General features: G+C 44.1%; 1 protein-coding gene across 1 annotated transcript; it reads right to left on the bottom strand.

The window, feature by feature from the left end:
• Positions 1-42,655: 42,655 nt before the first annotated feature.
• XPNPEP1 (X-prolyl aminopeptidase 1) lies at positions 42,656-71,870 on the bottom strand. Its single transcript, XM_017839372.1, has 19 exons — positions 71,804-71,870; positions 70,149-70,244; positions 67,334-67,464; positions 61,794-61,857; positions 59,981-60,085; positions 59,586-59,678; positions 58,559-58,702; positions 58,073-58,168; positions 55,798-55,879; positions 54,629-54,839; positions 51,232-51,290; positions 50,469-50,546; positions 49,890-49,961; positions 48,217-48,277; positions 47,340-47,409; positions 45,983-46,156; positions 45,056-45,132; positions 44,246-44,344; positions 42,656-43,222 (listed from the first exon to the last, which is right to left on the bottom strand). The coding sequence occupies exons 3-19, from the start codon at positions 67,448-67,450 to the stop codon at positions 43,094-43,096; spliced, it is 1,731 nt and encodes a 576-aa protein (XP_017694861.1). The 5' UTR covers positions 67,451-67,464; positions 70,149-70,244; positions 71,804-71,870; the 3' UTR covers positions 42,656-43,093.
• Positions 71,871-72,089: the final 219 nt, after the last annotated feature.

The raw sequence follows: 72,089 nt of genomic DNA, 5'->3' as shown, positions 1-72,089 counted from the left end.
CCTGTTCTCACAGAGCTCTAAAATTAAACATGTATTTAGAGCTTTTCTATATGAATGGCTGGACTCCAGCACTCCTTTGGTCTTTTCACCAGCTGCAGAAGAATTATACTGATGTGAGTCTGACCTGATGTTTTACGGAGTTTTAATTTTTTTACTATACCCTTTGTGAAAGCAGTGAACATACACATACTTCCAAACAGTTCTGGCCCTTGCAGGATTGATGGAAAGAAGGTTAATAACATATCTGAGAAAAACAAATAGTTGGATGGATAGCACACCTTGATTAATATCTGCTGCAGTGCCAGCAGTGCTGGGGGAACTACACGTCGTAATTCTGTTATAACTGGAGATATGTTGCCAATGGAAAGAGAAAGGAGATTATCACACTGCTGTGTCTGGCAGCTCAGTGTAATGCACAGATACAGGTTAATGTCTCCCCTCTGCTCTTGTTTTCAGGGACGGTGAAAGATCTGGACGAGAAAGCTGCAGAGCTCTTGAAGCTCAAGACGTGCGCTACATTTGAATGTGCACTGCCAGAAAATCCCTTCTAGGATGTGTCTGAAGAGGGGATGAGGGCAGATTAAAGGCAGGACAATAAGTTTGAAGAATATGAAGCTGATGTCTTACACACAAGCAGGAGGATCCCAGCACTGCAGGGCACAGACAGGCTGCAGAGAACCCTCCAGAGTGCTCAGCCCAGCACAGACAAGCCCAGCAGGAGGGGGAGAAGATGTACAGGAGAGGCTAAATTTTCTTACTCAAACCATCAGAGTGTCATGGCTAAATGCCCTTACTTTTTGTTTGGCAGTAAATAATTCATGTTCCTGAGCTGTAGGTGGGACACGTTTCAGGCAGAAAGGGAAGACGCCAATAAGCAGCTCTTTAAATATACATTGCCTCCTGTTTGCAGGCACAATGTGTGGGAGCAACTGTAAACTGAAATGGTCTTGTGTTTGCTGGCACCTCTGAATACAAAATTACCACTCTGGCTATTTATGGGGCAGAGGGGGAGGGAGGCTTCAAAAAGAAAAATCAGGCTTTTTAAACCTGATTCTTTTTTTTGAACTGGAACACTTGGCATTTCTGTGGCGGCATTGTATCCCCACTGGGGGAAAGAGTTACAGGTATTTTAATTATATATTAGTACAGCATTAAACTAGTTTTATTTGCTGAACATTCTGTCAATTACTGTTGTTACTTGAGAAGCATGACTGCTCCCAGGTTGATCGTGTATTTAACTAGCCAGTCAATGCTATTAATCACTAAGCATTTTCAGCCAAGGATATTAACATTGAAACCTATCCAGGAGGGCTTATAAATGGATACTGGAGTTCTTTGGAGTGAAACACTGTTTTCCAATGCAAGAGAGGTTTTCTCAAGTCTCCTTTCTTTTTCTTTTTTTTCTTTTTTTTTTTTTATTTTAATTGCAATCTAAATCCAAAAGGGGAATGAATAATTGCCCTTAATGAAATAACTGCCATCCCAAAAAATTAGTAAATATGTGATCACCTCATTACCATATGAACGGAGGGCAGGATGTTTGTTTTTGCGGTGCAGCTGCTGTAAAAAACAGTGAAGTATAAGAAAGCAGACATGAAAACCAAACAGGGACTTTCTCCTTTTTGGGGACTAGAGCAGGGAGAGAAAGGATCCAGATAAGGCTAAAATATGGTTAGCAGCTAGAGATTGGAAATGAGACTCTGCACTCTTGTTGTTGATCACGGTACCCAGGTATTTTGAGCAGAAAAGACATTCCCTGTCTCCTGCCCATAGAAGCAGGGGACAAGAACATGACCTGAAGCCAGAGGCTTTGATACAACACATATCATTTGGTGGAATCAAATGCTCCAGATACATGCTTTGCATTCTGCATTGCACTTATTTGACACACAGAATATATTTATTTCCACATTGTGAATAATCAGCTGAAAACTCACTTTCATTAGCTTCATCTCCCCATTGTTGGCTCACATCCTGAAGTTTTCATACAACATCTGCAAAAGTATTAAACTAATTATAGAAGCCATCTGGAACAAGAACAGAATGGAATAATTATCTTCTTGTGGGTTTTTTATTTTTTTAAAGCCCTCGCTAAATAAATGGCGCCATAATAGATGGGATGTCAGAAGAACAATGATCATAACAAACTCAGTACCATTAAGAAGGGATGCGAGGAGATTTACATCAAGGAACTCGTGATTGCTCATTAGCAGAGACACAGCAGAGAGGCATTGTGATCCATCGATGGCACACTGTGTGTACGGAGAGGGAAGTCCTACCAGGGCATGGGTAGCCCAGTGCCAGTGGAGAGGAATGGCAATTGTTGCTTTGTCCTTGTGTTCTCCGTTCAAGACCAGGGGACAGACCCCTGAGGAAGGAAGGGTGAATCAGTCACGAGCAGTTACTTGTCTGTCACCTTCCACTGGGGCTGCTACTGCTGTTTAATTGCATGACAGTGCTGTGTGGTGCTGACAGGCTACCAGAGTGAGTGAGCAGTGACATTCAGTAGAAAATACATGAAATCTCGACTCCCATACTGCTGGGAGGTAATTCTCTCTTTTTCCAATGCATGTCCCTTGCTCTTAGACCTTTCCAGATGAATTGTGAAGATCTGTCCATGAGGGAAAGACACCTCTTCATTGTTTTGGGGATGTCCTTCGTCCCCTGAAATCCTCCAGGGCGCTCGTGATGACTGCTGAAGCCAATCATTTTAGCAATGACTTCTCTTGAATCATTAACCTCTCTTCATCCATTCCAACACTGCAGATCCCAGCAGGCATTGTTCCCTGTGCAACCCAGATACACTAGCTCCTAGTCTCTGGCACTGGGAGGAGCTTCCAGCGCAGGAGGCAGCAAATCCCTAAGCAGAGGATTGACTGCAGCCACCAGCTCAGTGACCAGACACATGCACCATGAAAGCAGAGAAGAGCATCTCCTAGAGAGAGCCCCGCATGCCCTTAGCGATAGAATTATTAGATCAGCCACAGGTACCAGCCTGTGGGCACCCATGTACAACTGGATATCCAAAGGGAGTGAGAGCCAGGAGTCCTTCTGACTTCACCAATGTACCCAACATTCACCAGCTCTGGGAGGCACCACACAGGAGCAATGTTTCTGGAGCTGCTCTCCCTTGTATATGAAGAGGGAGCAGCTGGTAGGTCGCTCTTCCTACACAGAGCTTGAATATACATTTCCATAGAATACTGGAGATCTCAGAACAAGACTAAACTTCTTTTATCTCCCTAGTTTTGTACTAAGTGATGAGCTGTAGGTCAGCTTGTCATAAAATGGGGCTTTCTATTTAATATGGCAATTTTTTACTGATCAGAGTTGACTACTTTGACATATAAGATCCTGACAGTTATCTGCTTAATATATGGCTTCTGTTAGCACACTGTGTTTCAGTGTTTTAAAAGAATGATAACACCGTGGCAAAATACCTAACATTTTGTGTTTGATATATGTCCATGTAACTGGAAAAGCAACACATTTTCTGATGGTCCCAATGGCAAATAATGCATTCAAGTGTTCACTTTAACACTAAATAATAAATAGATAGATAGATAGATAGATAGATAGATAGATAGATACATACATACATACATACATACATACATACATACATACATACATACATACATACAGAGATACATGGATAAATTTTTCTCCCAAAGGAAAGTATAGCTTTTAATAATTTCCTTAACTATATTCCAAGTAATTACTTTTGGTCTGACTATACTTAGAGAAAGGTCTGAGATTCTGTTTGATACCCAGCTGTTGAATCAATGGCATCCTGCTACAACATATTTTAACACATGTCATTTATTCTGATTAAAAAACATCACCCAGTTGTGATTCTTATTAGAACTCTATTAGTGTCTCTGCTAATAGATGTCATCTCCGTTATTATCATAATTATTGTTATTTACCACTTATGTTACTGCTGCAGTGCAATGAGGGCTCATTCATAAGCCATGCCCTTATTGGATCATTTACAAATGCAGATTCCAAATATGTTCCTTGCCCTCAGCACTTCCCTGGATAAGAAAATAAATAAAAGATGAAGGAATATAAAGAAACAAAGTGACCATCTGGGTCGGCACTGAGACATTGCTTTCAACACATCTGGAGCCTGACTATTGCCATGCTTCCACCAAATGCAGCCGAGAAAGGTACCCAAAATTCAGTACTTGCATCTTGATTTTGACACTGTCTGTGTCTTCAAGTGCTGAGGGTGCCACTGCCAGTGACTCCTTTATAGTAGACACAAGCATGGGAATTTAGAAGACATGGATCATGTAACATTGCTGCCAACCACTAGTCGAGTGTGTGCGTCCAAGTAAACTGTAGCTTCTGCATGTCTGGGGCTCACAGGATACATTCAAGCCATTCCTAAGATGATGAAACTCATTTACAGCAGTGTTAATATAAGCAATGTGTTTCTACTTTTGGTCTTATAAATAAGCAATCTGATTTACAAAGTGCCACATCCTGAAATCCCAACATCCTGAGTACCAAACTTTATATTTGATGTCCCAGCTGTGGGTAGTCACATAGGGGGCCATGTCCCTGCATACCCTCTGGGAAGTCAACTGGAATAGCTGTCCAGAAAGTTCCACAAGTGGAAGGGATGAAGAACAGGTTAGGCTGAATTGAGGGAGCATATTTTCAAATAATAAATAGAGTAGGGAATGCAAGAAAAGTGAGATTGATGAAAAAGGAGAGTAGACTCTACTTTCTCCAGCTCCTCTGATCCTTCCAACAATCTGGAATCGATCATTTGTCTTTATGTGGCCTTGTAACATTAAGAACATGAGCATTGCTTTGAGGCTTGTGAGATGCTTTGTAATCCCAAGACAAAAGGTATGAAATAACTGCAGCATAATTATTGTTAAAAATGTTTTCATTCTGAATTATAGCACCATTGCAAAAAGATCTTACATTCCTCCATCCCTGTAACCCGGGGCTGTCTTCTTTCCACAAATTCTTTTGCAATTTAGCTTGGAAGATTAATATTTTAAGAGCAGCTAATGCTGCTAATTGAACAGGGAAAGAGATATGTCAACCTTTGTTTTCCACAGGACTCACTTCAGAAGCATGAATGATAAATGCACCCCAAGAGACATTATCATAAGCATCACTCCAAATAAATTTTTCAGACAATGGAGTGCATGGCCAATAACTTCCAGTGAGATGCAGAAAACAAACTCAGTGCTAAGCTATTTCCTAAACATATGAATATGTATTTTTATCCTGTTGTAATGAACTGATACTGTCTAGATGAGAAGGACCAAGATCAGATAAAGGCAACATGGAGGAAGCTCAAAACCAGGAGAGAGACTGACTTAACAATCACTAACACAGTTTAGCCTGTGCACTCACTATGGAGATCCACACTTAATATCTTGATAAGACCACACAGTCCATGGTTGCTGCAGCAGTTTTTGGCAGTGAAACAGAAGAGTGACCCCGTTATCAAAGAACAGCAGATATTTTTTGGTGTGAGATGGAGAGTTTTAATTTCCAATAAAAAATGATCCACTGGAGCTGAGAAGTGCTGCAAACCAATAGCTGGATTTTTATTATCACTAGACACCAATGATATAAGGTGACTTCTCAAATATATTCCTCCTCAGTTCCATAATAAACTTAGTATTTTGGGAGGTGTTTCTCTGAGTTGTGTTTTACCAGAGAGAAGCAGTATTCTAAGCCAAATATCACATCCCCATCATACATGTATGAGGATCTTTGATGTGTGGTTGGCAGCTTGTTAACTCTGCAGCAGAGATCCAAATCCTGTCCTGAAACCCCAGAAATTCCAGGCTGTCTGGGGTTTTACTACAGAGTTGGGTCCCCTCTTGGTGCTAGAGCTTCTTGCTCCAGCCTACGATAATGAATTGTTTGGTTTTGCTTCCTCCTCCTCTGTCCTGGATGCTTTTTTCAATAAATAAATGAAATAATAATTTTCAAAGCTGTTTTCTTGAAAGGAAAAAAAAAATAGAAAACATGTTTCTTTTCCCCGATTTTTGATATGGACATTTTCTTCATAAATGACTTGCTGACAACTTTTCCATCAATCCTACTCAAAGGTTCTCTGCATTGGGAGGCACAGAGCTGCTTTCCCAATTATGCTGCATTTCTTTGTAGATTCAGCTGAAGGAAAATATGTTAAATAAATTATTTGTTTCCAATTACTCAGTCATCTCTAAAAACAAATATGCACACATGTCTTTACACAGAGACATAGCAGGCAGATGAAAATATTTACTATTTTATGAGCTCATTGGAAAATAAAAAAGACAAATGTCCCTTCTGATTGTGAACACTCCTCGTGCATAACATAGAGGGCAGAGGGTTTCTTCTGTACCTCAGGTAACTGAAATAAGACAAAATTGCAAGCCTATAAATATTACCCCATACATGTTTTATTTATTTTGAAGATAAAAAGGAAGGCACGCAGCTGTTATAGTATATCTTTTCCTTCAGAACTGTAATCCATTGCAGTGAGGAGATTCTGATGGTGACTACCAACGGCTGTGTGATCCTCCCTCCTGATAAGATTATGTGTCATCATTTAAATAGCAGAGGTGAGGCTATGAGAGAAATGAGCACACAAGAGAACATCCTGGAATACATGCACACACATATTTGGTCTCTCATTTTGTTTTGAAGCTGTTTCACTGTGTTTTGGAAAACTAGTTCTGTTGTCTCCTTTTCTTGCCTTAGGAACTTCTACATACTTTTCATTTGTTGGTTTGGTTTGGGTTGGGTTTGATAGTCCCAGGAGCTAGGTGCAAATAACACTGTCGGGATTCTCATGTTAAGGAGCCAGCTGAACCTGGAGACATTCTCAGTGATCTGTAGTGGTCTTTTCCAGCTTTATCATTAATCCAGTGAATGCCTCATTAGCTGCATCTGCTGGCCTGAAAACAAGTTACTTCTTTTACAGTCCTATCCTGGGACTGGTCCATCCAAGCAAAGCCATGGTGTTTGACTCATCCCTAGGAACAGCAGCAGGCAGAGCATTTCACCTGTGAAGTGTCCTGGACTATGATGCACTGATCCACTCGCTCACAGTCAGATAAGGATACACCTTCTCATGAAAAAGGACAAAGAATGGGCTTATTGCACTGCATACACCCTTATGCTAACAGCTGACAGAGACACTGAATTTCCAGCCCTGCTGCTCTGTATCTGCTCATAACTGCAGATCTCACCCATCCCTGTCTGCTTTTCCTGTTTGTTGAGGAAAGGGATAGAAGAGGATTACAGGGATCTTTGATTTGCATTAGGTGAAATAATAATGCAACAATGAAGAGACTTCAGTCATCTCTGAACTATTCATATTTCCTCAATCTGCAAAATTGTAGTGGAAATTGAAAACCACTGAGCTTGTCATTAGCTCTACAATGTCCTCAAAAGACTTTTTGAATATCCTGACTGTGGATTTTTGTCTCTTTTTGTTCAGATACTTTGCTTCAAAAGGTAAGGTTTTACTTCAATGTTGAGCCTCTGAAGTGTGAGAAATACAAACGAAAAGGTCGTGACATTTCTAGCTCTTTTTCACGAGGAGAAGTAGTCTGATTGATACAACCTAGACTTAGCAACAAATGAACTTTAATAACATTGTTTTCTTGGTATCTTCACAGTCATCTTTGTTCCAGAGAGAGAGAGTGCTTGTGCAACCCTAGAATTCAGGTAATTTAACAAGTCCCTTAAGCTCATCATGCCTAAACTCATGCTTAAGCATTTTTGTTACATGTTAATGAGCACAGATTCAGCATTTTATTGAAGTACTCTCTTAACACTGGTTTTAGCTTTGCAGATTTCCCAGCAGGCTACCAGCCTCCTCCAACTAATTGACCTGGCTTCTGCTTCATAAAAAAGGAAGAGCAATAAACAGGGAAACATTAGTTTCCTATGGCAGAAAAGGCCACTCTCGTCTAGCAATCCTTTCTGACTTGACTGAACAAGAACTGATAACTGCCTTGGCAAGAAAGTCCTTGAAAGTCATCTTTAGAGAGCTCAGCCTTTTCTCTGCTAAGTCCTCTCAGCCTCCCAAACACACCTATGCCTGTTTCTTCCTGGCCTTTCAGCTCAAAGGGAGGAGCCGAAAGCCCTAGACATCACTTTTTATGCACGTGAATTCTTGCACTGCAGATTGTGGAAGTTTATTTCACCAATTGAGATCAAATCCTAAGGCCTTCCTAGAATGACTCTGCACAAGAAGACACAAGGCGTTTTAGTACATATAATATATAAGAAAAGAGAATCATCAAAATAAAGTTAGTGAAATGAGAAATAATTCCTCAATATTAAACATGGAGAAGAGCATTATTCATAACCATTCAGGGATCAAAATGAATTGGAGTAAAGATTTTACTCTGTAAGTGACTGACAATTTCTCTGGACATAGACTTCATGAAACCAGGGATGAAATATTTGACAGCTGGGGGCAAAACCTTATCTGCTAATAAGATATGGCTTGAAAAGCATCTTCCAGGGAAAGTTAACTTAAACAACAGCACTACCACCATTAGGAAATATTGCCAGCTTACAGTTTGAGCTCTGTAACAGAGTTACAGTACAGGTATAGCACAGGCTTGGCAAAAAATTCCAAGCAATTCCAGGAAAATCTCTGGCTTTTCATTCCTGTTTTGAAAGTTCATGCTATAGAAATATATTGTTATGTAAATTCTTGTTAGCCTAGCTGCATGTATATGCTTAGGGCAAGGGACACACAAATAGTTTCCATCTTCCAGCTGATACATGGTAAATTGCTGAAGTGCAATAAATTAATCATATGCATGAACCCTTTTTGACAAATGACCTCTCATAATTATTCCTTTTCCTAAGGAAACTTCAAGACTAGAGATTCAATCATAAGGAAAGAAAGTCCAGCAAACGATTACTTCTAGTCCCAGATGTAAAATTTGTATCTATGGTTATACTGTACATAGAAAATGACATCTTACATTAATTAGTGGAAGCTTTTTGTTTGATTTACTCTCTTGGCAATCCACATGTATGGTGCCACAGGTGTAAGACACGAGGTGTGTATTAAAGCATACTGTGCGAATAACTACTGCTGCCTTTCAGCAGTGCCATTTACCCACACGACGGGAATGTGACTGGATCCGAGCCCCTGCCAGCAGAGGTCAGTCCTTTCAAAGGTAACCTCGGACAGCAAGGCACTCGCTCCTTCCCACGGCAGTAAGGAACTCACTCGCTTTTAAACCCCATCTGGAGCAATTTCCCTGCACCACTAGCAGAGCAATCATTTCAGCAGGAGCAGTGTACAGTTTGACCCCATTTAGCGTCTGCAGACCTAGACCCGTGTGCTGGTGTCCCTGCCGACGCCGGGGCAAGCAGCAGCCAAGAGCACTTCTTGCTGCAGCCGTTCTCGTCCCCCCACACTGTGGGGCTGCCCTAATGCCAGCAGGGAGCTGCCTGCCAAGCCTCCCTGCCAGCGGGAGCTGGGAGCCAGAGATAAAATAGCTCTCCAGCCCAAGCTGAAAGCAAGGGGAAGCTTTTTCTCACCCAAGGCATGAGAAAGCTGTAAAACAGCACGATATGTGTGGGAAGGAAATGGAGCCTGACGGGTTCATATCATGAAAGCACCAAGCGTAATCCATTAAAAGATTTTGCTATTGCTGAGTGCAGTTGCAGTGTGAAGATACTGCAGGGTGGGAATCCTGGGTCTGACCATGGCACTGTAGCACAGGAGAGAGCCAGACCTGCTTCCCTGTGTGCCTGTGTGTCTGTCTGCATGTGACATAGGTCAGGGCTCTGTCAGAATACAAGCACTGTTTGTTCAGCACTCCTCTCCTCCCCTCCTCTCAGAAGGGGGGAAAAAACCGAGAAAGGGAAATTTATTGGTCCGTGAGGCCTTTTTAAACAGACGAGGTAATTACCTGAGTACATCTATTATACGCAGAGCTGCTCCAATCATCACAAAGCACGATTGCCAAACTATAATTAACTGCAAAAAAACCAAACCTCAAACACCCAACCCTGTTTAAGTCACCTTAATGCAGGGACACGGAACAAAAGTTTCTATTGCCAATCCCATTGTGCAATGTCAATGAGAGGGTGAGGCCAAGAGCAGGGCTTCACTCTGAAATACATATCCCTGACTCTTCAGATCACTGTGTCAAAAATTCTTAACGCTATATTTTTTAGAACTAGTCTACTATGGAGAGTTACTAAACATACATCAGCAGCTCAACACAGCACTAACAGGAGTATGCAGCAATCAACTAAATGGACCGAGTGAGAGCCGGGAGGAAGATAGTGTGGGAGAATTTCGAGTGAACTGGTGTGTTCATAAAAAATGACAAATGGCCCAAAAGACTCAAGGTTCCTGTTCATTCAGGAAAGACAGCAAAGCAGTGCAACCTCCAGGAGGGGGGTTGTGTGTTGGGGCTGCAAAGCTTGTGGAGCTACTGGGGCACAAATCCCACTACTACTTCCCACTTCTGTGTAAGTGTTGGGTTAAGCACAAGCATTTCTTGAAACAAAGTGCTGTGGCATGTTCCTCTCCCTTCACATCTGCCTCCAGGAGAAGAAGATCCATTAGTGGGAGCTAGACATTTCCCTCAGATCAGCAATACCAACATCACAGCAGTGGTGCTGCCATGGGAGCCCCAACCCTTTCCCTTCCCTTCATTTTGGAGTCCCTTCTGGTGATGGAAGGAGTTGCTGGAGTGCAGTCCTCTGCCCCCATTTCTTCCCCAAGCCCCAAATACTATAAAGACAAGCCCTGGAAACACAACGCCTGCTGAGAGAACAGTTCAGCCTCAGTAGTCCCTCAGTAGAACACCACAACATACAGGTCCATGTAGATCAGGAAGAGTGCAGCAGGCTTTTGTCTTGGTTTTATTCCCTTTCAGTTATTCCCATTTCATTTTTTACAGCTTCAGATCAGCTTTAGTTTTGTTCCTTGTGCCTCCATTGCCTGTGCCTGGGTAAGGCAGGAATTCAGCAGGCTGCATCCCTACTGCCTATAGAGAGAGGGTTCAGCTGGAGCCCAGTCTGACCCAGTCCTTCCCCACTTCTTCTCCCTTGAGGAACCAGTGCAAAGCCAAAGCCAACACCTAAGTGGGGTGGATAACAGGGGAGTCTGAGTCTCAGTGTACTCAAATTCCAACTTCATGTGACAGTGCAGACACAGTGTCATTCACAAGCCTTGAGCTGAGGACCCCGGAGACTGAAGAGACTGTTTCTGGGGGGAGAGAGGTTGCCTGGAAAGAAAATCTTCCTGCTCAGCCCTGCTCTACCTTTCTCATACGCCATCACAGTTTCCCTGAACAGCACAGGCTGTTCCAGGGCAGAGGCACACCAGAGTAGTGTGCACCACTGCAGACCAGCAACATGAGCAGATGTCTGCAAACATGGTCCCTGCTGCTCCTCATCCAGCACCAGGAACTGCTCCACAGCCATCTCACAGAGAAACCTCTGGGGTTTGTGGAACTGTAGCTGCCTAGAGACAAAAGATGACCATGAAGCATTGAGTGGGGGTACCTAGTTAAATAAGCACTGTGAGAGACATGCTCATACATCCACAGCCTCAGTACTGTCACCATTCAGAGGCATTGAACTGGACAGGTTTTTACTGATGCCATTACTCCAATGTCACTGTGCTTGGCACTTTTCAGACCCTCTGACTGCATTATGACTAGGGCAACCATTTAGTTCTGTTTAGAAATACATGTACCTACAACAGGACAAATCATTTGCTATATGAAGCTCATACTGTACTCACAGAACAGCCATGCTAGTTCTCTTTGCAGACAAGAGAGCAGTAGCAGCAAAGCCACGACACTATAGCTGGTTCTCTAACCCACATCCAAGAATCCAGCAACTGGGAAGAATTACAGAAGACCACAGTAGAGAGAAAAACCCTCCACGCCCATGTAATTCCACAGAGCTCAAAATTGATTTGTCCTGACTGCCCCAAGCATGGAAGGAGAATCAGGAGTCACATATTTATTTGTTATAGCTCTAGAAGGGAAGAAATCATGCAAAGGGTAAAGCAATAGGTTTTGGGTTTTTTTTTCCAGCCTTAAGCTTATTGAGACATGCATTAAGGAAGCCTCTAGAGACATCCCAGTCCTGCAGTTGACTTCACCCACTGAGCAGATTGCTCGGTTGCATTTACCCTACCTGACCCACTTTTCATCTCCCTGTTTGAAGAAACAGTAAAATCATATAGAAAATCAAGCACAGCCCAGATGCACTTAGAGTGGCTTTGAACAGTGAATCATATTGAAAGGAAACTTGAGGAAAAGAGAGATCTCATTTTACCTAGGGTGCAAAAGGGACCGGTATCACATTTACCTTCACAGTGACTTAACCTCCCCCCTGCCTTGCTCCTCATATCAGATTTCACTTTCACTCACTTGGATTAACCATATATGCCTGCTCTAAAGCTACTGTAACATCATGCTTGTTGTAGGCCAAGGCAAGCTCTGTGTGAGCAAATTATCATATAGACTATACTCTTACCTAGTAGGGATGGATGCTTAACCTCAAGATGTTTATCTGCAAGAACACCCAAGTCATCTGCCAAAATGAGGAACTCCTCAAAAGTTAAGGTCACTGCCTTCAGTATTGGAAACCTGGATATTCCACCACTTCACACATTTAACAACCTTTCCTGTGGCTTAAGATCCCATCTGCAGGCCTTCAGCTCACAGCTAGGTGCCCACAGAGGGTCACTGGCAGAGAGAACAACATTCCCATTGATTGGTGCAAGCCCTACCAACCTTCATTAACCTAAACTAAATTTATTCTCCAGTCCTGCCCCACATCTTGCTTCATGACTGGTCTGACAGCAGCCTGAGGGACTGTTTTCAAAGTTCTGCCTAATGAATGTCATAATATGGCTTCGCAATTATTTTTCATCCAAATGAGAATGATTGGACTCGGGCTTCAAAGGAGGGATAACTTACAGCTCTCTCAGCAGGAAAAACTTCCCATATGTGGCACATGTACTTGCACGTGCAACAGACCAAATTTTGTCTATTTGCAATGAAACCAGACAAATATCAGGCAGTCCACCACAGCAAAGGTTATCTCTCTACCTTGCATGTGTTAACATAACACACCATAGTGACCTATTTTCTCTTGCATTTTTAAAAGTGAGAGCTCTAAAGTAATTTAATGTCCCCATTTACCACACTTTTTATTGAATACAGAAATCAATAACAAACTGCTGGTCAATAAAGAGCTGCTTATAAAAGGGAAAATCTTCTTGCAGGTGCTAAAAAGGAAAAAAAATAGAGAAATAATTAATATGTGTTTGACAGTGGCTACCAGGCTGTAACTAATAAGAGGAATGTATCATCTGTTGGGAGAAAGTTTTCATTTCACAGCTGTCTTGAAGACCTGGGGACATTTCTCTGGCTATCTGTAAGAGCCAGGATTAGGTAGTTATTGTCTCAGATGGATGTTTAAACCAAACAAGGAAAACTTTTTTTCATCTCTTTCAAAGTAGTTATTGCTTGCACAGAATAATTTCCTCCGGTTCCCAGCAAGCCAAAAACCACTTTTACATTCCTGTAAAAAAGGCAGAGATCTTAATACCCTCATCATCATCATCATCATCTGGCTTTACCTGTTGTCTCATCAGGGTTTAGATCCTGCTCCCTGACTGACACAGATCTTCTAATTTTTACTGCATGACTTAAAAGAAGATGCTAACTGCAGCCTACCATACCACCTTATCAGCCTATCATGGTTCAGTGATCTTGGTATCGTCCAGCAGAAAGGCTGACATAAGCTCAGCCCAATTCATTACAGAAATTATTATATTATGACCCCGTTGAACTGGAGACGACTCTGGTCACCACCAACAGTTCATGGGAATAAAGCAACATGGACAGGAAGAAAAATGTTGTGGTAGGTACTCTGTAAAATAATAAATAATAAAAGTGCCCGTAAAAACCAAGCCCTCAAACTGATGGGGGACTAAGCATATCAACTGAAATTCTCAGATGAGCTATTAAATTTTTAGGAACTTCCCCTATTCTCTCTGGTCTACAAATCCTGCAGTGGAGTGCTCTGAGTAGTCAGGGTGCCAGATCACCTCTGCTCCACTTTGCTCCTGTGACCTTGGGATCCAAATGGGGCTGAACTCATACAGACCAGGTGCTGTGGACAATCTTCGTTTAAACTGACTGTAACACAATTTCTTCTTTTCTAGATGAAGACAGAAAGATGAAAGAAGGGGATTGCAGCAGGAAATAGTGAGTCTACAGGGCAGATTTCAAATCCTTTGCCTTGAGAACCAGGCTTGATTAGCAAGGTTTGTGGACATATTCCTGTTGTTATATCTGTACAAACAACTCAAATGCCCTTTCTACCTTCTTTTGCTCCTTAAGCTTTTATTTTCTCCTTCAGTGCTATCACATTTTAGTTAGAAGTGATCACTCTACATTATCCCACTGCTCTGACCCCTCAGGTGCCTCAGCTATTAGATTATACCGCCCCATCTGTGGAGGCAAGGATATCGATATTATCTGTACATCCATCCTGATGAACCACTAACCACTACAAGATCACCTTGAGGGAGGAGGCATTTCAAATGCTCAAGAAACGAAACTTAGAGGGGAAAAAGACAAAGTCAAAAAAAAAAAAAAGAGACATTTGCCTGCATGGGGTACAAGTCCACAGAATAACAGCCTTCAGCAAAGAATACCTCCTTCTGATGAGAAGTTGCTGCTGCTGTTGTTTTTATAAAAGTGAGTATGAACAAAGGACTGAGCTGTTCAGGTAGGAGAAATAATTGAGCCTGTAATCAGTTATATGTCTCCAGATGGAGCCTCATTAGCTTTTCAGGCAACATATATTAAAATTCTGACAAGTTCATACCAAAGTCCAAACACGTCAAAGATCTCCCAGGCATGTCTGTGACCTATAAGGATCTCTTTTAACCGTCGCTGCTCTACTATTTCAGTTAGAGGCAATGAGGAGAATGCTCCAGCTCTGAACTCAATCCATACACAGCAGCAATGTGAAAGCATCAGGATGTAAACAGACTGACATTTGGTATATTTAGGGTTTAATCTATATGTAAATTTCTTGAACATACTTCAATAAAATAATAATTCACAAAAATTTACATTTACAACTTTGAGTGTGATTCTTTATGTCTTTAACTAATGGCCTCAGATCTGTACTGTTGTATTTTATAACACAGAGATGATAGATTGTTTGAACAGGAGCAGAACTGAACATTTCCCTTTGTAAGAAAAGAAGAGACCTGAGAGTTTTGTTAGATGAGTAACAGGGGTAAGACACACAAGACCTCTAGTGAGTTTAAAGCTGTTATAAGCTAGGCATCTGTGAATGGATGCAGGAAAAATGTAAGAATAGCATGGACACCCAGTTTAACTTTTAAATCATGGGGCCTGCTGAACCCTTCCAGTTTGCTTGCTTCATCTCCAGCTGTTTATTAATATGAGGTGGACAATCCATTGCTTCAGGTATGTTAATGTGAAGGGTGTGTCATTATTATAAGTACCTGGACTGACTCCCACGAAGCTGTTGAGCTGTACATTCAAACCACTGGACAGTTTCCAGCTGCTGCAAAACACCATCAGGACTATACATATTAGAGCTGGAATTTTGATATCACTGACATAGGTGAAATGAGTTGTGACCTGTAAAAACTTTAAATCTTTGTCCATACAAGCAGTGATAAAATGTGAGCAGTCAAAAATAAGTCTCAGCACAAGATATAAGATACACCATTGGATATAAGGATATAAGAAACACCATTGCAGTTCAGACCACAGTTTGGTCTCCCACATAATTGCTTGTGTTTTGTGGGACTAATTCATCCTTTAGCTTTACTCAAAGGGGAGGTGCTTCATTTAAAAAAGGTTGAAGTGGGTGTCTCTCTAAGCCCATCCTGGCACATGAGATGCATCAGCCTGGCTCACAGGCTTTTTTGCAGATGGTGGAGTAAGCAGATGACTGCCCAGTAAACACCAGCCTACAAGAGCTCCTCCAGCATCCTGCTCCAGTGGATGGGGGTGGGAAGAAGGTCTTGTGTCCCCAGCATCTCTGAGTAAGCTTCCCCATCTATGAGTGGCAGGAGCTTACCCAAGGACTAAGTGGCTTCCCCATTCACATGCACCCATACGTGGGGGAGGGACATACCTGTGTAGCATGTGGCACGTGCAGCATCTCAACCTTGGGATCCACTCCACACACACATGCCCCCACTACCCTGACTCCCATGGAGAAGAGGTGCCCCCACTTCATGGAGAAGACGATGCTGGTCTGTTTAAGTCATGATGGTGACTAACCTGGAGCACTCAAGCTGCTGTCCCAGACTGTGACCCAATTCACTGTCAGCACACACCACTTACCTCTCCCTGCCCCTCACCTCACTTGTCTTTTGAACAGGCACACAGAGCAGCACGGATGCTCCAGCTGGATCTCTGGGTTGTACAATCAGTACTGAGGATTTTGGAGACCTCTGTGTAGATCAGCTGCCCCACAGTCCAAACACGGAATGCAGATACTTGAAGACTTCGATAAAGTGATAAACCAAAATATCATTTTGATCCACAGCCTTGTCCCAAGTGAACTCTAAACAAATCCGTATCAGGTCAAGAGCATTCCAAAAGACGCATACAGCACTGTCAGCAGGAGCAGAGACCTCCAGAGGGTCTGGTTAGATTGAGTATAAAAAAAGAAATTTGCATCGGTCATCACATTAAGGCCAGAAAAGAGCCTTAAAGAAAGCCATAGGCCACTACCTCCTCTAGCTCCTCCTACAGAAAGAACAATAACTTTCCAAGACAGCCAGCCTTGATTGAAAGTCTTCAAGCAATGGAGATTCATCATTCCATTAATTCTCACAATTTCTTATCTCCATGGCAGCGACACAGTAGTTTTCATGCAAGCTGAGAAGCAGGCATTTTGAAAGGAAATGCCTGTAGATATAGAAGGAATGAATCACAAATGCTCATACTTAATATCCGCTTAAATATCTCACAGTAACATGGAGGTTATAAAAAAGAGACCCAACAATTTTCATATCTTTATCTAGATGCAAAAATCTTCTTTTTTATATTAAATCTTGTATAATGTAGGAAATGCTAAAACATATACTTTTGCATATCACCAAGCAATTCATATGGAGATAGTTTAATTGCCTAGTTCAGTAGGAGCCATTAGCTGGCTGCATATAATTTTCAGAATATTTTATTCATATCATGTTTGTAGAAAGACTGAAAAAAAAGGATTATATGCACTTTGAAGGCTTTCTCTTTAAAAAGTAGGCATATTTACATGCCATATCTGATTTAAAATGTACCAGTTAGTAATATTGAATTGGGAAAATTTAAATATAGTTCCAAGGCAAAATACATGAAGAATACATAGAGGGGAGTTAAGAGCAAACCTGTTGCAAGCAAAATCAATAAAAATATTCATTAAAAACCGTGACTGCTCAGAGTTAATGGTTCTCTTAGAAGGCTCTCAAACACCTTAAGGGGAAGACAATGCACAATGAAGACATTTAATTAACCTTAACTCTGACCCCCATAGCAATAGTATTCACATATCTTGCAATCATTATTTCTTCCCTACCTGATATGTACCTCTGAGAGCACACTTTCTCATCACCTTCTCATCACACAGATCTTTCTGTGCTTTTCTAAATTTTTCCAAGATAAGCATAAGGGACACTTAATGAAATCACAGAAGGAATCATAGGCAATGGAATGAGATTAAAGATAAGCATAGATGGAGATCATCTCTTCTGCTGGGAAGGGAAAATCTTCAAGATATGAGAAGATGATTTGTAGCAATGCAAGTGCAGCTGTTCCTCTCCCCTGGCTGTACTACAACAGGAGATCGATGAAGAGAGAGGAAAAGTTATTGGGAGAGACAGAGGGTTTTTTTAACAAACAAGAGAAACTACATAATTCTGGGAATGAGGAAGGCTGACAAAAGCTGCTCTTACCTTGATTCCCTGTTTGTAAGAAATAACAATCAGGGCTTTCCCATGAACACCAAAGGAGCAAGCCCTATAGAGGTAAGATAAAGGATGGGAGGAAGAGAGTGATTCAGGCTCCTACTCAGAAAACTTCCCAGGTTTCTGCTAACACTCCTTGACATCCCTCCTCCCTCGGTGCTGTAACCATGATTAGAACCTCAGACTGAGAATTGTTAGAGATTTATGCTCTAAAAGCTTTTCAATTCACCTTCCAAATGCACAGCTAATTCATACATGATTGTAAAGAACTCCTGAAAAAATACCATTTGGAAAAGGGAAAAGACTTAGGATTTCAAAGAGGTGAATAAGAAATGCCTGATTTGCACACAAAATTTCTCAATGTTCACAGGGGTCTATGAGGACACACAAGTTTAATGGAAAGGGAAAGGAAACTCACAATTTAGAGAAATTCCTGCTATGGAAGGTGATATAAGAATAGTGTAATTTCTTTGCCCCACAAAGAATACTCACAAAGGAAGCCAGATAGGTCTTTAAAAGGCAGATTTGCTAAAGGTTGACATGCATTAAGCCTTCAGCTGCACTGGATGAAGAGCAAAAAACACAACTAAAAGGTGTGTTTTGAAGTTATTTGGAGAAGAAAAGAACTATGTCTTCTGCACAATTACAAAACAGACTCCCTAAAACAGCACAGTTATGGGAAATGGTGTCATAAAAGGAATGCAAACCATTTAGGAGAGTAAAATTTAGTTTAACATGGGTTATTTTTCCTTGACTTTCAAGGGCAGTATACCTTTACTGTACCAAGTGGTAATTGTGAAACTAACCCAAAAATCCTCTTAAGGCAATGAAGAGACTGCCATTGACTTTATCAGACTATAAATCCAGTCCCAAAGAACATAAGTGCAATGTGCATCATCGATAAATGATAGAACTGAGGAGAGCTATTTTCCAGCCATAACTGGTTCCTTTGAATTCAGACAAGTGCAACTCATGGCTGAAAGCAATGTCCTCTGAATCACAGCCTCTGCCAGGGCAGCACATGGACCTTTCAAACAGCACAGTACAGCAGCATAACCTGCTTTGGAGAAGAAAGCAGCTCAAGCACTCACACATGGGCAAAGAGCACATACCATGTTCTAGGGGAGCTGGTTGATCCCCTAGTCCATGGTTGCCCAAAGATGTATGTGTATGTTTTAACATCTGGAAGTTACAGAACAAATGTGCTTGTGTAGCCTCTCTCAGGCGGCCCAGGACCTGGAATTATCTCTCTCTATAGCTACCTGAAAGGAGTTTGTACTCAGGTGGGGGTCAGCCTCTTCTCTCAGGTAACAAGTAATAGGACAAGAGTAGATGGCCTCAAATTGCACCATGGTAGGTTTAGACTGGATATTAGGAAAAAATTCTTTACCAAAAGGGCTGCCAGGCATAAAAAAAACTGCCCATGGAAGTGATGGTGTCACCATGCCTGGGAGATATTTAAAAGACGTGTAGATGTATCACTTAGGGACATGGTTTAGTGGTGGCCTTGGCAGCACTGGGTTAATGGTTGGACATGATGATCTTCGAGGTCTTCTCCAACCTAAACAGTTCTATGAATCTATGATTCAATTCTATTTTATTTATGAGATTTGATGTGATGATAGGCCAACTAAGGGCAATGGCCTTTTGCACCCATATACAAAGCAAAATATCTGAACTCATTACTTGCTGGAGCAGACAGCCTCTGCTATATCATGTCATCATGCAGACTGTCAAAAGAAATGACTTTGAAAGATCTGGTAAAAGATACCAGAGGAGAGGCAAGCGGATGCTTCAGATGGAAAAAGACAAACTCTTCATCAAACCTCTGATTTGCAATCATAGTGTCTTGGTTGTTTCCTTAGACCTGACTTTTCGAAGATTTGCAGACCTGCCCGCATAGACAGAAAGATCTGCCTGCAGGTGAGCTTAGAAAGCATGAAGAGATAGTCCAGACCATGTCTGTGGGAGTTGCAATATCACTGCTGTTGTTTCAGAGGTAGAAACTAAGCTCTACATGTAGCTCCAACGCCCAGGCTTTGACTGTTCTTGCTAGGAGTGAGTCTAGTAGCACATCACAGTAGTAACTTTGGTGCCTTTCTTTGAAGCAGACATAGAAGGGCCAGGCAACACCCCTGTCCTGAATTACCCCCTCTTGAACACTATCTGTGTATCCTGGGTGTTAGACCAAAATCCAGGGACTCCAAGAACTGTTTGATCAAACTGCAGAAGAATCTCTCTGACAGCAAGTATGAATGACTTTCTGATAAATAATCCTTCCCTGCCCTTTGAAATCCATATACTGCTGATAGTCATATTGAGTCATATTGGAAAAGAGTGGAGACCTTTTGCTCTGCCAGATCTTGCTTTGAGCCTACCTGCTAGTTAAACGCGGCTGTGAACTTTTGTCTTCTTGCATGCAATATTTTGCTATCCAAAGCAGGAAAAGCATGAGGAAAAAAAAAAAAACCTCATCCAAGAAGGAAATTAGCATCCAGCAGCCTAATAACCTATTCTCTGCATCACATGCAGGGTGGTGTAATTAAAGCCATAAAATATTCAGAATTGATCTCTGCATTTGCAAGATACACTTGCAACATAACTAATGATGGCTGCTGCTGTGTGCCTCGGAGAGGAAATCTCCCTCTTGGAAAAGGGTGTTCTCCCTAGGAAGCCTGCTTGTCCCATCCTACCTTTCCCAGGGGAGATGAAGGTCAGCTAACTCAGGCAGCAAATACATTCTGTTCCTGCCCAGCCCCAGCTCAAGTGGTCACAGCTCAATGCTTCAAAAATTGAGCTGGGCTGTTCCCCTGCAAAATCTTTCTCGAGCACAATCTCCCCGAGTACAGCAGCACATCCAACAGCAGCGCTGTGCCTGGGCACAGCTGCCATCAACCCCTGCTCACCGCTCGGTAGCAGCTGAACTCATCAGCAAAGCAAGGAGCACCCACACATCGGCAGATTAACGAGACCTGCTCTCAGGTTCGCGGTGCTTGTGGAATTGGTCTCAGTTCCCAAGAGGCTGATAATTTACCAGTGTACCTCATGGCACAGTGAAGTTTGCAAGTCTCCTCCCCTCTGCCAGTATCAGGACTGCTTTAAACTTCCCGCCTGCTATTTCCCATAGACAAAAAGGCTGCCCTGACCAAGGATTTTATTTTGATGGTCTTAGTTTTGTTCTATAAGTGTGAGAGTTTCCTTGAGTCTCTTATGTTCCCTTTAATAGCAGAACAAATTCCCTAACTCAGAAAGTATTTAAAAGAAGCATGGGAAGATGAGAAATCTTTCAAGCAGAGTTCATTGGCAATAGTGTTTTAAGCTGTACAGTAAACAGAAAGTATCTGATCTGCTCCAAGAAGATATCTTTAAATATCTTTGTATTACATTTTTGCTTATCTGCTTTCTACCCCTATTTCAGCCACTGAAGTGACAGCTCTGCCAGGTCTCATCACACTTCAAGGCAGGGTCATGAAGCCAGTGCTCTCCTTCCACAGCCAAGTGTCTTGAAACACTTTGGTAAATCTCCAGGCTGATGCCTCCTGCTTTATCACAAGAAAGAAGATGAGGAGCCCTACAGCCAGGACCATCTCTGCTGCACTAGACCCACTGTAGAGTAGCAGTTATCCACCCATTACATGGGATAAAACCCATTACTAAAGCCCAGGACATCAGAGCCAGTAACTGCAAGAGTTTATAATCCAGTCGTTTCTCCTACTGTATTTCAATCTGAGAACCAGAAACTATTCTGCCACATGTAGCTAAGAGCGCAAATGCAGCCTGAGATTCACCATGGAACCACCTCTGAGCTAGAAGAAAACTATTCCCACAATTCAGCTAAATTCTTCCTGTATCTTTTCAGAGAAGAAAAAAAAAGAGGTGCCTTTAGAGAACACTGGATAACTCCCTTTGATTTACAGCTAGAGTCTTTAGGAGATGTAAGAAATAATAATGACCTGCTTCTTAAATATCTTGCTTCTGAAAGCCAAAAACAATCTGAATAAAAAATTCATTGATCAATATTCTCCCACCATTTTTTGCCAATTAAGCCTGTAAGTTAGTGTACCTTAAAAAATGTGCCAGAGCAATGGCTTCATGAGCTCAGCCTTGGCTGTTTACCTGTGAAAAATAAAATCTGGTTAATTTTTATGTGATAACAATTATGTAACTTATTTTTGGAAGTAAATAATTCAGGACAGATGAGATGCACAACACAGAAGAACGGGCTGTTCCCGTGTTTTGCCTACTGATAAGGGACAGTTTTGCTGTCCCTTTGAATGACTGCAGCACCAGCATTAAACTCTGCAAACATCTTGGGAGACAAATAAAAAAGAACCCTCCCAGCAAAGCTAAATTCCACTGCCAGCTGACATTTGTTTCTTTTTATCTATACATTTGTCTAATTAAGACGATATAGTGCCGTTTTAATTTTCATATAAACCCTTAACTTCAGTGGGGATGCATTCTGCAAACCAAACAAGGATTTATTAAGATAATAAAGCAAGCACTTCATAAAAATTTAAATGCCTGCTACAAGCCTCTTTTTCGTGGAACTAAGAGGCCAAACTGGGGGAAGGATCTGCAGTAGAAAAACATCTCAGCAAGCCGATGTCCAGGGGCATGTGTGAAGCCCATGTGTGCAAGGGTGGCTTCCTGTATCTGAGGCTACTTGTCCCCAAAACACCTAGACCTCAGCAGGATTTTAGCCATGTGCCAGCTTTGCACCTTTTCAAGCACAGGGGTGCTCTGGTTCAAATTAATGGATTCATTTACGAGGACCTCAGCTGGGGGGAAGGCATATTAGTTTCCCTTGCTTGTGCTGCATCGTCTGTTTACAACAACATAGTTAATCAAAGGAAGGGCAGATGAAGATCTTTTTTTGCCGGTGTGGCAGGAAAGACCGTGAAGCTTTAATTGACCCCTCGAGAGACAAAGTGAAAAGCTTGTGAAATGAGTTGAATATTTAACACAAGGGCATGTTTTCCTTTCAGTTCTGCTCTAGAGACTAAAAGAAAGGGTTGCACTCCCAGCTCCCGGCTGCCCTGGGTGCAGTTGCTGCACCACCTCCTTACCTGAACTGTTTCAGAAGCAATGCAACTATTAATACCTCAGGGTAATGACTCACAATAATCCCTTAAACCCCATAATTGAAAAAAATAGTCACTGCTGACTAATGATTTTGAGGCTGGGGCATAATGAATTGACTTCTGCATAAGGTGCCAGAGGATTTTAAAGTGATCGGAAGCTGTGTCTCACTTGTCTGGGCTATGCAAGCTGTTCCCAAAGGCAACATGCCCTGGATCTGCCAGGCAAAATGGTACCCAGGTCCTCTGAGATCAGGGCTGTGAGGAATCAAGGATGTCCCATGTTCTATGTCCTCCATCCCTCCCAATACATAGAGACACCAAGGTGGATTTAGCAGTCACAGCACTGCAGCTGCAGCAGGCTGCCAGCAGGGTGGGTGAGGAGTAATGGTGGTCCTTGTGACCGAAGCAAAATTTTGCAAAATGAAAGAGGCTGAGAGAAGAGATAATACAGCACACCTCTTTATTTTTTGTTGGATTTTTTTAAAGGGGACTAAAAATTCCAAACTCAGTATTTAGAAACATGGGGAACGGAGAACGGATTTTCAGAAATACTCAAAATGTGATAAGAAATTCCTGCAGAGAACAGGTGAAGTGTGCCTGCTGACCCATAGGCTTTACCTGACAAACTGTTCTAGTTGCCTCTATCAAATCAGATTTTCCACCTTCCCTTTAGTTCTGAGTGGGGAGAGAGACCAAGAGGCTGTAAACACATACTACAGCACAGGACAGAAAAGGACAAGCTTCCTCCTCTCTCCTCCTCCTCTGGCAATAACCTACAGAAAAAACTAAGGACAGGCAGAGATTAGCTCTTTGGCTAGATGTGCTATGGGGTAGTTTGTCAAAGCAAGACCTGAGCATGTTTGCTCTACATTAAGTGAGCTGTTATATCTGGAAAGATGGACAGCAGGTTCCAGTGGCAAAGGTTGCTGAGGATTGTGACAATTTGTTCCCAGTGCTGCATGTGAGCTCTGCACCTTCTTTCTTTCCACTCTCCTGGTAAATCTGAAGTGCAGAAGCAGTGTTTTCCTTAGTGTATCTTGCCACAAGTCTCAGCTGATAACTGATGTTTTAACTCATGTAAATTCCTGGAGGAGATAAGCCTATAGCTTTCAAAATCTATATTGAAGAATTCCTCTGGTCAAAAAAGCAGATGGTTTGCTTGCAGTTTGCACAATCACTTCCCAGATGTGCAAACACCTATGTGAAAACAACAAAAGAAAGGTTTTTTAGATAGTGCTAATAGCTCTTTTTACAGCTAAAAGCTATTACTTCTCCTTATAAAAATCATTTTGCCCTTCTCTCTATGCCACAGTAGCTCCAACAATAATATCATAAATAATGAACATCATAAACCGTGTGGTAAGAAAATCTAAACACCATAGCTGCTACTCACTTGATTTAAGATATTCCAGTTGGATTTTTTCTCTCCTGTAACAAACATTATGTTTTTCTTCTTCTTCTCAAACAACTGTGACACAACCACATTGCAAGAAAGTTCCCTGAAAGCCCCCAGCGTTATGCAGCCTCATTAGTAGTTTTGATTATTTATTCGGCACATCTCCAGCTTGCCTGAGTGGTCGTGAGACTGTCAGTGCTGTGCACTGATTCATATTGCTAGTGGTTAATACAGTCCAAGTGCCAAAGGCAAGCCAAAGGGCAAAGTCAAAATAGGTAGTAGCATCAGCTGGGAAAAGTAACCAATGTCAGTGACCTCGTGATGACCCCACTGGGCTGTTTTTTGATGGAAGGCGTTGCAAATGAAGATTTCATGCCTAGGGACATATTGATAACTTCATGCAAATGACCACACCCCTGCACTGTTCTTCTGTGAGTTGTCTTTTTAATGATTGCTAGTCTTGTCTGAGACAGGAAAAAATTGCAGTTTACTTGAATGCTCTGAGTCTACAGGGAGGTTTCATTTCATTCTTCCCTTCCTTTCTCTGAAGCACCAGATGCTAGACAGGATTAGACAGCAGTTTGAACTAGAATGCAAAAAAATAGCCTAAAGAAACATTTGCATTGCCTTAAAAATCCTCCTGGAACCAGACATCCAGATTCTGGTCCTCATTTGAACCAGCTATTTTTTCCTTCACTACAGCAGTGTTGAGGAAGTTGACTGAAAGTCAGCAAAGTTGTCTTACATATAATGCCCCTGGGATAACTGCTCAATGACCCATTGACCATCTCCAATTTTTAGTGAGCAGGACAGAAACATACCTTCAGCCTTGTCTGGAAATGCCCAGTTTTGACCTCTTTGTCACACACTAGAGGAAAAAGCTAGCCCACTCCTCTCTTCATTTTGTGAGAATCAGTTTTTTTAGAAACATTTCCTCTGACTTTTCAAATCAAATTGTCACCTAGAAATTCTTCATCCTTATGCCAAAATGTAAGTAATGAATATTACTGCTAAAGGAAGCAACAGATGAATTAAAAATAACTTTATTTTTAACTTATTCCTTAAAAGGCATAATAACCCCAGAGCTGTCCCACAGGAGTTATACTTTACCACCACTGGGTAAATAAAGATTTTTCTGATTTGTGAAGCCCAAATCATTCATATTCATGTCAAACATATAGAGTTCCTGTCAAAAAGGCTTTAATCAGACACAAAGCAGAATGTAGGTTACTCTTGCACCAATAGCTCCTGATATAGTGATCTACAAAATGTCATAGCAACCAGTCCTGCAATGGGCTGAATTTTCCCTGAGTTATATCAACAACTCAAATCATGTTTTGGAATGCAGGCCAGGGCAAGAAACCAGCCCCAGGGACCATCAGCACCCTCCTCTTCAAGCTACCGAGTTCTTAACTCATAAGAGGAGAAAAAAGACAAGAAGTAAAAAAACCAGGAGGAATTCAGACTGAAAATGTTCTTTCCATTTCCTTACATGAAGGTTGGAGCATTATGTTCAGGAGCCACATATTGAGAAAGTAAGTTCTCCACTGCATGGGGGTTGCTGGCATGGGATTTGGTTCCAGATACGACATTCTTCCTAGCTGTCAGTCTTGAGAGCACCCTTAATGACTAGCTGGCTGTGCTTTGACTTTCATAACATACCAGCTTGTAGCAGGATGGACACATCTAAGCCCAACTACACTCCTCCAGGCCACCAAAGCTCATGAAGAACCAGCACTAGAGAATTCTGCACCCAGAGGATCATGACCTGGACATTTCAGGAGTACTAGAAATGCTTATGCTGCACGTAACTCATACAGTACAGTGTGGCCATGACACAGCCTCAGACACAGAAGCCCAGATATTCTCAAGCCACAGAGCATTCCACTCAAGGCACAATTATACGGCTTCCATAACTTCTTCGTAAAGCACTCTGGGACTCTACAACCCTACAGCAGGCAGCTCCAACAGCCAGGCAAAGCAGCTTTTCCCATATTGTGTTTCCCTGTGTTTCCTCCCAGGTCTGCCCTTCACACTGCAATCAGCCTTCAGACACCCCTCATCTCATTGAAACTGAGATTCCCATCTCTTCACATGCACACCATGTACTCCTTGTACTCTGCTGGGGACAAGGAGAAAAGGGGAAGGGGTCATATCCCCCTTCACAAAATGCTGATTGGATTATTTCAACCTGCTCCCTTCAAAATGTACTGTTATGGACCAATAAATTGCACATCCAGAGGTGACATTCCCCAAATAAACGATTACTTAAGGATTAGTCACGCAGCTGTACCAAAGGCATATGGCTGGGCTTTGCAGGAAGGATTACTGCAGCACAGATGAATACAGATGACTCAGGCAGTCGGGGCAGGGACCCATTCTTCCACTTCAGCTGGGTATAAAGCTTCTGGCTTGCGGTCTATCTACCTGTGTTTGGCATCTCCTAGACACTCCTACAACACTGCATGTGGCAATTATGAAAGAAAGGAAATCCTTTGCAAAGAGAGAGGAGTGACAAACTGAAAAAAGTGTTTGACTTCCTGAACTGATCTTGTTCAATGCACTAAAAACTCTTCCTCCTTCAACTGGCAGTTTCTGAAGGACAGCAGAAAGGCAAGAACTTTGTGAAGCATTTTCAGCTGCAGAATTCATAGGGGTGCCCAGGGAGCTCTTGGCACAGCTGGAGCACACAGCCGTCAGGCTGCACTGCGAGCGCGGACGCCCAGCAAACTCCTCTCCAAAGGGTCATTCCCAGAGCAGGCTGAAGCTGGGGAGTTCCTGTTCTTCAAAACCAGGAGCTGCACTCACTCTGAGGAAAACTGCTCTCTGCAAGGCCATAATCCAAATTTTAAACCTGATGGGGTGAAAAAAAATATTACAGACTTCACCAAAGGTTTCAAGTCAACCCCATTATCTGTCACATTAATAACTGCACCTTTTAGCATAGTGATACCCAGCAGTTTTTTAGGATGCAGCAGATGCCCTCTGATTGCTCTGCTTTTTTTCCTATTGCTAATTTAGGATAATGGTTGGACTCAATGATCTTGAAGATCTTTTACAGTCTTAATGATGCTGTGATTCTATTTATTACTTCCAGGACATTGATGGGACATTTCTTTCTTTTTTTGGAGGGGGGGATGGAGACGGGGATGACACTCACTGAGGCACCAGCATAGTAGAGGCATATAATGTTCTCCAAGCAAAGAGACCAGACTCCTGCATTCACCTAAACCCACATGTAATCAGTCCGTATTTGTGTCTTAGTTCTTACAAAATCATGAATAACATTATTGCAGAACAAGTTTGGTAGCAACAAGCGTTAGTTTTATCAAGACTCCTTTACCTCCATAATTTCAAACACTTGTCAGCAACAAAAGGTGTTAAACAGACTGCGACTGGAAAGACTTGATTATTCACTTTTGATTATTCGCTTTTTCCTTTCTCCCTCATCTGTTTTCCCTTCGTCCACAGCTCTTTCCCACACTGGCGCACCCCGGCAGAGAGCGGGTGATGTGTGCAGAGTGTGGGACACATGGCGTCCACAGGTATTCCCAACGGGCACACAGGGGCGCTGGGCTGGAGGAAGGGGGGTGAATCCAGCCTGTCTGGCATCTCCGTGCCGAGCCTGCTGTTTGCCATTCTCTCGGGTCAGCCAAAGCCGCGGGGGTTCCTGGCAGCGCAGTCAATCCCCGCGCCCACGCAGGGCTCTCCCCGCTCGCCACCCCGGCGAGCGCCATGCCCGGTCCGAGGGGTCCCTCTGCTGATGGGAAGTGGCGGCGGCGGCTGGAGCAGAGCTGGGGCTGCTCCTGCTCTTTCCTTTTTCCAAGCCGAGAGCTGCCCGGTCTGGCTCCCGGAGAGCCCTGCCTGCTGCCCTGCACCCTGCCCGGGGTACCCCCGACCCTGCCCAGGGTGCCCTTACACCGCCAGCCCAGCACAGAAACATTGGATTCTGTTCTGGGTCCCTCACTCCTAGGAGGACATTGAGGTACTGGAGCGTGTCCAGAAACAGGCGATGAAGGGTCTAGAAAACGTGTGTCGTGAGGAGCGGCTGAGGGAGCTGCGGGGGTTTAGCCAGGAGGAAAGGAGGCTCAGGGGACACCTCTCCATTTGAAAGAAGGCTATAGCCAGGTAGGGTAGCAAGTGATAGGGGGAGAGGAAAAGGATTCAGATTGCAGCGGGGTGGTTTAGATTGGTATTAGGAAAAATTTCCTCCCGAAAGGTTGGTGAGGCATTGGAATAGGCTGCCCAGGGAAGTGGTGGAGTCTCCATCCCTGAAGGTATTTAAAAGTGTAGATGTGGTGATTAGGGTAATAGTGGTCGCCTTGGCAGTGATGGGTTAACAGTTGGACTCAAGACCTTAGAGGTCTTCTCCAACCCAGACAATTCTATGATTCTATGTTTTAAGATGGGTTTTTCATTGGTGGCCACATGGGATCTGATACCATGGTGGTGCACAGCCCACTGGGTCAGGCAGCAGAGCACCACGACAGTGCTGACAGCCCCCTCTTCAGGGCCATGGGATTACTTGCCCCTACAGCAGTGCAGGTGGTAGTGTGGCCCCAGAGCATCCTTCCCTCTCCTCCACCTTGGAGCAAGGAGGGGATCAGCAGGTTTCACATCCCAAACACAAAACAAGGCACTGCCTGCACTCAGGTTTTCAGCCTACCAAGTAATCTGAACTTTCATGAACAGGAAATGCTATTCCTCCCCAGCCTTAAGGAAATGAATCTATAGTACCTCCCCTCAACAGGGACCCAGCCACAAATTACAAATTCCCACGCCGACAGCATTTTGGGAAAAAAAGGCAAAACATGGAAAGGATTCATGAACTTAGTGCAGGGGGTAGAGGGTGGACGAAAAGTCATTTTCATGAGCTCAGCAGCTCATACCCAACAAATTGACTTCAAATTTTTTCTCACAAATCATTTACAGTACGTTCCCACCAATGTAGTCCAAAATAATGAAATCATCTTTAGAATATTATTTACATTCCAAGTGCCCTAAAGCACTGGATTGAAGATATGGCCAATTCACTATCTCTAATGACCTGTCAAACCTGGGGGAAGAAGGTCAGAACCAAAGAAGTTTTTCTAGAACCTCCTGGGCTCAGGGGAGATGGTAGCAATTCTGCTAAGTGGAAAATAATGTGATGCTGGTCCCAGTCCTTCTTCCACACTCATTTAGCCAGGTGCAGTGCTGTCAAGAGCGGTGGCAGTGCACTACTTTAACACAGGTGTAATTTAGCAGAGGGTCATGTCTGTTTTTTTCCCTAAAGAGCCTTTAGAAAAAGCAATCTGTCAGACCTTCCTATTCAGGTCATTCCCAAGTCGTGTTCTGCAATACAGTCATAGAGAATAATGTAGAGTGTTTTCACTTTAAAGTGTGATGATAAAAGAATAACTGGTAGCCAGCGGGAAATTCTGAGAGGTGAGAGCAGTCCTTCCAACTCCTTTGGGGGTCTGACATTACATACTCCTCAGGCAAGTAAGTTATTAACTTATTAACTTGCTTCATTCACACCTTTGGCAGGAAGCAGAACTAAGTGTAAATCCAAGACCCAAGTATTGCAGATTTCATGCCTAGTTTGGCATATTAGTTTTTTCCAGCTTTCATAAATAGGTGTTTATCATCTGAGGAGCTCAGCTTTAATGGAAGAAGAAATGTCTGCTGCTTAGTCCAATGTTTGCAGAATACAGATGTTTGTAAATACACCTTCTCTAAGGGCAGTGTTCCAGCTTTCTGACAGTGCTATAAGGCAGCACAGAGTGTTCTATAAACACTGAGGATGGTGGCTCAGAAAACACTGAAGCATCTCTTCTATGGACCACACGAATGGATCTGCTGTGTTTCAGCAGTGACACACTCTAGAAAAGTTCCATCTTAATATCCTGGATGGTGGCAACAATCCCTTGTTCTCACTGTTCTCAATGACGCCTGAATTCTCTGAGAGCTCAGTCTTGCCACTTCATTTGGGACTGGATACTTTTCTCCATGGTAACTATTTTCAGTATGTTCACAGCTAATGGGCAGATCTGGCCTCGTGACCAAAAGTCTCAGTCTGCTGCGGAGCACAGACGTCTCTGCACCCAGGCAGGTTTTTTTTGCAAAGGCACTTACATGCTCCATAAGCCATTTTTAGCCCAACAGTGAGGAGTAACAGGTGCCATCCAGTAAATGCTTTTCTCTTCTTTTTACTTATCAGCAGAAGGTATTACTGCAGTCTTAGAATTCAGTTGCCCATTTAGTACACTCATGCTTAGTGCTTCCTCTGCCTGGAAAAAGAGCACTAAGAGGAAACTTTATACTGCAATTTTTTCCTATTTTACTTTCTTCTCATCAAAACTGCACCCAGTCTGGCTTATAATGACAGTCTTATTCCCCAGGAAGGCAATCCTCATGCCCTCAGAGATGCACTTCCCTCCACGATTCCCACAGTCAGTAATGAAACTCCACTTTCTTGGCACCCTTAACCCCCAGGCACTTTGAAGCAGAGTGACAGTGCCCCATTGAAGCAAACAGACAAACAAATTGCCTCTGATTCTGATGGGCTCAAATTAGGCTGCAGGTTCAGCCCCAAGTAACTCCAACTTCAACGGACTCAAGCTCTATGCCTAATTTTCAGAGGGCAAAAGCATTTGAAAAGCTCCTTGTAAGAAGATTTGAAGATCTAACCATCAAATCAGTATTACGGACTAATACCAGGTTTTACCCAATGATGTTTTAATTTCCTGTTGGCCCTTCTCATAATGGAGGCTGGGTAGGAAAAACAAGCTTGTTTCACAAACACTGCCATGCCAAAGTAGAAGCAGTGAGGACATGGCATCTCAGAAGTTTTCTGGCAGTTTTGTTGCTACCAAGAAACTTTGAGGGACTTCAACACATTCTCGAAGTTCAGCACATTGCAATGTATTGCACAAAGAAGCCATAAGCTCTTTTCTTCATCCAACATTTGATCCATATCCCCTTGAGATTCACCAAAACTCTCCCATTAGCTTGGCTGAGGTTTGAGTTGTGCCCAGAGAGAGTTTCCTAAAGAGTCATCTAGCTTTTTCCAAGGTCCAGCACATAAGGATATGAGGTGTTTGTTTCTTCTTTGAGGACTTAAGATGTCCTTGTTGTATAAATAACCAGAACATCCACCCCTATAATTTCTAATTGCTGAGAGTGGGAAGACATAGTTGGAAGGGACAAGAGCAGTGGGTGGATGCATCTCTCCACCCAAATGGCAGACAGATTTCCCCATCCCCTGGCCCTGCCAGTCAGTTAGTGAAGCTCCATTTTGGCACCTATGTAAGGGTCAAACTTTCCAACATCACACCCTACTATGACTCTTGAAGGATGATTTTCCCACACACATGAAGGAAGAGAATATGCCCAAAGCAAAATTAGGATATAAACGTATGAAGTGTGAAGCTGAAGGCTTATGGTACCTTTATGATGTCTCAAACTCCATTAACAAGTTGATTTGTTTTCCAGAAGAGTTCAGTCCTGTTTCATACTTAGGGAAAGGGTAGGGGAGGAATCGTTCACTTCAGGCTTCTTTAATAAACCTCTCTCTTTTTTTCCCCATGGGAAGCCAAGGAAGGCAAGGACTCACACCTCTCTAGCACAGGTGGATAAATTAGTGCCCAGGTGCCCAGAGATGGTATTTACACACAATTTGTGAGTGTTGGGACTTAGAAGTGTAAATTTGACCCTGCCTAACTGGAGGGGGGGAGGCAGGTAGGGGGTAGGTTATACTCATCCTGTCCAGAAAAAACAAACTGTGAGCACATCAGGACAACACAGAGTAAGCACACCCATGGCAGGTAAAATTAGGGGGTGGTGCACAATATTAATTCAGCTCCTTAATTCAGCCAAGATGCTGCCTTTAATTAAATTAGCATAAGCTATCCCTTTGAAGTGCTCATTTAATATTATAGACTCAAGGTTTTATCCCAGCAATTGCATAAAATATGAACACATCCCAAGGTCATTTTTTCACGTTTCTCTATGTGTTCACTGTTTTTATTGCCTTAATGATCCAGTTTGTCTTTGCCAGCTGGTTTGTGTGTGTTACAGACCAAGCCAAGGTTTGGTCCTCAGAAGGGGAAGGCAAATCAATACAGTGGCTTCTTTATTGCAGCTTGGTGGGGGGTACCCAGTGGGATGAAGGAGACTTATGGTTGTCATCTTCCCAAAAGTCGTCTTGAGCCTGGGGAGCAGGTGGTAATTGAGAGCAATTTGTGCTGGGCTTGAATCTGCTTCTGCCCCATTCACGAGGGCAGAGCTCACATAGGTCCCCTGACTGTTCTCCAGCAAATGAGGAGGGCTGTGGAAAGGCTCCTCTCCTTGGGCTGTTTCTTCTCTTTTAAAAGCACTTTCACACTGTCAAGTGCTGTGAAAATGTCACAGATAGCTGAGAGTCATTTTCAATATGCAATGTGCACAGCAGGGGTAGGTCACACTGCCTGCCTCATAGAAGGAGCTCCCCTTTGGGTAGGATTTGTTTCAGACCTCTTGTGTGAGAAGTCTCTGGACCACAGTGTCCCACCTGGCTAGGCTTATGTCCAACTCACTGCCCAGCACCACCTGTAAATCTCCCTCCTTGCTATGTTTCTGCCACCCAGGTAGCTGAGAGCCAAACTAAATCCCATCCCGGATTCCCCATTGGAATCAGCACTTTTGCTTCAGACTGTGTTCTCCCTCCCTGTGTGCAGAGGGTTTGCTCTGAGGTGGTGAACCCAGGGGAACCAAGGAACTGAACTGTGGTTCTGGAACACATGGTCTGTTGCTTCCATACAGCCTTCACATTTGCATGTTCCTGAATTAATCACTTTAAATTAATGCCTGCTGGTTTTCTCATCTCAATAAATGCACTGAATGCAAAACAGTGTCATCCTATTTCTAGCTGTACAGCAGATTAAAACTAAATTTGCTGATGTTTCAAAGCTGGCAAAACCACGCATCTACAGCACAATTTGTAATGCTGGTAGACTGTTATTAATGGTGGGATGGCTTGTATTAAAAATTCTATGTTTATGAAATGCACTTTCAAATGCTTGGGCGTAGCAGCATAAAGCTCACTTGCTTTGTTCTTTAAAGGTAATGAGAAGCTGATCTACTGCAGGGTCATTACCAGGTTAGTTGTGACTCTGGTGCTTATCTGGTGCCATTGCACGTCTCCCCTTGATTCACAGCTGGAACTTTTCTGGATTTTTACAGTTCTTCCACCCTATATTTGGAACACTTTTCTCCTGCTGTATCCGTGATACTTCAGCCTACAAAGACTGAGCTGTGATTGAGTGATATCCCTCTGTACACAGAAAACTGGATAAATGGAGCTAGAATATCTTCTAGACAGGCTGTACTATTATAAGTACTTCTCTTGCAGAAAACCCTCCTACTTCTTCAAGAGCTTTCCCATTTATCTGGGTCTTGCACAACAGCTTGTGTTCACACATGTTGTAAGATTAACTTCATATCTTCAGGTTCAAGAAAAAAGTGGGTGTCCCAACCGTTCTTAAGATGTCTGGCATGGCTCAGGAGGAAGAATACAGGCAGAGGATGATGGGTGATCCCTGCCCTGGAGCCCATCTTCCATCCCAGAGTAGGAGTGGCAGGACATAGCAGGCTACCTTGATAGGACTGAGGGTGCTCCTGGATGAGGCTGTTCCCTGGGGACCACCCACATTTTGACAGAGCCAACCCCCCCTTGCTAGAGTGTTGGATTCACATTATCTCCACCTTTTGTTTAATTAGCTGAATGGGCGCTGTGCCATCAACCCTGAGACAGCAGCAGAGAGCACAGGGTGCTCAGGTGATAATTAAAAAAAGATCCGTGCAGTTTTACAGCTATGCCTGCTAGGATTCAAGGTTTATTTTTACTGAGAGCTGATAGGAAAAAGAAACATTAATTTATGGTTGTAAGCTTTTAGTGCCACTTAACATTCCCACTCTCCACCCCTGTCTCGGGGCCCACGGTGCCCCCTCTTTAATGTTTGCACCTCCCTGGTGCTCAGCTGGGGTTGCTTGCAGAATCCAGAGTTGACAAGAAATTATAGCCTGTGCTGCAGGAGCAAGAGGCAGCATGCAAAAAAAGCTGTCTCTATCGATATTTCACAATGAAAAATTGAGTCCCACTGAGCCTCCTTGTAGCCATGCTGAGCCTTTAATATAAAATAGGTTTGCAGCTTTTGGTGGAAGACCCTGTGAGGAAGGGTGAGGCAGCTGGGTATCTCCATCAGGCTGCTCACACTATCACAAGCTTTCACGGGAGCTTTTCGCAGGAGATGTTACATTGCAGCCTGGCTTCATAAGAGGCTGGTTACCCCAAAACAGCCACAGTTTTACTTGTTGCCTCTTGCCCAGGAAGAGGTTTGTGTTGCTGCCTGTTGTGGGCAAACATATGATGTTCACCTTATGTTGTTATGGAAACACCCAACTTTGTTGCTGTGGTGATAACAACAAGCGTCTTTAAACAGTGCACTTGTGAAGAGGAGCTGTTTTTAAAGCCATGGCCCAGACACCTGCCTCCTGTCACCTCCACCCTGGAACAGAAGCAAAGCAAACTGCACAAGGCATCTCCATCCCATCCCCTGCACTGTGAGGTGTGCAGGTACCAGTACCCACAGCCTTCAGCAAAGGAAATGCAGAACCATCAATGCCCAGGGTTATTTGCTTTGCCAAGCGAAAACATTTGGCTTTATTCCCCTGTGGGAAACCCAAAGACAGTAACAGCACCTGATGCCTCTGCCTTGGGTGCTGAACTCTTTTAAACTGCCGTGCCATAATCTGGACAAGAGGTTAGACAAAACACCTGTTGCCATAGCTCAGCTGTGGGCAGCTGGGGCAGGATGCACTTTGCTCACTGTGCTGGCACATGGTGCTCTCTGCCCACAGGTGCCACAGCAGGTCTGAGCATCAGCAATGATGCCCAAACAGCTGCTGGCTACAAGCATGGTCCATCAAGCTGCTCACCTGGATCAGCATTTCTCACCCAGCTGTGTTCAAAACCGCATCGGTTCAGAGCTGCCCAGTGCCATTGGTCTGAAATTGAAACACTTTTTAAATCTGAATAATTTAGAACTTTGTAAATGGTGTGAGCCTTTCAGAAGTGGTACCTCAGCATTGTGCCCAGAGGGGGTCAGTGAAGGTCCACAGTGGGAAGCATTGCCTGAAACCAAGGAGAGTTTTACGCTTCACTCCAGAGTCTTGTCACTTGAAGACAAGGTTTATTTATTCCACCTAGCTATAAACATGTGCCTAGGATGGCTGAGAAAGAAGCCTTGTCTGCTTGTCAAGCCAACAGAGAAGTCCAGAACCCCAAAAGGACACTTCAACTCACGAGTTTGCTACATCATTTCTGGGGTTACCCATGTCTCCACTGACTGCAGAAGGCAAACTCAAGGTGTTAGCCCTGTTTGATAGGATGAACACACACTTGGATGCATTTCAGCTGCTACTCCTGTTTCTCGGAAATAGTGCAATCACTGCAGCAGTTTTTCAGCAAAATGTTTGACTTCAAGGGGTATTTTATGCTTTTGTGTTTCTTATCTGAAAAGTTCAAGTTCTTCAAAATTCAGCCCACACAGGAGATTAAGTCCAGGTTTCATCAGGTTTATGTCAAAAATATTTCAAAGTTTCAAAAAATGCCAGAGTGCCTGGTTCCAACAAGTTCTAAATAGAAAACTTCTAGCTCTTTTTTTTGTTTACTTTAAAAATTAATCCAATCTTTTATATTTAATTAGAATAGCCAATATTCTCAAAACTTCTTCTATAAAACCAAAAATGAAAATGTTCAGTGGATGTGATGCTTTTAGCTCAATAATTTTTCCATGTTTTTGGTATGTGAAACTTTTCACAGCCTTATGATCTCACCCCAGAACAGAATAACCCCACAAAATATTTTGAAAAGACAGGAAAAAAAAAAAAGAAAATTTTATGGTTTTCCCTTGTTTTGACCAACTCTGAAATTGCAGTGACTGCTGAGGTGTTGAGTTCCCAGTGGCATTCAGGTTCCTGAAGGAAGAAAGGGAATGCTAATTTCGTGGTTGGCTTTACTTAATTAAATAAAAAGAATATTTGGACAAATAAAGCAGAATTCTTTCCAGACCCTGCCCTGATCAAGCTGCACTCAAAAACGTGTTATCTGATTATGTTCATTTGAGCAAACTGACTGTCAGGCTTTGTGACCCAGCAGGAAGATGGGCTGTTAACAAGTCAGGTGTTTACAATGCAGATGTCAACAATTTAGAGCATTTAAGTCACAGCATACTTCGATTTGTCCACGGCTCAGATGAACGAGCTGCCTGTGCCAAGGGTGGTCGATGTGTATGGAACTGGTCTGAGTCTATCCAATATCATCAAATATCTCCACATTCTTGTATAAAAAAAGCAATAATGGACCCAATCTCTAACCAAGCAATGCTGGATTAGCCCATCTCCAGCCAAGGCCAGATCCTGTATATCTGCTGAGGCTCAGCTCTGTGTGGTCTTAAAGAAGCCTTGGGGGGGATGGGGAAGATTTGGTCTTTCTGAATAATGGCATATATTTTGCTTGCAAAAGGCCTCTTAGACATGAAATTTCACAAATATTACGAAAAGGTCTTTTCTGAGTGCCCAGAGACAGTGCACAAGCTAATTCTGTAGCACTGAGATGATAAAAGCACACCCTGAAGGAATGAATAATTGAAGCTCAGACCTAAATATTAATAGAATACAAGGAGAAGAGGACATTTTCCTCAACTTTGCACTTACCGAGCTGCCTGCTTGGATTTGAAGCAGAGATATTCTCACAACCACTACAAGCTCCTTAAATCCCTTCCTAGAAGAGTGTGGTGCTCCAAACTAAGGCTACTTTTGTCTGAAATCCCCCAGCTTATTTTGTATTAAAAGCTCAAGAGGAATGTGATGGTGTTTATTGAAAGATGTGCTCCAAATGCAAGTAGAAGGAAAAGTCACTCTCTGAGCCCCCAGTCATGGCAGAGGGGAGAGCAGCATTTGTGCAGGAGAGAGGACGCACAGGGGGACAGGGTGCAGCGAGAGAGAATTTGTTCCAGCTCTGGAGATACCCAGCCAGGGATACTTGACGTGATTGTGGGGTGATGAGGCGATATCAAAGGCACACAGCAGAACCCCCTGCAGTTGGTTAATGTTCCGTTTTGGGAGATGTTTCCGATATGCTGGCCCCGGACTGGTTTTTAAGCAGGATCAGTCCTATGCAGCTTTGTGCAGGGAAATCACAGGCTCTGATTGCTGCAAGAAGGGGCTCATAGCCAAGCACACACACAAGAGGCCATCCAAAAAACACTGCCCCAACACCAGAAGCCAGAGCGAGCAATCGGCAGGTACATGAATAATGGATGGAATTAGATTTTTTTTTTAATTCAAATGCCATCTGAGCATGGAGATTGCTTTGCAGACAGTGCATCCTGGGAGCAGGGCAACACTGTGCTCCAGGAGCCCATGCTTCCAGGAGCATGGCAGTGGGCAGCCCCAACAAACCAACTTCCCTGCAACCTTCACCAGCCCTCAGGCCAGTAAAATGTTAGCAATTTAAATAAAATAATTGAAAAAAAAGTGTTTCTCTCTGTTTGTTGATATGTCTTAGGCTGCTGGCACTAAAATAGCCTTAAGTACCTTCTGGCTGTAAAGCAGAAGGATCTTAGGCATCAGAGCAGCCATGTTCTCTGACCACCTTGCACAAGGCCCATTTGGAGGGGAACCTCCCATCCCTACAGCTTATGATGGAGCAGGGGGAAACTGCTGAAAGGTGGTGCGACACGGTGATGGGACAGCCAGAGAACAGGCAGGATAACTTGGCACATCCCTTCCAAAAAACCGCTGTGAGCTCACACCAGCTGTCCAGGCTTTATGTGCCAAACCAATGCACCCTACTGTCAGCGTGGAGCTGCCCCGAGGCCTCCAGCCCCCTCCTCCTCCTGCAGCAACACAGAGGAACTGTAAGAAACAGGAGGGGTTTTATGGGGTCAGACAGCATTACAGCCCTGTTTCTTTCCCATGTTAATCTTCATCAGACAGACATCGCTCCACTGCCTCGCGGAAGCAAACACATCTGTGGGCATCTGCCACATCCCAAATTTAGAACAATTTTTAACAAGCTGGAAGCAGCAAAATAAACAACACTTGATCTGCAAGCTCCTCATTCTTGACAGCGTCCCCAGAGGTGGTGGAAAGCTGAGGAGATAGCTCCTTGCTTTAATTGGTACATTAAAATTCTTCCAGGCCACTACACAACTGTTAATAGGCAACTTAATTAAGCACTAACACAGTTCATATTTCTACCCTCCAGAGGCTCTTGTTTCATTTTTTTTTCTTATTACATCCAAAGCCATGGGGAGTTTTATCCTAATCATGTAAAACAAGCTAAGGGCAGTGACACCATGCAAGTTATTTAACTCCCGATCTCCAGATACCATTGCCAGATGTCCAGGCCTGCAATTTCCTTTCCAAAAAGAAGCCACAGGATTCCAAGAACAAGGTGTGAATTGCTACAAGTTCAACAAAAATAAATGTCAATAATCCTTAGCACCAGCAGCCAAATCACCCCCACTGAGTGCAAGGAGATGGCGCTGGGAAAAGACAGGTCCTCTCCAGGCATCCAGACCACAAGCAGATGTTTTTGACAGTTGCCTGAATGACCAAGGAACCTTGTTCCTACTACCAGAGGAGACCCCTCAGGAAGGGAAGTGGCAAAGGAAAAAGGATGGTATCTCTCGATCCCCAGGAGAGCTTTAATATTTGACTGCTCCAACCATCTGGCTCTCACTGTCACTATCTGCTGAAGGAAACACAGCAATAAGCACCAGTGCCCCATGGCACACCCCAGCCCTTCATCATTGCTGGGACTCTAAAGCACTGTGTGCAGCCTGAACGTCAGGCTGGTTTGGTGGGTTTGCTGAGGAGACCCTCAGTGATGGTGTTCTCAGAAGTTTTCTTTTTCTTTCTAAGGCTGGGCTGGGGCAAATCAAAACTTACTCTGAAAGCTTCACTGAAACAATGGTGGGGGTTTCATTATAGGTGAGTTATGAGCCATCTAAGTTAAAAAACAACTGAATTTTACTGCTACTAGGCACACCTAAGGTAATACCCACAGACTGAGGAAGGAGGGGTGACTGTGGAGAAGCCTAGCAGTCACCTGGCTTATGGAGGGAAGGAGCACTTGTTGCTGGTGACAAATGAATATGAATCCTTCTGCTCAAGGAGAAATGATCTATTTGCCTCAAAAGCCTTGTACACCAACAGGCACATTGCCAATGCATGCATCATGATTCGTAATGGAATGGTAAAGCTGATGTGGCTTTTCCTTCACTGCAAAATAGGGTCTCTCTCCTGCTGTAACATTTTTATTCAAAGGGAAACGAAGAATTCCAGAACCTCTAAACACAGTTACAGTGTAGTTGGAGATTTCTATCACAAGCATTTATAAACAGCTGGGAAGGTGACAGAGAGGGAAGTGCTCTGGTGACATAAATCGGGGTGTCCACATGGACCTTGAGTATGGTTTGCATTTGCTGAAGCCCTGTCCCATGGGTAGAAACAGACTCAGATGGTGGTGGCAGTGGTGGCGAGGTACAATTACCCACCAAGTTCCTGGGTTGGTGAAGGGATAGGACTGGACAGGCTTACCCCACAAGCTCCCCTGTAGGAGGCTGCCTAAGGAGCAGAAATTGTCCTTTGCAGCATGATGTAAAGCTGTGAGATGCCCACTAGATTAAAAGTACTGCAAAACAGAATGGCTAGAAAATAGACCATTAAGTATGCTGTTATTAAAAATGCCCTTCCCTCTTTCCTTCCTTCCTTTCCTTTCTTCCTTCCTTCCTTCCTTCCTTCCTTCCTTCCTTCCATCCTTCCATCCTTCCCTCCTTCTTTCCCACAACAACAAAAGCCTCTATGGTGGGTTTGTTTTTTTAATCAAATAAAATTACAATCTTCACTTGAACAGTATAATTTTGTGGTTATTTCTGGGGATGGTTCAAATAAAAATAAAATTCAAACTTGGCACGAACTTGGGTTTCCATTCAATCTTTTCCTTGCTCCTCTTTTCCTTAACTTTTTCCTTCCACCAGGAGAGGGGAACGGAGAGACCACCCAGGGAAAGCAGGCACTGATGGAATAGATCAAAACCTAGAATAAGGAAAAAAAAAAAAGAGATTTTAGTTTCCACCAGAAACCTGAAACTCAAGACAGGAAAGGATATCAAATGCAGTTGTGTTTTCAAGGAGTGAATAGGGAGAGAGAAACACCTTAGATAGGAATGTGTGTCAGCCAGCCCTGCCCTGCAAAACACCCTCTCATCTCCCTCTGCTGAGGTGCCAAATCTGAGCAAGGGGTAAAGATCTCCAATCTGTGACCAAACAGTGGGGTCACATTCCCTGCACCAGAAGCCCACAGGGTCGAGGTGGCACAGAGGGATGAGCTGGGGACCGAATGAGGGGGAGGTATCTACTCAAGCTCTTGGGGCTGGTGCCCAGAGGAGAAGACAAGTCTGGATTGCCCCATCTCTGGCCCTGTGCATTGGAGGAAATTTTGGGATGGCAATGAGCCATGAATTTCTGGGGTGTGTGAGGGAATGGTCCCAGGTTGGTGTCTGACTGTAAAGAGGGAAAAGGTCTAATAGGGCCATTCAAACCCAGCAAATTGCTTTTGGTGTTGTGTCCCCCCTTCCCACTTAAGTGTCTAAGCCAGCCACAGTGGCTTTGGACCACGAGGACAAAAGTTTCTCCTTTTGGTAGAAATCCTCCTCTTCCACCTTCCTGTGGGAAACACCTGCCCTTAAGTTTAAGGAGAGACCTACCCAGGTTGGCTCTTTGCCAGGACACCTGGGATGGCATTCTCAGGACCATCTGGGGTAGCATATGGTGCAGTTCCCCCCACAGGCCTGCACCGACCAGCAGAGTCTTCAGCTTGAGCTCCCACCACTGCCCTGGAGAGCAGCTGCCTTCCTTCCAGCTCCGAGGGTTCCCACACAGCCAGGAGAGGCTGCGGAGTTTGGCTGACAACTCTCTGACCATTCAGCCTCAAGGCACACACATCCATTTTGCTGGGAAAGACACACTTTGTCACAGTACAACCTGTTTAGAATCCTTCAGTTTTCCTTTGATGCTGTGGCACAGCCAGAACCCACAGAGGCAACAGGCAGCTTTTGTAGAAACATTTTCCCCAGTGTGTTTTAATTAATAGCACATACTCATGAGACACTTTGGACTGGTTGATGTGTGAGCAGGGTTTCCATAGGCACAACTGAGCTGAAAGCTAATGCTTCCAGCTGGTGGGAAACCACTTGAATATTTAAATACCTGTACCCAGCTGCAGAGGCTGGGGTGTGAAAATGAACTTTTAAAGCACTTATTGCACTTTTATTTTATCACCTCCTTGGATAATACAATTAGGAAGCCAGGAACTTTTGTATTGTTTCTCAGTACTTTTCTGTTTGGCTACATGATCCCGCTTTCAGCTTCCAGAACTCAAGGGAAATACTAATTTCATGCCGTTTAGCAGAGATTATTATTTCCTCAGAAATTCCTGGGGGAAGAGGGGAAGAAAATTATGTACACAAACATTTCTATTTGCACAGAACATTTCTTTGAAATATCAGGAATTGAGTTGCTGATTGAGTTGGATTTTTTACATCTAATATTGAACTTGAGTTTTAAGGTGTAAATGTTAAGAATGACTTCAGAAAGCGTTCAGCTTGCATCACCTCGCTTAACCACCAGGTGTCCCTGCGCACTACACGGCACCGGCCGGGCTGACTGAACCCAAGTCGCAGTTCTTCCTTTGTCCATTGTATGCATATTTATTTATTTTAACTAATAATTTCTTTGTGTCCAGGAAGAGCTGCAATTCCATGATACTGCCCACGCATCCTGCCCTGCCACGGGCTATATAAGCACTCAGTAAGCCGTAACAATAGACAGAAGCACTGGCCCGGGTGCTCTGTGCACACAAACCTCTGCCGAGTGTCTCCACATCCTTCCAGGACCTGTCACGGAGCAGAACTGACTGCTCCTGCTAGGCCTCTCCATAACACCTGCCCAGAGCCTGGCACAAGGCAGTCCTATATATATATTTCTTCCCTGTCTGAGCTGGATGCATAGGTAAGGGTGGAACGATCGGGTTCTTGCCCTTCTTCAGGCTGTCAAATCCAACACGTGACTGACTGCAAGAGAAGGCAGATGGAGCAAATAGCGGGTTGGAATCTTTTATTCAGTAATCAGTCCTGCTGTGTGTGTAACATCTTAGCAACTGGAACTCAAGTATGCAAAAATACCGAGTTTTCACAGTGAAAAACCAGACAGTATAAAATATTCCAGTATTGCCTCTTAGAACCATTATTGAAATAAGACCCCTGTTTCAAAGGCAATGTGCTCATTTATTTTGTTTGCTTTCTATGCTCAAACTCTCCCCGCCAAAAAAATTTTTCAGACAGTAACCCTCCTTACCCCCACACTACCCACACATGTTGCAGGGTGAGAAACACTACATGAAATCCCTTCCTGATTTCCAAAGGTTAATTGAAGAACATCCTCCCAGCGGTGCCAAGGTCCAAGAAGATGTAGATTATTGGGACACGGAGCGGTCCTGGTGTTCTGCACACCGCAGACAACTGTGCTGCTACTGGACTCTGACGAGAGGCTCCGTCTCCCGGATGAGCCACCGAAGAGCTTCGTGCCGGCCTTGCCTCTCCAGTTCTGCTCCAACTACTTCCCTGCATTTCTGATGGTAGTCATTCACCCAGTTACACTAGAGAAAGGGAGGGGTACGACACTCAGCATAAACACAGAAGATTTCATGTCCTTACAAGTTATGCGCAGACAAAGACATTTGTAGGCCCCTGTGCCCTTGGGGCCTGAACTGTTAGGCTGGGATGGAATCCTGTCCCAAAGAGACAGACCTCTATTATATGGAAGTGACTTGCAAATTTGACGAGGGTAGGAACTGAAGCAATTTGTCCTCGGTTTTCAGAGGAGCCAAGGTTCAGTTCAGCTAACAAGTAAAGTCTCTGCAAATCACTGCCTCCAGCAAGTCCAAATAGCTACCTCGGCACAGTTTAATAAGCTTTGCAAAATTGTAAATGGACAATGCACTCCTGAGGGACAAACTGCCCTATTGATCTGAACAGGTAATCCTAGGGCAGATCTTGGTACCCTTCACAGCTCCCTTCAGCAAATGGAAATGCAAACAGGGTTATAATTATGAAAAGGACGATGCATCAAGGCAAAATGAAGAGTATGGCAGAAAACCAGGATGAAACAAGAAGGTAGTGACAGACCTAAACAGAAATTTTAGAGTATGAAGCTATTCAGGAAATAAATGCTGCTGAGCAGGTATCATAGAAATTTGCTCAGGTACTGAACTGGGGTGTGGCTGAATGAGACTGGTCACAAGCAGACACAGACAACATGATGGGACAGTCATCACATAGTCCCTGGGGACACAGCATGATAGTCCGAGAGAAGCAAATTAAGGCAGGAGTAGGAAAAGAGATGATAGTGGTAAATATCATATCAAAGGAACTACCAAAACAACCTAATAATCAGGATCCTTGCTGCCTTCATCATAGAATAATTTAGATTTGACAGACCTCTGAAAACTCTGAAAAGCTTGTTTAGTCCACCCTCCCACTCAAAGATAGATAGAGTTTAAAAATAAGTCACAGTGCTCAGGACTGCTCTCCAGATCTGTGAAATGGAACAGAGGCCAGTGGCCCTTGTAGAACAAGGTGGTTCCAGTGAAAAGGTGGCAATGCAAACCTGTTTTACTCACCTCTTTTTGAGTCAGCAAATTAACATCAATCATTTTCGTCTGTATTGGAACCAGGGTTAAGGGTTCAAAAGTCAGGCTCCCTCTGTTTTTGAAATTGTACTGCAGCAGAAAGACAAAGGGATTGTACAGTTTTAGAAACAGCTCCAGCCAGATGACACTTGCTCCTTGGTTTGTGTCATCACTACAGAACCACCCAGGAAACATTCAGATGAGAGAGTAGCAACTTACAGTAGCATTTTTCTTCCAGCTCAAACAACAAATCTCAATATAAACCTTAATTATTTCTTTCAGTGGTCCCTTTCTAAAGGCCATGTGCCAGGTCACAGCTGTACAGGACTTTAGCTTGATGATTATATGATCATTTTCAGTTTGGCATTTCTAAAAGCATAACCCAGCCAGGCGGGCAACTATAGCGTCAAAATCTGTCTGTACTTTTGTTTCGAATGCCACTGAAGACTCTCTACCAGAGAGGAAAATCCCACCTTAAGAACATCAACCAACCCTACAGCAATGACTCCAATGGGCTGAATAAGATGCTTCTGATCTTTCATATCCAGATATAAAACATTTTAAACCAACTCACACACACACATTTCAACATACGGAAACTCTGCAGAATTATAACTGTCTTCTGTGTCCCCATTAGCAAGGGAGACTTAAAATCAGTGTTCACCAATGTGGAGTTTTGGAGACCAGGAATTTTGAGTAGGATTCAACTGTCTGCAGCATGGTCCCACTTCAAGTTCCAGTACTTTAAGTTTTACAACCAGCAAGTTGTGGAGAAAGGTGCATCTTGAGTAGGTCATTCACCTTGGTTTCAGCAGGGATCACAAGGACAACATTTTCTATTCGGATCCCAAAGGACCCATCTTCATAATACCCAGGCTCTGCAGAAACAGACAGTAATTAACTAAGCCACATGGCTGCACTGTACAAATACTTATTCCCTATGGCCAAACTTCCCCTCTATGGCTTTAGTCCACTGAAGTCACTAAGCAATCTTGACATCAAGAAACCACAGAGGCAAACAAATTTCTGACTCTACTTAGCCTGCACGGAAGCCCCGAGCAAGGTGACAGCAGAAGTTCTCAAAGAGAGAAGAAACAAGACAGACAGCCCTCGAGCTTCAGAGAGTCTCCTTGCAAGTCAAGAGAGAGCACAGAATACATGTGTTCCAAATACCAGAAACTCTGAAAATGCTGATGTCTTTATGAGAGGCAGGTGGGTAAATAACCCCTTCTGCAAAACACTTCTTATAGAGAGTGTTTCCCTGACTCCCTGAGAGGCCTTTGCGCCCCTGAAGGAAGGTAGATCTCTGAGCAGGCTGTTAATTTACTACTGGAAGAATAAGGCATGTAAAGATTTAACAGCTGCCTCAAATAGCCCATAGCAAAGACAGGATTAGCTCCTGAAAGCTTGGTGTCCACCTTGTACCACAGCCAGTTCTTCCACAGCATGCCAGAGCCAGGCTGGTCAGGAGCACAGGTTTGCCCTGTACAGAGCAGGAAGCAGAACTGCAGCACCTGACTGTAAAGGTGCTTCATGAAAGGTTAAAGAGCTAAAAGGAAGCTTTTTACCTAGAGAGCTTAAATGACAATTAAAATAACAAGAAGGCAGGACCAGAACTTTTGATCTGACCTTTCCCTTACACCACTATCAAATTTATTCCCTCTGCATCTTAATGAACTTGGTCACCCCCCCCCCCCGAGTAACCAGAGAGTCACCAGTGCTAAATACCATCAGACACGATCATGCCAGCCTCCAAGGGCTCATCTGCAAAGGTTTTGTAGCTGATGCCACAAGGGCCCTCATGTACATTTAGGAAAGAGCCAACTCCATGTCCTGTCCCATGCAGGTAATCCAAACCACAATCCCACAAGGCAGAGCGGGCAAAGGAATCTAGAAGGTGACCTGTAGACAGACAGAGAGAGAGAATTTAATCAAGTGAGGCTCCCTCAATGAAGCTGATAATCACACTGAAGGCTCAAACCTGGAAAACATGCAAAAAACCAAGCAAACAAAAAAAACCAAACAAACAAAAATCCTACAATCACCTCCTCAAAGAGCCCCGCAACCAACCAAAGAAATTTAAGTCATTGAATGGTTAGAAGTTATACGGTGGGTTTGGCAAGTCTGACATTCAAGCCCTTTCTCAGCTAAAGAGCCTTGCTCTCTCCTGTTACAGAGGTTTTCAGAAGATAGTCTGTAACAGAAACATTGCTGCTTGCTCCACTGGTGTTTTCAGGAAAGAATCTAGTGGTTAAGTGTCTCACAGAGAACTCAGTACATTTCTTAAAGGGAGCTGCACTAATTAAACTCAAAGTAGGAGACCTGCCAATTGTATTTGGTGAACTAATCAGCCAAACTTCTTGCCTGATGGCCAACCATTTCAGACTGCTTTGGCCAGAGGGGACAGAATTTATGTTACCTGCATGTGAACACCAAGCCCATATACCAAAAACAGCCACTCTTCAGTTTCAGTTTGGGTTTCTCGTACCCCTATGCAGCTGGTTTTATAACTTGCCTACCCAAGAATGCAAACTGAAGAAAACTCTAAAATGAAGTGGTTTTGTACAAGGTGTGACCAGGCAGAAAATAGTTCTGCAACAAATTCACCAGAGGTGAATGTATGTCACAGCTTCTCCTGCACAAAATCAAAACAGCTCCTTTATGTGTCATTTTGCCACAGATACAAGAGATTTCACAGTAACTGCAAGAGAATTAGACAGTCCTTTTGAAGCTGGAAAGTGACCTTGCTTTGACAGGGCCATTAGTAAAGAATAAAGACAACCTCCAAGCACAAAAAGGCCACAGATGGGCTAGAGTGCCACTGACTGATCAAAGTCACTATCACCCTAGAACCAGAGCACTTCAAACACCCTTCAGACTTTCCCCCTCAGACTTTCCAGCACTGATTGATGATGAGAGAGAAGGCATCAGTAATCTAGAATCCAAACTGTTGTGATGGAAATAGAGAGTTACATCAACATTTGCCTAAAACATAATGTTGTCAATCATAATGTTGTTCTCAGACAACTTAATGGTTCTTCAGAGGTTACTGCTGTGGTCAAAACACTCCAACTCACCAACCCACCTTTGGTTCCATTTGGGAAGATGGCTGCACTCACAGCTATATGTCCCTTCAGGACATAGGTGAAGCATTCCTGTCAAAGAAATGCGTGCCATAAGTAAACAGGGAAAGCCAAAACTTTGTATTCCCCAGGAATGGAAAGAAAGACTGCATCTTGTAGCAAATTGTGGAGGATCTGGAAAAACTTGCTCATGCTCTCCTGTGGCTGGTAATGCCAAAGCAAACCATGAGCAGAAAGTTTAAATTACTCTGAAGATTCTTCTCCGGTAATTATGGAAGTGCGTCATAAACTCAGGCAGCAGGTTTAGCAGCAGGATTCACCTGACCTACATGCTTGATTTTCTTTATGACTGTACTTTTACTTCCTGAGCATACCCTACAGCATATTTTTGTCACTAAGTGAACTATAATGATGAAATTAGTTTTAATTAAAGAAGCAATTTAAAATAAACAAAATTATATTGCTGAATTTCCAACACAGACCTTCTCAGGGAAGTCTGAGACTGATTTTTTTATATGGTACACACCAGCTGCAGCTTTGCACTAAATATCATACCCCTAACTCCCATGTTGGACAAGCCAGTAATGTTCATCCTCAGTCTGCTGATTTTATAATTTCTTAGAGGAGCCATGTCATTTTGCAGATGAGAATTGTGCATTTTAAGATAGAAAAGTATCGATTCTTTAAATCACTTTTATATTTTGAAAGTCCAAAGTCTGACAGTTTCCTTTTCAGTCTTTATCCAAATGCTGTCACATACTAGTAAATAAATGATACTTGATAAAGCACTTCTACAATATAGCAAGAGGGCACATTACTGATTTAAGTATCTCTAATAATGAGGGTCAGATCACAAAGCACACTGAGATGCCAACTTACCTTTTCATAGGCTGATGGTGTGCCAAAATGCATTGTCCTGGTCACATCTGTTGTACCATCTCTTCAGAGGCAAACAAAGATGCAGAAAGCAAAGGGATGCGGGAAAAAGAAAGATCAAAGTGAGAATACACAGAAAATCCAGTCACACTGCAGCAAACCAACCAAGCTCATAAAGTCATCTGCTCTGTGCTACACAAGCCTGATGATGTAACAGTTCTTAATCTCAAAAATTCCTGAACACAATGCCCTAGATGCGGCAATAATGATTTACAGTTCAAACTGTTATCTTTCAACCATAAGCATCCCGAAGCTTCTCGCAAATTAGGATGTAAACTGCTCATAAAAATGATGCTAATTTGAGGTTCAGCAACTAGTACCTGTCCATTGAGAACAGGCCAAATTTAGCCTATTTGTATGGAAGATGATTCATCAACTGCTTAAAAATATACACTTACGCACAAATGACAGCTACCCTCTCAGGAAAGGGAAGTGTAAGAGGGTATAATATCCCTTTCATCCTTAGGATGTCTTGTGCTAAGATTTCTACAAACTATCCTGCATTTGGATAGGGGTTAGTCTGAGATGTCAGAAACTGGCTCAAAGTTCCTTCTACAAGCAGCATTTTGAGCCTGCTGTCAAAAACACAATGGCTCTTGAAATAACAAGTTCTCTTTGAGACGCTCACTCCTGTCCCTGGGCTCTTCCCCAGCACACACAGGCCATGGTCACAAAGAGCTCACGGTTTAACTTCTCAGCAGGGACAAGCAAAGCATCCCTGTCACAATGCTATGGTAAGTGCCATTGATGTCCAGATTATATTGTATTCAAAGGGCTGCTTTTCATAGTGGCACTAAGGAAATCATTAATTAGGCCATCAGAGGGGAGGAAAAAAGATCTCCTTGTAAAAATCTTATCAAAGGATGTCTGTATGGTTCTTTTTCAAAGCTCTTCCTGACTGACATAACAAAAAGGCATAGCTCTAAAGACAAAGCTCATCTCAAAGGAGAAGCCAGGCTTGTCCTGTATCTTCCTGAACAAGCCACTTCTCATCTATTTACATTGGCTAAAAACACCACTTCTCTCATTTTCCGTGGAGCCAGTTTTCTATGGAGTTCCACAGTAAAGGAACTGAGGCCACTGAATGGCACTGTCAAAACAGCACTGAGTGAATCTTCAACCATGACGCCTTCCCACAAGCAAACTTAAGATCCAAGTGGCCCCTGGGATGAGTCCCTCTGGAAAGGACAGTGCTGTCCTGCTCTTTTGCCTCACCTTGTTCTAACTTTAACATCAGTCAAATCTGCCCCCAGGGCAGATCCTGGCAGGGTAGGTGCCTCACCCAGCTGTGCAGGCTGCTGTGTAGGCAGTCCAAGGCTAAGCCAGGGCAGTCAGGCCTGCTCCCTGTTATAGCAATTCTAACACGAGTGTGCCAGGTGTGCAGAGCTGCAACACACAGAAAAACACACCAGCAGCTAAAGCACAGCTCCCATCCCAATGGGAATGGGACTCAGACGGGAACTGCAGCTTGACATTTTGTCCTTTACCCCAGCAAGGCTTGTCAGCCCTCATCTGCTGTCCTGCTCAAAACTATACATTGCCTTGCTTGCCAAGGCAACTGTGAGTTGACCCTGCAGGGGGTCACTGGGAGCAGAAAACCCATTCATCCCACTTACTTGTATTGTGCTCCTGAGTCCAGGAGGTAGATCTCGTTCACAGACAGCGTTCTGTTGGTCTCAGGAACTGGCCTGTTCAGTTAAACACAAAGTTTTTTTGTTCCACAGTTTTAGGGTGTCCAGCCCACATCTGCAGTTCAGAAACTATATTAAGTGCAAGCTTGGATGTGTCGGCTCTGATTTTTTGTGGCATTGATGGAAATCCCACACATGCTGAGCCAAGGATCATACTGAGGGGAGTATTTGTATACTGCAAATAGCACTACAGTACAGAGAATAGCTTTGTTTCTTCCAGCAAAACCCTCAACATCTGTTCCTAGATGTATTTCAGAACAGTTTGCACTTTATACGTGTCCTTCCCAGACTTCTAGCTCCAAAATAGCCCTTTTCTATGGTCCTGAGCAGATCAGCATCACAATACATGCATGTTGCCAGCAGGGAAAGATCATTATTTAGTAAGTGTGGAATAAAGAAAACAGCATCTCCCTGGAGTACTCTGTTGTGACTCCATGAAGAAACAAGACACTCATTCCAGCTCTGTTTGCTGAAAGATTAAAGGAGACTCTGTGTTTCTCTTACTTGTAGTGAATGATGGCTCCATTTGGACCTGTGCTTGATATGGTAGCAAAACTCAATTCAACAAAGTCTTTCTGTTGACTGAAAGAAAAGATTGTGATCACTACAGCATAAGTGAGAGGAGCACACCAGGCACTTGGGGCACCTGGAGTGCCCCATCCTCAATTTCACATCACCTCAGCCTTCCCCTTGGCCATGAAAGCCATCTGGGCCAGCACATTTAGGTAGAAGAACTGTACAATTTGAAGCCCTCTTCTCCCAACCACGTGGAAACCTGCTTTCCATCTCTACTCTTTCCTTAGAAATAGAAAATTCACCACCCAAACTACCCAGGGAAGAGATGTGCTGAACATTTTCTACTTTGCTACTTATTTACTCAAAGGCATTTAGAGGACCTGCTGATCTACACACGGGAGTAACTCTCAATACAGATGGTGTTCCTTCTCCATCAGAAGAGGAGGAAATCTAACTTTTACATCAATTCCTCTGTGGTAAGAAAGCAACTCTCTTGTATTTAAGTGTCCTAACCTGCAGCACTCCTCATTGCTATCTCAAAAGAAAAGCAGATAGGATCCAGTGGGCTGGGACTTGTATCTCCCAAGAGACCCAATTCTTCACAACTCTTTCAAGTTTTCAAAGAAATCCTGTAGTAATGGTTTGTCCTCAGGTAAAATATACCTGCAAGTGAGATGGATTTCTAAAGAATAAAAAACAAAGGATAAAAACTCCACCCAGAAAACTTCCTCAGAGTGGATTTACTTTTTACCTGCGGAATTCCTCTGCTTTGTCTGCAGCTATTATTTCTGTTACTGTTCCCTTTGGAACCTAGTGGGCAAAGACATAGGTTGAATTAGTACACCAACAAGCAAAGAAAATGCTATATGCTTAAGCACTGGGCCTTGTCTGTGCATTATGAAATCCAGTCTGGAAGGGTCCTCTTTCCAGGTTTTCTGTCCTCATTCCTCAGTAATGAGGACAAACCTAGCAATATTGTGCAGGACATGTGAAAAGCAGGAAGCAGAGATGGTCACAGCAGGATTGCTGAATCCTGACTAGGGAGCAGTTAGTGCAGTACTAACTTCACTGAGATATGTACAGAGCTAACATCTCACAAGGCAACATCTCCTCACAGACAGGTTACACTAAGCTTGAACAGTTCTCTCCAAATGGTATTAGAAATGTTATGCTTTGAAATCAGAAATGGAAGCAGTTGCAGGAAAAACAAAGTATGTTAAATTTTACTTTAGGCATTTGATAAATTAAAACCTGTGACACAACTTCCCCAGGATAACAGGCAAAGGGGGCAGGAGCTATGTTTCAAACCCCTGAGGCAGACTTCTTGAGGTACTCAGACATGTAAAAAGGCACCTTCTGGAAGTCATCAAGCCATCTCCATAAATAAAGTCAATGGACTCAGACATGCAGTAGTACAGAAGGAGCACAGCTTAGTAAACTGCTGTGTAACACTGAGCACCCTACACCTTCACTGTGTACTTCTAAACCAGTGAATACACAAGTAATTTGTTTTTATCCCATTTCCACTACACCTCTCCATTCATAAATGCCAAATCTGTTCATACTGCCAGACAACCCTGATTATCGTGACAATAATTCCAAAGTATTCTATCAAGGTGGATATTATTTCATTACTTACACCACCAAACAAGCACAAGACAGTATCAATGCTACACTAAGCCTGTTTAGGTCATTCCTCACTTATTCTAGCTTTGGTCTGTGTAAAATGAATGGGAGCAGGGGGAAGATCTGGATATCCTCAATACCATATATATAAATAAATGTCTGAGCCATAGGTTTCCTGTTGCTGATGTACACTGAAGGCCCAGAGACAGCCAGTGAGAAATCCCAGAGACTACGGTAGAACTTGGGCAGTGGAAACAAACCTAAAAGTCACCTTGTCTTGTTACCTGACTGTCAACCTCAAGTGGCAGGGAGCAAAGGGTGCCCAGCCCGGGTATCAAGCACTGGAGTTGAATCTGGCTGGCCCCGCAAGGCTCTGTCTCCTCCAGCACTGGGCATCACCACTGTTAATGATCAGCAGCTCTGACAAACCCATCAAGGCCTCAAGAAAAATGGAAGGCCTTTGCAAAGTTGAGCTTTACATGCTGCCCATTCTGAAAGGAGCTTATATCAGTGGTTTGAGACAAAGCTTTCCCGTGCCTGGATGGGGTGACCCTGCATTAAGAGCTAGTAGCTGATCCCTTACCACTGCACACTTCCCCAAACATCAGCTGTCCTCAGATTAGCAGGAATGCTTGGCTGGTTCTGAGCATGTCTTCAGAAATACACCAGCTGAGGTGACTTGCCCAAGCCTCATCACACTTGGCATCAGAAGAAGGAAGAAGAACCAAGCCTATTGCCCCACAGTTCTCTGCTCTACCCATCATATATCAGGAGGTGGGATGAGCACTACAGATGCACAGCCCAAGCAACACGCTTTTTTCCTATTTTCAATGCATCAGCATACAAATAGATATCACTCAAATTCATGGAAAGGAACGGTAGACCCTCAGCAAAGACCAAATTCACATAAATCCTACATGCTCACAATTTCCAAAGTCTTAAAAACAGCAAGACAATGACATAATTGTCATAATACAAAGTAAAAAAGAAATCACTTTCCTGACAAAAAAGTCAGGAAAGTCTTTTTATCAAAGACAGGATAAATGGTCAGAGTCTTGGATTGGCTTGCCTTTTACAGATACTGGTAGTTCCATTAATCTTCAGTGAAAAGCATATTTACATGCAGCTGTAAGCAAATCTATAAAGGGTTTGCAGATCTGTGTTTAATAATGGACTGGATTTTTGCCAGTGTCAATATTTGGCTCTGATGGAGACAGACAGTAGATGGACTTACAGCACTAATGTTCTTCAAAGCACTGCAGGCCAGTTCTCAGCTGGTGTGAAGTGGTGGAGAGCCAGAAAGGAACTACGAAAACTTTGGCTCTTTCAGTGACTCTCTAAGTGGTTTTTAATCAAGACATTTCAGTCCTCCTCTTCTGCTTTCTATTGCACAGAGCTCCCTGAGGCAGGGACTCTCCCCATTGCATACAGAGGGCATGTAGCACTGTAATGACTCAGTATCAGCCAAAATTTCCAGAGCTCACGGGGTAAATAATGTCACTCCAACTCATTACATTCCTTAATCTAGGTCAGACGGGATGCTCTACATAAATCATCTATAGCAACTAACCCAAGCTGGCAATAGATCATGGACTACACCTACAGCAAGGGGTTTTCTACGGTGAAGTTAAAAGAACAAAAGTTTATCGTGAATCCTCCATAGACTCACAAAACAATATTTATTCACAGTATCTGTTAGTTACTGGATATCACTGTAAACTGGATGGCATTCCAGAGAATGTGATCTCTGGCAAACAAGAGATGTACACAAGATGCATGGAAACCAGCTTATTTTTCCATAGTTGCTGCTGTATTCTTCCCCAGGTATCTCCTTTCAGGGCTACTGGAATATTAGGTGGACTGTGGGAGTCCTAGACAGACATTCAAGTACAAGGGTAGCAAGATATAGCATGTATGGCTGTACAGAAATTATTCTGCTGCTACAACTGTCCCTCAGCAGATGCACTCACTCCGTGGACAACCAATGCCTGCAGGTTATCTGTGTCCTCACAAGGTTCCCTGCTGCAATGACTGTCACCTTGTCCCTCCTGCCTTTGGTACAAGCCTGATATCCTCAAGCTACTGAACTAAATAAGGGCAACCACCTTCAGGCACTCAGATCAAGCCAAATACACCCTCCCAGAAGTCCTGCTCAGCTTTCAATTTCTGGAAGTTTCCAGTTCTTACTGCTAGTCCATGTAAGGCAGATGCTCCACCTGTGGTCAGAATGACCCGAGTTCACCCTGCTCCCTCTCTCCCTCCCCTCTCTCGCTGTACTTGTTTTTTCTTAAGCTGACAATTCTTTGGCTAAATCAGCTTAGCGAGTTAGAAGGGCAGCTCCAGTGAGAGCAACTCCAGGATTAACAACCCCTCAATACCTCAGCAGGGCTGGATCCCTTCAGCACAAGCTCCAGCCTGCATTGTGCTTTGCAGAGGGGAAACTGTGGTCAGTTGCCCTCATTCACACCATTCCTAACCAGGATGAGCAGAGAAAAGTATTTTCCCTTGCAAGAGCCACTGACCTTGGGAATGGCCTCAGTAAGAGCATAGCTGGCTTTGTCACTGAGCCACACTTTCTCCTTGGGTGAGAGGCCTGCACCAACAGCCTGCAGCTCTGACAGGATAGATCCATAGGGCATCACCTGGATTTTAAACTCAGGCTCCAGGGTGGAGTCAAGCTGTAAGTGCTCCCTCACAGCTGGGTCCATCATCCGGTCACCATCAATGAAAAGCCTGAGAAACAAATCAGATAGAACAAATAAGTGGGACCACATCTGACAGTGGCTGGAGTTAAGGAAGGAATGAGAAACCCTTCTGGCAACATTTCAGGGAGAAAGGAGTTTGTGAATTATGTGCTATACTGTGTCCTATGTTGTTTTAACCACTGGCCTTCACTCAGCTTAAATCCCGCTTCAAAATTAAGATGTGCCACCCTGCTGAGAGGAAAGGAGCTGATAGCATTTTTTTTGTATGATACATTCAAAATGGCTACATCCTACCACTGTGCTTGAAATAGGAGAGTAACAGAGGCACATAACAGCCAGTCTAATTTTTAAGTGCAACATCTGGAAATAGAAAAGCTAGTGTTGTTCTAAGTATCACTTTGTTCTCACTTTCACTGAATTGAAAAGTTCAACTCAACCTTCACACAACAACCTGTACTCATCCAGCCAGGTTTCACCTTAGATGGATCTAGGTGGCAGCTTGTAGATGCCTCTAAAAGACTTTTGCTTGCTAAGGCTCAATATATGGGGCAGTCACAGGAAAGAAGCCCTCTGTCATAAGCCAGCCCTGAAACTTTCCTACACAGTCCCTGCAGTTTTGAAGTGACTCAGCAATTAGACAGTAGTGAAAAGTTTTCCAGTGTCCAGGCCAGCATTGGCTCTTACTCACATTTCACCCAGAGCTCCAAGGGCCCTCCACATTATCTCAGGGTAACAGACAGAGGGGTCACCCATCATGTCCAAGGTCACTCAGCATGTCAGCCAAGGTGCTGAGGAGCACAGCAGAGCTCTTGACTGCCTCTCTAGCTCTGATCAGGGCAGAAGAGTAATTAACATTGAGGACAAAACTGCTCAGAAAGGACACCAAGGTACTCCAGCACAGGCATTTCAAAAGATAAGTGCTTTGCCAGAACAGCTCTCCCACAGAAGAATGAATCTTGGGGAACTGAAGAAGGGTATACAAGCACCTGATTGTGTTCATTCCTATGACGGCGTATGCAAAAAATACAGGATTGTACTCAACATCAGAGCCTCGGAGGTTGAAAAGCCCTGAAAAATAAGAATGCCAAGAATCACAGTCCTGGTTTGTCTTTTGCAACATCAGAGAAAGCTAAAAATAATCTCAGCAAAACACAGTCAAGCAGTGAGACGTCACGGCTGCAGGCCGTGGGTCCAGCTCCCAACCAGTTGTCCCACGTCCTGCTGCTTTCCAGGCAATCCTAAATTTTTGCCAGGAGATGGCACCAGAACTGCAGTTTAAACACTCATAGGGAAAGAAAACTGGTGTTTAACTTCTAAAGGAGGGCTGGCTTGGAAGAAAGCAGATACAGTCAAAAAAAGACAGGGATACGTGTACAAAAAGTAGCGTCTGACCCTTTCTGGTCTGTGCAATGCAATAAAAGCTCACTTCTTTAACAGCCAGAAAACTTCAAAGTTACAAGTTATCATTTCATTCCAGTCCTTCTTTTGATACTTGAGGGAAGAGCAAGACACAATAGGCAAGAATAAAATACCCCAAAAAGGCCTCTCATTTGAGTGCCCACAATATCTCAGATTCAGACTGTATAGTCTTAGCTATTTTTCACAAAGATTTTATCCCCCACAACTCCAGACAAAGTCAAGAAGGGAAGTACAAGTTCAGCATCTCCAAACTCCTGATTTTAGGGTCAAATAAAAACTCCAGGGTATCCAATTAGCTGAAATGAGTTACTCAAGCCAAAAAGGCCAGCCAGCAGGACAGTGGGAAAAGAACCAACATGTCCTAAATCACAACCTAGCACTGTATTCATTGAACTGTGCAAATTCTGCCATGAAAGTAAAAATAGAGTTTAATTCTCTCCAGGGAAGGAGTAGGTCACTTGAATGCAGGAAAGAGCCACAAAGAACTCTTTACAGCATGGGTACAACCTTCCTTGCTCAGCCGACTCCCAATGCAGTAAGGAGGCAACAGTCTCTTTTGTGGCTTTCTTTCTGTCCCCAGAACTTGTCTGGAGTGAATTGAATTAGATAAAATTAAAGACAACTTCTCCCCTTCCCTCTGTAGGATAAGAAATCAACCAGGCACCTGAGAATGAGCTTCTCTCATGACCTTCTCTGGTCCATCTTAAAACTCTTGATTCATAACCAAGATTGGCTTTCCTGGAGACATTTAATCTGAAACCACTTCAGGGCACCAATTTATCATTAATTTAATTGGAGGTGCGCCTGAAAAGGTGAGACACACAATCTCTGCTCATGCAGGCCTCCCCAGGGAGGAGTCATATTCACCACTCTCCAAAGTACTTCTTTCACAACACCTCTTTGCTCAGTGTCCCAGATCCAGGAGAGCTTCACCCAGCGCCAGAGATGTGGCAGTGGCAGTGCTGGAGCTGGGAACACACCACCTGCATTTCTACCTTTTCAGATCAGACATGGGGCACAGGCATTGGCAGCGCTGACACTCTGCCAGTGCTGTGTTCCTACTGTACCAGTCTGTGCACTGGTGATTTCTGCACAAAGGACACAGCACTAGAAACAGCAGTTCTGGGGAAATCACTGTTTTGTGGCCATTCTCCCCTCCTACACACTGGGCTGAGAGCCAGGGTATGGAGACCTAGCCATCCTGGGGCCCCAAACACAGAGGGGATTCCAGTAAGACCCTAGGTTGAAATGATCAAGAAACACAAGTTGAGCCCAGACTTACTTGTTTTAACCAAAGCATTTGCTGAACACAGGAGAGGTAAAGACTGGCTTAAGAAGTTGTAACAATTAGGAAGATGACTGTGAATGCTGTGTACCCCACCCTTGCCTTATGTATACAAAGCCACATGTTGCACTGCTTTGTTTATAGCCCAGACTTCACAGCAGAAAACAGTCTCCATCTTTCCACTGGGTGAGGCAGCATCAGGATATTTTACAGCCAGAAAACCTCACAGTTCTTTTTTTTTCTATCAAACTGCCTCAGGCTTTACACATAACCTTCTTCTCCCTTTGCCTGGGCTGCTTTTCAAAGGTGATTTGCTGCATTTCCTGGGCTAAAAAGGTACTCAGGAGCTGCACTGGTGTAATAAGGCACTGTGCAGAAATACAGGCACACTATTTATGACCTGTTATCACCACTGCACTTGATACACAAGTTAATTGATGTCTCACAAACAAGTTGTCTGTCAAAAGTGCCTCTCACCCTGGCATGGTTCTTCCTTTCCAAGGCAGGAAGAACATTTCTTTGTAGGAAGAACTGAGAAAGGACATGCAAAGACTTACATGCTACTTCATCCAAGGCCGTTACCACAAACCACATGACTTTCCTCTCAGCCATTTTTGAACGGAGGGCTGTAATTTTGTCTCTCCAGCTGACCCCTACAAAACATGGTATGAAAAGCTACAGTTACTAAATTTACTGAGGAAGATCACTTAAACACAGACCAACACACTGGATTGTGAAGGGACCCAAAACACACTGTGCTTCCGCTCCTCACTCCGTTCTATTAAGTGATAGGAACGATCTCAAACAAGCTGCCCTCCAGACACCCATGGTTTGTTTTGAAATCACCCAACTTCCAGCAAATGGTTATTTAGAGTTTTGAGGACAAAGGGGTTGTTAGCTGAGGTTCAATCATCTTCTTGACCTATTCATAGGGGATCATATTGTGCTGCAGTACTGTTTTTCTCACTACTTTATAAGAGAAAAGCAGAAGGGAGATAGGACAGTAGCAACAACCCAGGTCTGCTGGGAGTTAAGCTTCTCACCTGTGTAACTCAGGTCAAGTATGATGAGAGGCTTGCAGGGGCGTTGAGGACAATCTGTCCAGATTGTATCGATCAGGTTTTCTTTGACAGGCACAAGGTCATGGCCAGCACTTCTCAAGACTTTGGACATCCTCTTCCACTGGTCTGACAAAGGGAAAAAAGTCAAGAGTGATGGCTTTAAAGAACACACACGGGTTCAACAATAGCCCTGTTCACAGAGGGCAGACTCAAGAATCTGAGTCTCCTCCTTTCTTTCCAGACTCTTCTTCTTCCCATTCCTTTAAAAAAAAAAAAGGCAAAATCTATTGCAATTACAGTTATACAAACACATCACTGCAGCCAGTGCTGGTGGGTAGTCACAGTCCTGGACGAAAGTCCCTGGAAGAAGCCCAGAAGCTGCCATAAGGGTGTTCCTCTACCCCAATGCAGAACCATGCAAGATCTAAGCTAGATCTAAGCCTCCACAGAGCCAGGAGATGGATCCTTAGCCCACCTGAATCAAGCAAATATCTCCCCTTGCCTCCAGTGACCTTTGCATTGGGCCCCATGTGTTGAAGCACAAATAGATATGTACTCTGATATAAATGGTACCTCTCACTGTGCTTCCTACAGGGGAAGCTGCAGAGATGCTGAGACCACCAAGCAGGAGAAGCAGCGTGGATTTTGCCAGGGTGTTCTTGCTCACATGCTGGCCAAGGCATTCAGCAGCTTTGTACTGAAGTGCCTATGACAAGCCAAAGCACAGACAAAAGGAGGTAGATCGGGATTCTGCTTTTCAGGTAAGGTCACTGCAAGCCTAGAAAGCAGTTCTCATCTCTTTGTGTTTTGTACTCAATCCATTGCTGTGGAGCTCTCGTGATACATGCCTATACCAAAATCCAATCTGTTTTGTGTAACAGTTTAACCCACCATCCCATCTGGGCTGGAACATGTTTAGCTGCACACCATCATACAACAGCTAGACAGAGAAGCAAGGAGCCAGAATATAGTTGCCCAACCCAGAATTATAAAATAAAGTAAAACCAACCAGCTGGAATAATGAAAGGGTCCACTCCCACCTTGGAACATTCTGGGAGGACACTCACTAGCCAATCCTCCTGAGTTGGTGTATCTTTCAGACCTTAGAGGATTTAAAAAAAAAAAAGAGGTTCAAAGAAGCAGTCACACTGAAACGTTCCCACACTATGCAAAAAGTCCAAACTAATGCATTTAGTAACGAATGTCTAAACCCATCAGCAACAGTCATCACAGGACACTAAAGCAGGAGCGGTGTATCCAAGATGTCCCTAAGTCCGTGCACGATGGGATATCCCAAGAGCCCAAACTGTACATGTGTGAAGTGACCAAACAGTGAACAGCCTGTGAACAGCCTGTGACTGTTCTCTGTTTATCAGTGGAGCAGTATCCCAGCCTCCTGCATACCCATTTTCATGAGTGTCCAGTTGTTATCCATCTGATGTGCCGCCTGCAGGAAGTAGCGCCCGTCAGTCCACATGGCCGCGTGCTGCTCAGTGACTATGGCAGTACCTAGGCAGGAAGGTAGAAAGGTGTAGTGATTCAGAAGTGTGCAGACACTGTGCAGAGATACAGACAGCAGGGACAGTGTCTGAAATGCACTCTAATTCACTAAAAGGCACCTCTGCTCACTGTTCAAAAGTTGGTCCTATTTCAGTACTCACTGTTTCCTCTGAACTATGACTTTCCAAATCCTATCTGAGACAGTATGTATGTACAAGGATGCACCCTAATGAATTGCCTCAGATGAATTTGACTTAAGCAAACCTCACCCAGTCAGTGGAACTGAGTAAATGGGGCCTTCCAAACCTTCTGTAACAGACTGTGGTCTCCACTTGGCTGTTGTCACAGTAACACATACTGTGCATCCCTAAACTCCATCCCATCTTCTTCTGGGGAGGAAGCCTGGGCTCTGGCCATCCACAAGAAACAGCTGATACTAGGCCTGCAGACATGAGTATCACTCCCAGCTGTCAGCTGCACCTCTTTCCCAAATGCTACAGCTCTAGCAGAGATGGCCGAATAGGAAACATGAACAGAAACTTCTCTTGGTTCCAGAGTCTGTCCCATTCCAGTGACTCCAGATGGAGGGATGCAAGCAGACAGCTGAGGGGCAGTGACATCTCAGCAAGGCACTCGAGCTGCCTTGCTCTTGGCAATACTAAAAAAACCATGGCACAAACAGAAACTGAATCCAAGTCCTTTGAGTCTGCATCTTGATCATACTCTCTGTCACCAGAAACTGAAGCCCAGATTACCAGAACAGAGTTTCCAAGTATGAATTCATTGTCTTCTACCAAACTCCCCCAACACAAACCACATTTTCAGCTGCTTCAGCCTAAAAAGATGAAGCAAGAAACACAAGGTAACCCTTGTCTGAAACCTCACTGATTTGCTGAGCATTAGGTTGGGAAAATGGACCTTCCAAGTATATAGCAAGGGCACAAATTATAGAGGAAGGTTATGAAGAGGTCATGCAGAAGGCACGAAATTCATACAGGATTCATGTTAGCCATTAACAGCAGTCCACAGCCCTGGATTTATCACCTTCCACATGAGATCCCAGAGCTCATAGGAACTGATGAACAGACCCTCCAAACACATAGGTACTGGTATTTATTAAACTGATTTACAATTAGAGAAGAAAAAAGACTTCAGTAGACTAAAGTGACTTTCCAACAACCACAAAGCAGTGTAATTTGCAGAGCTTAGGGTACAGCCAGGGTAAAAACTAGGTCTCTTGAAACACAGACCTATCCTACAGCCAAGAAAACATCCTGTCTCGGCAAGATAAGCAAACTTTTCCACAGTGTTCGGTTTCCAAATGCAGTGTTTCTGGCCCTGGCTCTATTTAAACAGAAAGGCCAACTAAAGTCCATCTACTATTCACCCAGCCCAAATGGGCAACATAAAAATCTGTTCGTACTGGCTGCACATCAAAAGAAATGACCGCAGGTTATAAGCACCACATTAAAGAGTTAACAGGATTTTACTTTAAGAGAGGTTCATTTAGGGGTCAAACATTTTCTGAAAACTTGTTATTCTGCTGATATTACATAATTCCAGAGGGTAGCCAAGACATAATTCTACAGATGCTGAAATGGGAATAAACAGTCCAAACAAGCTGAATAGGTTTCCTTTTCCATCCTGCCTCTATGCCATGAATGGAACTATTTCTTTATAGGAGAATTATGCAAGAACCCAAGTTCTGGAAAGGTACCTGCAGAGCCATCAAATCCAGAGATGAACGCCCTTCTGCAATCACAGGGTGCAATGTACTCGCTCTAGAAAACAAAAGAGGCAGCAATTATTTATAGCAGCAGGGGAAAAAAACCCGATCAGCTGATGACAAATACTTTGATAAGCTTTTTCTCCTAAAGGACACCGCAGGGAGAACAAAATGAGTTAAAAAATCCTAGGCTCTACTCCACTGGAACATTTAATCATCTGTGATTATACTGTATTTATGTTCAACTGGTGGTTTTTTTAAGCTGCAGCACTTTTCTCCCACAAACATCTGTAAACACTGAAGTGCTTCAGAGTTTGCAGACCTTTATTTCACACTCAGCCTCCCCTTTGGGCAACAAACAAATGATGCCTTTGAAGCTGCAATGCAAAAGGAAGAGAAACCAGAGGCACTCCTTGATCTTGGAGACCAATCAGTGCATAAAATCTGTAAAATCGACTATCTCCAGCGAAGTCCCCTCACTCACATTTACAGGAATTCCTTTCCGTAACAATGACATTGAAAGAAAATAATCAAAGTGGTAAAACTGTAAAAAATTTAATCCTTAGGACCTTTCATAAATAGATGCTGATCCTCTCACTCCTCCCTTGCCCACTCAAAATCAGACTACAGCAAAAAACGCCAGCACATGGTTTAATGGATGAGAGGGAATCAAAGGCTACTAGTCCATCCTCATCCCAAACCTATCACAAGCTGTGATTGTGGGCACATCCCTTGGCAGTATTGTAGAAGACCTTGAGAATGCACAGACATCTGATACCCTCAGGAGCTGCCAAAACTGAAAGAACAACTGTAACTTTATGTGGCCTACAAGCCTTTTTCATGGGACCCCATTCTGGCAAGTCTGGAGGTCAGAACTGCTGAGTAGGCCTGTTAATTAACTAGTGCAACTCAGCAAATTAGCTTAATCCAGGCTGACAGCACCAATGTTTGAGCTGCAAAACCCCTGGATTTGTACCTTACAAATGGTTAGAAACCCAAATCTGTTTCTCAGCCCATAAAGTTTCTCTGCACCCAGCTGTGCTGGGGCAAAAGAAACATCTTATGGACTGAGATAAGAAATTACAGCCCAATTCTCAGGCAGTTTTAGTTCCTACTGTGATAGAATCACCTGATTGTTAGAAAATGCTCCCTTCAAATCTGTTACTCTTCACTGTTCTGAAGAAGGCAGAGGGTTCAAAGCACAGCAGTGAGGAAGCACAAATCACAGCACCTGAGACCAGCTCTTTATTTCTGCTCCAAATCATGCCATGATCAAACCCCCTCCAGAACAGCCATGTCTCTCCCCTCCTGGGAGAAGCCCCAGGCAGAAGCTACCAACCATTCACCACTATCATTTTGAAATGGAGCCTTGCAACAGCAAATCTCATGGCCCAAAAGAGGATCTGGCTGAGCAGCTTTTGCTCTCAATTGCCAGAGAAGATTCCTGGGATATGCTCCAAAGAAATCCTCCATTTCATCCAAACACTAGTGAAAGCTGGCAGAAAGGAGGGGGGGTATGGAGACCATGCATGCCCTCATCTCTGACCAGTTAGTTTCCCATGCCTTTTCTTGTCCAGCCCCACTGGGCTGTGACATATGCTCAGCAGCTGTGGAGAGGAGAGGGGTCAGGATACCCACCTTGGGAAGAGAGAACTGCCCTTGGCACAACTCTAGCTGATGGGGCAGCTCTGCCTCAGCCCCACACAGCACGCTCTCACCACTAACCCCCTTTAAAATAATAACAAAGGCATCAGCAGACAGAGAGGACAAAGTCATTCAGGGAACAGAATCAAGTGTTTGTTTCCCCGCTGCCCATTTCACAGCAGCAGGACAGAACATGAAGGCAGAGCGATGAGGATTCCCCATTTCAACATTTCCTAACAACTATTCAGCCCGACATATCACTAAGTACATTCCAAAACAGAGCAGTGATTTCTCTTCCATTTCTCTTGACCGACACAGCAGAGACTACAGACTAGTTTGCTTGTGCAGACATGAATCTCACATTCATAGGATAGGTTAGCAACACAAAACTGTGAAATGGATGAAAACAGTTCAAAAAAATATAAAAAGAAAAAAACAAGTGTATCTGTTTTAGATCTGGTAAAAGCTGACCTAAATTAGCAAAGACCTTGACTGTTTGAAATTACCTCATGCTGTCCCATCCACAGCCAAATCCAGGGCATGAGGCAAATGGGCTTTAAAAGGGAGTATAAGGGATCTGGAGGGAAAGATGGTTCATTCATCTGTCAGCCTGAATTCTTGCACACCCACCTGTTCTGTTTCAAGCAGCAACCCCCACGGTGCAAAGATGAACCCATGTTTTGCACGAGCTAAAATTATCAGGGGAACACCTGTGTATGCCAAACAAAGCAGAGACCACAGCACAGTCAGAACAAGGTATTTCCCTGGGGCTTGTCTTGCAGCTCTGATGGCCTTCAACCTGGCCCTCCTCAGGCCTTTTACGTCTGCTTTTCACCACACCTGTCAGTCCAGCAGACAAAACTTGGGGCTACATCACAAAAATGCTCATCTAAGCCAGAAAGAACCCCAAATATCAGTGGTGCTTAACCCCAAAGCCTGCAAGGTTAAGCCATTAACATGTTAAAGCTTATTCTAGCCGAATGTCAACAAAGATCAGCAATGAAAAGTGCAGCTCACTACCCTTAGCTTTAACAACACTGGTGTCATTAAAGAACAAACACTGCCGTGTACCTGGAGGGAGGTCAGTATTCACTGCCAAAAACCAAACTGCACTGGTAAGAACTGGAACAGGTCAGTACAACCTGTGCACAAGCTCTCTCTTGCTTTATAGCCCTGCTGATTCCTCAGCTCAGCACAAGTGTGTGTGAGAGGAGCCAGCCCTGAGCAGAAGACAGCACCTCTGCCAACCCAAACACAGGGCCCTGAGCTGGGCAGGTGCTTCCTTGATGTGGAAGACCAGTCAGATATGACTAAATTTGTTTTGAGTCAAGGCCTGGAGGTAGAAGCCAGCCCCAGTTAAGCTGTAACTGCCTCCAAACCCAAGCTCTAATCCAAACATCATTCCCTCCCATTAAGAAGCTCCTCCAATCTCTGAATATTTCCATATGGGCAAACTCCAGATTCAATGTAAACTGCATGACTCAACATAAAAAATGGATCCTGCATTTAGCACTGCAACACTCCAAAAGCTCTGATAGACATTTTTAACCAAACCACAAAGGACTTACATGCCTCTTTCCCAAAAACATGGCTTTTCACCCCTTTGTCATCTTTGGATACCTGCAGCCACAAGATCCACCTAGCATTCATGAAAGGAAGTGGGACTCTTTGCACGGACTTCATCCCACTTTTGACTGGGACTGCTCTCCTTTCTCATCTGCCTCTGGACCACCCAGGTCTCCGAGGAAACAGTCTGTTTCTTCAGACTTCTTATCACCAGCATCAAAATTTGCAAAAATTAAAGCAGCCAGACAACATCCAGGGCTGACTGCAAGAGCCACAAATCCAAGGTATTAGCGGCTTTGGTTAAGCCAGAGTCAGAGCCAGCTGCGTTTGAGAAGCTCTGCAAGTCTTTCAGTTCCTTACACAACTAAACATGGAAAGCAAAGGATACAAACGGTGGCAGGACTCCTGGCAGTATTATAATCTAAACCTCCTAGCCTTGCAGGAAAACCAGTATTAAAAGCATGACAGAACTCAAAGCTCAAACAATCCCAGTATTACAAGGAGAAATTAGTCAGCAAGTTGCAGCATCAGGGTGTATCAGCATCAGTCCAATCCCAGGGTTCCTTTGCTACCCAGAAGGGAATAGAGCTTCCCCCAGTCTAACCCTGTGGCAACACCACAGGAGGGAAAGCCCTCTTTGTTGACAAGTTCTGTGATGTGGATCCCAGGACAGCCTCAGAAATAGCTGAGGCAAGGACGGCAATACACAGCTTGCTTAGGCTGTGGGGAGGAAATGGTTTAGGCCACCAAACACTTGGGTATCATTAAATACCCAAGAACAATGTTCTGAGTCATGGAAGGAGCTGCCCAAGACCAAAATCTGACTGTGGGGCTGTAAAGTTCTTGCTTGCACACAGCAAACAAACCCTTGCTTGGAACATGGGGAAGCTACAAATCTCAGGTTATCTCAGTGTACCTGGTATCAGTAAGGCTGTTCTCGGATCAACAGGTTCCCGTCAATGCCAAAAATTGCACCAATTCCCAAACCTCACAGAAAAAAAATCCTGCACCAGCTAGTCAGGAGGCACCAGGATCAGCAGTGTTCAGTAATCGTTTCCATTCAGATAGATTTGCTCTGCAGAGAAACCTGACCAACTCGCCTGGCAGGAAATAGCAACATGGGGTTCTCTGCTTAACTGCACTCTGTCAAGGAAAAGAAAGCAACAGAGAAACCCAGAAGTCCTGAGGGTCACATTCTTCAACTCACATGACAGCATTTAATGTCTAGTGAAATGAAACCGGAGTTATATATGGACAGAGGCAGCTTGAGGCAGGAATGCAGCAGACAATAGCAGCTGCAGAAAACGCCTTCCCCCTACCTGCCCAAGTTTGGATCTCCCTAAGAGGAAATACAAAGCTGCACATATGGTCCCAGGGCACAGGCAAGTCTGGACCCGGCTCACCCCAGTGCCAAGTCAAGGGCAAAGGTTCCGAATCAGTTGCATTTTGCTCTTGTGCACCCTGGGGAAAAAGGGAGCTTTGGGTGTGAGCCAGGAAAGCTTCAGGTCTTTTGTTTCCTGAAAATGGCTGAGGTGGGAAAAACCCTCAGCAGTTCTTGGGTCTCTTAACAGAGTGAACAGAAGAGTAAAACGAGCGCATGAGCCAGCAGGGGAGGTAAAAGGCAGTTCAGCAATTTCAAATTTATGTCACAGACTACAAAAATCTTAACAGTGGAAGCAGCACACATCACAGTTACTGCCGTGGGTTACCACCCTGGGCCCAGACTTCCCTCCTATCTTAAGAGCATAGAACATGATACAGAGAAGCATGGAAAGGGAAGCATCATTGTGGTCTGCTCCTTCCCTGCCTCTCCAAAGGCTCCTCCATGTGAGATCTGAAGGGCTTTACCATAAGGCAGCAAATTCCAGTAAGAACTTGATCTAGTAAAGGGAAAGCTCTGCAACTAATCCTTCATCACCTCACTTAACAGTATGTGTGGATCAGGAGATGCTAATGGCGAAACTAAAGCCTAGAAAATGTTTGTTCCTCACCCAGTAAATCCATTCTTCCCAACAGCCAAGATGGGCACAGTAAGTGCTCTGGCAAGCTCTCTTTTCTGCAGTGTGAGTTCCCTGGAGACAATCTGATGAGAAGTTGTTGGTAGACTGTCCACTCCGATTTCTTACAAGAACATAAAAACCTCAGTCTCCTGAATTGACCCCAGAAACATTTTTCAACACAGTATTTCTCAGGTTACAAAGACTTTTATGCTGTAACCATTAAAGCAAGTGAACGAAGGATGATTTCAGTTATCTCTGGCTTTTACCTTTTGCAGGGAAGGAAAGCACGATCGTTCCCACAACCAATCCATCCATCCATACCTGGTGGGCATCTCCAGAGGGCACTATGTAGGCTTGGATAGGCTCCTGGACATACTTGGGATTCTTCATCACCTGCCGCAGTTGCTTCAGCAGCTCTGTTGTAATTTTCGGACTCATCTTCCTACCTACAACTAAAACAAAGCACAAAACCTCAGTTTATCCAACCATTCCAAGTCACTCACATGCACAGGCAAGGAGCCATCACCACTGGAAACTCCCCTTGAGGACAGCTGTGCCAATATCATCCCTCTCAGATCAGAATTTTGTCTGTCTTGTCACTCATTTTCCTTAAGAATGAGGGGTCAGGTTAAGGCCAGAGAATCACAGCTGGTCGGCCCTGTAAAGGGTTTTTCCCACCTGGTGAAGGATGGCATGCCCTGTGGTGATACACATGAGCTTAACACACTGGCCAACCCTTCTTGCATGTGGACTGGACCAGGAACCACAGCACCTCATACATTCCCTATGACAGCCAGGAAAGGGCTTGGCATGCGATGTGGATGGTTCCAAGTATCCACAGATCAGAAGTAGCTCCACCTGTGACATGCACTGAGAGAAACTTCCAATCTTTTCACTCTGAGGTCAGAGATGCTGTGGCTTATATGCTCAGGCTGCTAGGAGAGCAAGACATGACATCAGGAACTCAGGAAGGGACCAACTACAAATGCAATTTTTAGAAGTTTCACTATAGCCCAGAGTTTCATAGTGGACTGGTGAGTGGATTAACTCAGACAAAAGATATCTGCTCCCAAGGACACAGAGGGATGCATTAACTGGCCACATTCACCTCTGGGCTGTGTGCTAGTTCATCTAGAAGAACACAACTATAACAGGAGGAACAGCCCGCTGAGCTCTCACAAGGGACTGCCAGAGGACAACTTATGGGAACCTCCTCTAAAGACCTTTGGCAAATGCTCTGCAGATCTCAGCTGGTGTCAGGCAGGGGTGAGGTACAGCCTGGATGGAAGATCACAGGGGAAAACAAGGGCACAGGCCAATCACACTCCTTGGCTGTGGTTTTGCAATGGATGCATCTTTGGCATTGCAGTGAACATCAGCCTCTCAATTTGCTACCCAAAAAGTGTCTCCAGCCAGGGCCCGCTGTGAGCACCATGCACAGTGACGCACCAGGCCGTGCTGCTGTGCTGGCACAAGAGAAAGCTGCAGGGGAAGGCACTCACTGACTGCAGGATGTCAGTGGGGGGGATGTGCAGCTGTGGGGGATGCCTGGCCAGAAAGTCTATGAAAATCAAGTAACCTGAACTTCCTCAGAGATTCTTTCCATCTTTCCTTCACTCACATCTCCAAAGGGTACCCAAAGGGAGCCTCTTCCCAGTACTCTACCCACTTCTTTCACATTTTTAAGAATGTGTTGGGATCTTAAAACTTTAATACTGTCACATTCCAGGGCAAGGTGGGCAGGCTGTGTGCTGCTCGAATGCCACACTACGCAGTATTTTATTCTGACCAGTTAATTTCACAGCTCATTTCACAGCCATGTCTACAAACAGATCATGATGGGAGAAGCAAACAGCATGCAAGTCTAAAACATTTTTTGCTTATCCAGGCACTTACTCTATTTACACCTCCCTAACTACCAGGAGTCCCAAGTGACATTATGGTCTTATGCCAAAACACAGTAAGGCACATCCTTGCCCTGTGACATTTGCCATCAAACTGGGAAAGTAGAAAAGCTGCCTCCCCTTCACAAGCCATAAGAAGACATGATTTGACCAAGATCACACAGCAGAGCTGTGACCAAGTCAAGAACTGAACCAAGATCTGACCCATTCAGGTATAAAAATCTCAATCCAAGCCCACCATTCACGTCTCATCACAGGAAGTTTAGAGCACACAAGACTTGTGTGTGACTGACTTTGCCCACACAGGTACACTGTGTTTCAAAACCCAGACCACATGAAGCAAATTAAGGTCAAAAGGCACTGAATCCTCAAATTGGTATTATCTTGTCCCTTCACTGGGATTAGATTACACCTCAGATTTATTTCCAGGACAATTTTCATATTTTTATAGAGTGTTTGCAAGCTACACTGAACTTTATAATACTGTGATTGTTTCTGTCTGTCCTCTGCAATGAGCTGCTGTAACATTCTATAATGTTACTGCTGATTTATGTTCTGATAGAGTAAAATACAAAGGAGAGAGAGCAACAACATAGCGACTAGCCAGCAGAAAAGAATCTCTTTCTACAAACTCATAAGGACACAGCTTCCATTCTTGGCCTGTGCTTTGTCTCTAGGAATCTAAAAGTCTCATATAAACAGGCAAGGCATGACGAGGCTTTGCCTTTTAATAAAGCTCCTTGCTGACAAGCCATGGTTTTCTTAGCAAGCAAGAGATTCTCTCAAGGACAAAAAAAATCATTTAAAAAGTACTCTCCCTGTTGAAAGATTTGCTTACAATATTAAAAACAAAACTAAGCTAAATTAGCAACGAAACTCATATTGAGAAGGACATTTATTTTAGATAATGCCCACAGTACAAGAAATCCCTTTCAAAAAATCCTCCACAAACTTTACAATAAAAATTGTCTTCAGAGAAAGAGAAGCTATTTTCTCACAGATCTTTGGTAGCCCTTTATTCTGGTCCTCATATAACTTTTAACAGGTGACTTCTCCTTCCTTGGCCATAATTATAAGCCTCTGTAAAGTTAAAACAGCTTCTCAATCATTATTTACTCATGCCAGTGATCAAAATCAAACACGGCTGGAATTAAGGTAGAGGATTTAACAGTTCAAGGACCAGTCCCCTTCCGTGTCCTAACTTTTTCAAAGGTATCAGGCTCCCTTATTACCTGTCTCTGTAGTTCCCCACGTCTGGACGCCGCTCAACTCTGCTCACACAAAATACCATCCAGCTCTTTGCTCGGCCTTCATAAGCTCCACTGTACCTGAGAAAGCAAAGGGCAAAACTGAAATGGCTAACAAACTTTGCCCCCCAATAAAACATTCTCATCCCCCAGCAATGAGCTGAAAATGCATTAACACTACGTTCTACTGGCATGATTAGAGATGCACCGAGGGTGAACCATGAGGCAACAGGGAACGTCAAGGGCCAGGCATTTGCTTGTCAAGACTTATGATTAGATCTTGAAAGTGTGTGCTGGTTTATGCCAATTTGTTCCCCATTTCCCATGGGGAAACCAAGGCAGAGCAGGAGTAACATGCAAAGTACCACTGCATGACGACAGTCAGAGCTGGATCCCAAAATCTGTCACTGTCTAGACATATATTATCTACAACTCACTCAGACTGCAGGAGGCAGTTCTGCAAGAGCTCAGAGCAGATCCTGCCTGGGCAGCAACTCCATCAGACACACAGGGCAAAGAGCTGAAATCATGAAAATGCTGCCAGAGGAACCAGACACCCCCTCCTGCTTCCCACATGCATGGACAGCGATGGGCTGCCAGCGAGGGCTGGGGATACCAGGCCCAATTTGTCAAGGTGTGTGTCAGTGCCATGGTAGGGACAGGAGGCAAGGCCAGGAGGTCTGGCTACAGCTGGGTCTGCTTATGCCTGTGTCAGATCACTCTGAGCGTTTATGCCCCATTTTCTTCATATATGCTCATCCTGTGACAATTTCCTCTTCGCTTTCTCTTTTATGTATAGCCTTGTTCAAAATAAGCACGTAAGCTTGCATAGTGAGGATTCAGCAGCAACACCCCAAAGCCAGGCCTCTCTGGCCTGGGCTGGCTGCACGCAGGGCAGCCCAAGCACTCACAGCTACATATGGAGGCACAAGCCCCATTGCTCGTCCCTCCCTCGTATCTGCCTGCACACTCACCAAACAGAATTACAGAATTGTCAGGGTTGGAAGGGACCTCTAGAGATGATCTAGTTCAACCCCGTGCCAAGGCAGGGTCACCTAGAGCACGTGACACAGGAACATGTCCAGAGTTCAGGAATGACTCCAAAGAAGAAGACTCCACACCCTCCCTGGGCAGCCTGTCCCAGTGCTCTGCCACCCTCAACATAAAGAAGTTCTTCCCCGTGTTGAGGTGGAACTTCTTGTGTTTTAGTTTATGGCCATTACGTCTTGTCTTGTCGCTGGGCACCACCAAAAAGAGTCTGGCACCATCCTTTTGGTACCCACCTTCGAGATATTTATATGCATTAATGAGCTCCCCTCTCAGTCTTCTCTAGACTGAACAGGCCCAGCTCCTGCAGTCTCTGCTCAGAGAGATGCTCCTGCCCCATGAGCCAAAAGCCTCCCCCAGCCCCACTCAGGAGTGACAGGGCCGCTGGACCCGGACACCCCGCCTGGGCCTGGCTGTCAGTGCTGGATGCCGTGACAGGGCCTGGGCCTGGACACCCGGCCAGGGACCGGCCGGAGGGGCAAGCTGTGCCCAGGCCGTGCTGACCCCCGCGGCCGGGCCCCGGCCACACGAACCGCTCCGTGCCACCAGCCCGGGGCTCCCGCCCGGGGCCGCCCCCGCCCGCCGCTCCTCACCTGCCGCCGGCCCGCCCGCCTCCGCCGCGTCAGCGCCACGTGGGCCGGCCGGGCCTCCCCCTGTGGCATCACGGCTGGCGTCACGGGGCGGGACCGGGATCGGGACGGGGACGGGGACGGGGACGGGGATGGGGACTGGGACCGGGAGGGGGGCCGGGGTCGGAATCGGGATCAGGATCGGGATCAGGATCGGGACCGGGATCGGGATGGGCACCGCGCACCGGTGCCGCCGCAGCCGCGCTGCCCGGCGTGGCCGCCCGACTGAGCCCGCGGGGGCCGGGGCAGC

Source organism: Lepidothrix coronata, unplaced genomic scaffold, assembly GCF_001604755.1.
Source record: "Lepidothrix coronata isolate B3197 unplaced genomic scaffold, Lepidothrix_coronata-1.0 Scaffold8, whole genome shotgun sequence".
Taxonomy (NCBI): Eukaryota; Metazoa; Chordata; class Aves; order Passeriformes; family Pipridae; genus Lepidothrix; species Lepidothrix coronata.
The sequence above is the reverse complement of the archived record's forward strand: the minus strand, read 5'-3'. Positions and strand labels throughout refer to the sequence as shown.

What these genes read in the sequence shown, in the direction of transcription:
- XPNPEP1 (XM_017839372.1), bottom strand. Translation starts at nt 67,450, where the DNA reads ATGAGTCCGAAAATTACAACAGAGCTGCTGAAGCAACTGCGGCAGGTG. An exon ending in CTGGACACTCATGAAAATGG is followed by an intron (nt 59,679 to 59,980) that starts GTATGCAGGAGG and finishes AAATCCTCTAAG; the next exon opens with GTCTGAAAGATACACCAACT. An exon ending in ATTTGCTGACTCAAAAAGAG is followed by an intron (nt 43,223 to 44,245) that starts GTGAGTAAAACA and finishes CCCTTTCTCTAG; the next exon opens with TGTAACTGGGTGAATGACTA.